The sequence below is a fragment of the Watersipora subatra genome, chromosome 4 (assembly GCF_963576615.1).
Source record: "Watersipora subatra chromosome 4, tzWatSuba1.1, whole genome shotgun sequence".
NCBI classification, from domain to species: Eukaryota; Metazoa; Bryozoa; class Gymnolaemata; order Cheilostomatida; family Watersiporidae; genus Watersipora; species Watersipora subatra.
This window is the reverse complement of record NC_088711.1, coordinates 48,703,536-48,775,624: the sequence shown is the minus strand read 5'-3', so window position 1 is coordinate 48,775,624 and position 72,089 is coordinate 48,703,536. Positions and strand designations below refer to the sequence as shown.

General features: G+C 36.7%; 5 protein-coding genes across 6 annotated transcripts in view; 2 read left to right on the top strand and 3 right to left on the bottom strand.

Annotated features, from left to right (window-relative positions):
* The window catches only part of LOC137394949 (gelsolin-like protein 1), a 19,922-nt gene extending 3,465 nt beyond the window's left edge, over window positions 1–16,457 (bottom strand). For both annotated transcript variants that reach the window (XM_068081724.1, XM_068081725.1), the window contains exons 1-9: window positions 16,337–16,457; window positions 15,856–15,936; window positions 15,590–15,663; window positions 15,415–15,489; window positions 14,945–15,019; window positions 10,274–10,401; window positions 5,824–6,028; window positions 3,278–3,376; window positions 780–871 (exon numbers count right to left, since the gene is read on the bottom strand). In XM_068081724.1, the coding sequence (XP_067937825.1) occupies window positions 780–871; window positions 3,278–3,376; window positions 5,824–6,028; window positions 10,274–10,401; window positions 14,945–15,019; window positions 15,415–15,489; window positions 15,590–15,663; window positions 15,856–15,936; window positions 16,337–16,343 (836 nt within the window). In that variant the 5' untranslated portion in view covers window positions 16,344–16,457. The remainder of the gene's footprint in view (window positions 1–779; window positions 872–3,277; window positions 3,377–5,823; window positions 6,029–10,273; window positions 10,402–14,944; window positions 15,020–15,414; window positions 15,490–15,589; window positions 15,664–15,855; window positions 15,937–16,336) is intronic.
* An 8,947-nt stretch (window positions 16,458–25,404) lies between these two features.
* Window positions 25,405–38,054, bottom strand: LOC137393830 (ADP-ribosylation factor-like protein 15). Its single transcript, XM_068080539.1, has 4 exons — window positions 37,876–38,054; window positions 36,102–36,306; window positions 32,703–32,917; window positions 25,405–26,050 (listed from the first exon to the last, which is right to left on the bottom strand). The coding sequence occupies exons 1-4, from the start codon at window positions 37,924–37,926 to the stop codon at window positions 25,892–25,894; spliced, it is 630 nt and encodes a 209-aa protein (XP_067936640.1). The 5' UTR covers window positions 37,927–38,054; the 3' UTR covers window positions 25,405–25,891.
* Window positions 38,055–40,180: 2,126 nt separating this feature from the next.
* LOC137395260 (glutaredoxin 3-like) lies at window positions 40,181–44,378 on the top strand. The gene is made up of 5 exons (XM_068082122.1): window positions 40,181–40,397; window positions 40,696–40,774; window positions 40,969–41,123; window positions 43,037–43,169; window positions 43,867–44,378. The coding sequence occupies exons 1-5, from the start codon at window positions 40,224–40,226 to the stop codon at window positions 44,301–44,303; spliced, it is 978 nt and encodes a 325-aa protein (XP_067938223.1). The 5' UTR covers window positions 40,181–40,223; the 3' UTR covers window positions 44,304–44,378.
* A 149-nt stretch (window positions 44,379–44,527) lies between these two features.
* LOC137394321 (xylosyltransferase oxt-like) lies at window positions 44,528–66,758 on the bottom strand. Its single transcript, XM_068081039.1, has 14 exons — window positions 66,726–66,758; window positions 66,365–66,415; window positions 65,502–65,685; window positions 64,851–64,979; window positions 60,073–60,240; window positions 59,538–59,716; window positions 57,372–57,574; window positions 54,717–54,797; window positions 53,610–53,826; window positions 52,078–52,260; window positions 51,357–51,462; window positions 48,161–48,288; window positions 47,496–47,708; window positions 44,528–45,297 (listed from the first exon to the last, which is right to left on the bottom strand). The coding sequence occupies exons 1-14, from the start codon at window positions 66,756–66,758 to the stop codon at window positions 44,617–44,619; spliced, it is 2,556 nt and encodes an 851-aa protein (XP_067937140.1). The 3' UTR covers window positions 44,528–44,616.
* Window positions 66,759–70,807: 4,049 nt separating this feature from the next.
* LOC137394319 (uncharacterized) lies at window positions 70,808–71,668 on the top strand. Its single transcript, XM_068081038.1, has one exon. It carries the CDS (start codon window positions 70,808–70,810, stop codon window positions 71,666–71,668), a length of 861 nt encoding a protein of 286 aa, XP_067937139.1.
* Window positions 71,669–72,089: the final 421 nt, after the last annotated feature.

Sequence of the window (72,089 nt, the reverse complement as noted above, 5' to 3'; positions counted from 1 at the left end):
CAACGGAAATTTTGTTACGTGTTGCCGTACCGTTACTAACTTATTATTTGTTCATAAATCACCACGGTCAACCGAAACTTCACTAGTTTTGGTTTGAAGCATCTGGCCCAGCATTTATAGACTGCCAAATAATTAAAGCAATGAAATGCCACGACATTGATAGCAAATCCGTTTCCAAGTCTGTGACTGACAGTGATTATTAAAGGCAATCTCGGTCTATTTTCCGTACAAGAAATATAGCTCTAAAAACCTAAGACGGCTGTCACTCTTCGCGGAGTAATCAGCAACGCTCCCAAACATCACTAATATGTTTGTGAAGGTCGCTGGTTGAGCCATGCTTTTGGTTAGCAGAAGTTCAAACCTAGCGAGTTTCAGATTTTTAACGCAGCCCAGTGCCACCAGTATAGATATTTGTATTAAAATAACGAATGTGAAGAAAGAGGTTGTTTTGGTTACCAATTTGAAAAAGGTGACAGTGATTTTAAAAGTGACGACAGTGATTTTAAAAGTGACGACAGTGATTTTAAAAGTGACTATTCTGACGACAGCTTTATGTGGTAGGACCCCCATTACTTGCTGGTAGTCGCAGCGCTAATATGCCGTGGCACATCCTCAATATGTTTTTAGCATGAAACTTGGTTACCAATTGTTTCTATGGGTTTCATGAAGTATCTTATGTGTTTAACGAGGTGAAATCAGGTTCTAGAAGGTTCTGTTTGCACACGGACATACTTTAGTTGCTCTCTGCCCTTGCGTTGAATCAATCAAGATACACTTACTTGAAAATTTTCTTGACGTTTCCTTGGGAGTCTGTCACATCCTCCTCTTCGACATCACACTCTTCTATGATAAGTTTTTCATAGAACTCGTGCTATAACAATGAACTCGTGCTATAACAATGAACTCGTGCTATAACAATGAACTCGTGCTATAACAATGAACTCGTGCTATAACAATGAACTCGTGCTATAACAATGAACTCGTGCTATAACAATGAACTCGTGCTATAACAATGAACTCGTGCTATAACAATGAACTCGTGCTATAACAATGAACTCGTGCTATAACAATGAACTCGTGCTATAACAAAGAGATTTGCTTACTCCATTCTTAGGAGACTTCAAATATTCAAAATGTCTCTAGACAGCTTAAGTCAATTCCTAGGAAATTAGCTGCACAGCCAATCAGCTACAGTTTTAACGCTGCTCCAAGAAAAAAAGCGTGAGATGAGGATAAATTAGGTGTGGCATAGGAGTAGATATTTTGCTTCACATTGGTAATGCAAGTGAGTGAGAGAAGGAGAGTGAGAGAAGGGAAAAAGTGGAGTGAAGGAGGAAATAAATAAGAGGGAGAGAAACAGGGGGAAAAGGAGTGCGACAGGAAGAGAGAGGTGAAAAGAGAGGTCAGAAAACCCCTTGTTTAAGGCAGCATAGAAGTGGAAAAAGAGAGAGAAGTGGAAGAGAGAGAAGTTGAAAGAGTGAGAGAAGTGGAACGAGAGAGAAGTTGAAAGAGTGAGAGAAGTGGAACGAGAGAGAAGTTGAAAGAGTGAGAGAAGTGGAACGAGAGAGAGAGAAGTGGAACGAGAGAGAGAGAAGTGGAAAGAGAGGGAGAAGTGGAAAGAGAGAGGGACAAATATATTGACAAAAGATAAAATATTGGAATAAAGAATCCGGACTGTAGAAGAATTGATCTTGGACCCTACCGTTCACCAGTCCGACCCTGTACCCATTAGGCAACAGATATTGAGTTGTTTGCTGCCGATATAAGTCGCTATATGAGAGCAAATACCCACCGGCTTTACATACTAAGCATTGTGATTGAATGAGTAAGCGATTGTCATTAGTTGGCTTACTAAAATTCTCCATTGACAATCTGCCAGGCTAATAGTAGGTGGCAGGCAACTTTCATTGTTTATAAGCTGATTTTTAATACCCGGGCAACGCCGGGAAGCACAGCTAGAGAGTTACAATGGCAAATGTTGCTATGCTAAATACAAATCAATTTTCTGACCAAAGTCTTTTTTTAATACCCGGGCAACACCGGGTAGCACAGCTAGCTATGGATAAATGGACACCCAGTATACTTTGGCAAGCACCTAAAAGACACACAGCCAGATGTCATCAGCCTGTGTCAGGTTAATATAGCTACACGACTTCTTCATAAGCGATGATTTTACATGGTCCAAGCACGTTGGACCAGCAAGTTTTCATCAAACATGCTTCTTCTGAGGCCACGCAGATATTTCATTAACAGAAAGGCAGCGCTGTTGCTTTACATCCAACTTATGCATAATCAATTGTGTTATAGATCTCAACATTCTGCATAAATCATGCCGAGAATATTTGGATTTATCCTTCCCCACATTTGACAAACATTGTGTTCTATTCTGTGACACCAACATACTACACCCGCCATTGTACAGTATGTTTCAGTTTATGAACTTTTTGTTACTACAATCTACATTTAACTATATTCACTACAATTCACTATCCCGAATCCTCCACAATGCTACTAGATTATCAACTTTTAAAATTTCAACTTCTGTTCAACCCACACAATACTTTCTCAACTCTTTTTTTCTATTTTATTTTTTGGCCTGCAAAGAAAAACATGATTGTTTTGATGATCCCTAATGCCAATAGGAAGTTGTACACAAAATTATATTAATGTAACTGCGAGTTTTGCTTCAGAAGGACTTCCAGAGAAGATAATTAAAGCAAGCAAACAGGTTTTGGATATTTGCTTGTTTTGATCATGTTTGGTCACTCCTTGGAGATTTATCGTACATCCCTCCATAATGCACACAAAGTAACCAATAGGCTGGGTACCTTAAACAAGACTTCAGCAATGAGACACGGCTAGGGTGCGTCTAAAACAACTCCATGCTAGTTTCAGTCTATGTATATAAATCTCAGCGTTTGTCTGCCATTCGTGTGTCCAGTAATAGCGATAAATGTTTAGGAATGAGAAGTCCACGTTACACTGGATTCCAGGTCTACAGAACGGCGAGCTAACCAAATAAACTGTTTTTGCCATACTATAGAATAATAGTGCACATACTTATGCATCATTGATGAAAATGCTAACATGTTTTACGCTCATGGTTATGTCACAGATAGTTGTAACGATGAAAGACAAGCCTTTTATTATAGTAAATCACTAGCTTTACTAGCTCAAGTTACTCAAATTCATCAGGTAATTATTTCATAACACGTACACTGCTGGTATTCACCTAGTATAAAACTAATTGAGAGTTTACTAGGTGACCATAACTTACTGTCTCTGGGCAAGAGTCCTCCTCAAGTACATCAGTCTTAGCTCTGCCTCTCTCACTCTCCAGCTGCTGACAGTATGCTGCCGCATTGTATTTCTCATCCTAGCAAACAGAGCGGACGTGAAGTAACTAATTATGCTAGGCTAGGAAAATTGAAACCTCTAGTAAAATTGAAATAACAAATCGACTCATCATTTCCTCTCTTGCTATGAATGTGTAGGTGGCGCCTTTGCTACTTATCCATCAGTATTTATAGACGGCAGCTTGACAGTGCACAGCTTTTGTCAAATTGAATTAGCGCTTCCGCCTACTTCAAAATCAAGTTATGTTGTTCTAGCATATTTATACGTCTCATAAAAATTTAATTTGGAATCACTAATATCCATGGGTATATCAACATACCAACAGTCAGATTGATAAATGTATTTGATGATCAAAAGAAAATTAGACAAACTTCACGTGAAAATAGCTTCCACTTTTAAAGCACACCCATCAAGTGTTCAAAATTTATTATACCTGTATGTATAATTTCAAAACAGTTTGACCATCACGACCGAGTTTGACCATCACGGCAGAGATTGATTAACCACTACGACTCTGTGTAATGTTCACAAAATCATCGCACCAGCACTCAAATGGCTTCTGGTAAAAGTTAATGTTCTTCAGAAACAATTACACTTACTACAAATTGAAAAAGAATGACCCGATAAAATTATCAGTCATTGATGCTCCTCATTGTTACACTATTCCAATGTTTGCTTGAATCTATAAAAAAACTTTTACCTGAAACCTACCAATAGACCTAGGAATCAAAGGTTCATTTGTCCTAAATATTATCGACTAGCAGAAAGATCATGTTATATACCAAGTCTCAAGGTAACTGGAAAAAGGAATCTGAAATTTAATGAAACGGGTCTGATTACATTCTCAGCTGAATAGAGAGAAATGCTCCATCTCAAACTTTAATGGTGACAGCACTTAGTGAACCTTTTATGAAAAATTACCGTTTGTTTCTAATGGGCTGAACACTGTTGCAATTTGTTTTAATGACTAAAATATGTCTTAATATGGAATTTAAGGGGCTTCTGAGGTGTATTACATGTTTATTACAAGCTCATAAAATGCTGTTATGATGATTGAAGCGGTAGAACGCTGAAAAAATGCTAGATTGGACTGATGACAGGGTAAGTAGGGAGTGAATTATAGAGTTGAGCAAACTTTGATTGCAATAACCATTTCCAAGCTGGCAATAGAGCCATTTATAGAATGCCTCCAGTATGTAACCTAACAAAGACCATGACTAATAGATCTGCCGGGCAGGAAATGACTCCTGCAAATACCCTGGTTCTAACCCCACCGTAAGGAGCGACGGCGATGCAACTGGCAGTTGCTGAAAACCAACCAGTTTGCTGGCGGTGGACCCCGGCAAAGCTCAGCGAGTTGAATTTTTTTACGATCCCCAGTGAATATTGCAGGATGGCACCAGTAGTGAGAACCCTGCACCGGTTACCCGCGCACCAAGAATGCATTGCGCATACAATTTCCACAAGAGTTTGGGCGCCAAGATTTATCAATACACCGACTACCACGCACCTTCACCACGCTGCTACAATGTACCTAATATTTTCTCTCCTATCACTGACAGTTATTATAGTATCCAGCAATGGTACAACAGAGCAACAAAGAGCTCATGGAAAACCTCAAGCTATATCCATGCATTCAAGATTAGAAGACTAACGATAACCGAAACAAGGGGATGAAAGAGAATGCGTGGAAGGAGATAGCAAGTCATCTGAAAGTAGAACTGGAACACTGCATTAAACACGAGGTACGAAACTGAGAACTAAATGAAGAACGCTTTCTGTTTCGCATGGGCATACCTCGCGTTTTCCTTTTCTCGGCGGTAAAGGAATTAAGAGGACCTTGACCAAAAAAAATAAGTTATATTTTAACTACATGCTGTATAGAGCGTACAGCTTCCGCGGGTACCCGACTGTGAAAGGAGAAATGTGAAAGGAGAAATGAGAACCGAGTTTTATTTAATGATGCACTCCCAATACTGCCATATTTTAGAGTATAATCACCGAATTATGCATAAAAAAGTCATTTAGCTTCCAGGGTATTTATATGAGTTTCTCTATGTTGAAAACAAAATATCATGACTCCTCATAGTGGTCTGACCTGACCTCTGAACAGCAGGTGGGAGTTTATTTCACAGAAAAGGCCACTGGCGCTAACAGGAATGATATCCAACTTTAAATTGCTCTCCATGACTTGGAATGTTTACAGTTGTCTCCTCGTTCCCTTTGCCATTGGGTTCAGACATGCCCATACAAGACCAAAAAGGCATTGTACAACCATGCTGTTAAAAGCACACATTGCCTCCGTTTGCAGTATGCGGACATCACACTCGATCCTCAAGGAATTGCTCACACATGAGTCTTTCTTCGAGCGACCATAATAAAACAATGAAATTTACTTGAAAGACTCTTTTATAGTCAATTGTTTTATTGCACTACCCATGTACGAGCACAAGTAAGACCAGCTACCTTGCTGCAGTTGGAGCCATTCCATTGGTAAATCTTCATACCGAGGTCCATGATGAAGACGTCACCAGAGTTGACAAGCTTTCTCCTCATCGGTATCTGCTTGATCTCAGTCCGCCGCCCAGTCTTCTTGACAATGAACAGCCTTGGCTCATACTTAGCTGGCTCAACGTGCCTGAATCCAGAAGCACAACCTCCCTCCATGTACCTAAAATAAATGCAATTCTTCCAAACCTTTTGGTATAAATTCAACCTTAACAAACTCCGTTTAGGTACTAGATTTTCATGGAGATACAAACTGCATTACCACAAACTGTTGTAACAGTATTGAGATAATGCCAACTTAAGGAAATGCAGGGTGCATACGAGTTTTTAAAAAACTAACATTTTTTTTGTAGATTTTATCAGAGGGTATTAGCATTTTGATATCATTTGCGATCGTTCTTGATGTTTGAGGTGATCTGGTGGCCAGGATGTTTTTAGATTAAAATCAATATAACTCGATCACAATTAAAACGCTTAGAAGAAAACTACATGCAAAACGACATCACAAGTTGAAATCGTTGCTATAGCTCATATCAGCTACTGAGTTCAAGATGGAGCGTTACATGTCTCTATTCTGTTGGTCTCTTTGCAACTATAGACATCATTGCACTTTCGATTAATCTGAGTGTTTTAATCGCGATCAAGCTTTAAAGATTTTAATCTTGAAACATCTTGACACATAGATTACCTCGAATGTTAAAAACCATCACAAATGATAAAAATACTGATACTTTCTGATAAAAACTACAAACGATTTGTCAGTTCAGCTTTAAGAGTATACATATAACCTACATATAACCTACATATAACTTACATATATGTATAACAATAACTATTCTTTTGATGATTTGAGCAAAAGAGATTTACAAGACATAGCTTGGTAAATTCCGAAACCTTGCTTTTAATTCATTATTTACTGTTACAAAACAGTCATGCCTTTACCAAAAATCCAATACATGATTCATATAAATTGGAACATGTGTCAAATTCTGAGTGTGGTTAAAAATGTTCACCGATGGGTATGAATCTTCAAAGGGCTAAACCGCTAAAGGATGATTCACACTATATCGTCACCATGCGATCCATATAACTGTAGACTGTCCCAAAAGCAATCATTTCACATAATTAATAAAAATTTAAGCACATTAAACATGATGAAGAGTAGGAGACTTGGTGATGAGTTTTCAGTGTTCGTGCCATGTGCTGTTGAGGGAATCAGTTTCTCATGCAAGGCATGCCAAAGAGTGACACAACCACAACAGCTTCCAAGCAACTGAGTGGGTGATGTGGAATGTTGTTGAATAATAGCGACAATGAAGCGAGCATCATAGCGAAACCATGACTATCATATTGACTCCCATGATGCAACAGTGGCATCTACCGCAGGAGCTCTGATGCGCTGTCACATGCTAATACTATTCAATGAGGGAAAGGTTATTAAAGCCTTAGAGAGTCAAACGCTTCAGCAGTAAATCCGCCACATAACCAGGTCAGCTGGAGCTAGCCTTGAGAACAGCGCTGTACAAATATTACACAAGTTTGCTATGATTACTTCCTCTAAGTGAATATTACTCCTTTATCAGTATTCTGATGATTATAAGCAGCATGGCTATATCAGATAACATAGCTATCATAGGCACAGTAGGTGCACACCCATAGCCTGTAGAAGGTGTATTCAACTTGGTCACGCTCTGAATATTCTACTGATTACGTGTGTTACTTCATCATGCGTGCCGGCTTTAATATGTGCTTGTCTGACATTATAGTAAATGATGACAGTAAGAGAGTGGGTCATTACAGACAGCGAGAAGCGACAGACAGCCCACATTAATCCCCAATCACTGTATGTGTGTCAAAACAGACAGCGGGATAGTGTGTCAAGAGAGAGTGGGTCATAGCAGACACTGAGTGGATCATGACAGACAAAGAGAAAGCATGTCACGCTGCCGCTATGAACACTGGCAGGTCTCCAGGTCCCATAATCTGAAAACTGCAGATAAGTATTATCCACAGAAAAGTAGTTTTGGCTTTGATTGGTAGCAAAACTTAAGGGCCGACTTCCTTCGATAAGAAATACTTTCTCAACAGCATCAATCTTCCAAATTGTATCAATCTAATTTTCGGTGATCTTTGCTGGCCATCACACCCATCATAGACAATGACCAAACTTGTTTGCAACAATTACAATATAGTGTTTTATAAATTTGCTGGCCATTAACCAGCTATTAGGACAATAGTTTTTAAGATGAGCAAAACTTGAAGATCTGAGCATTAATTACATTTACCATGTAACATCCTGCTCGACATATGGCCATGAGTAAAATTGATAACAGGCACAAGTGCATCAGACATCGGTATACATGCTCGTCCCATGTATACCAATGATTGCTTTCTAATGAATGTGGGTTATCCACTATATTGGGGGTCCTCCCATGTTTTGTAACGATTCTGACGACGCGACGACAGGGATATTTAAAAAGTGACAGACGAGACGACCATTTACCAATGCAGGTGACGAGGATTGCGTAAATAAGATTACTAAAGGTACGGCTGCACGTAACGAATTTTTCGTTGGTTCGGAGTTCTGGCCGAAATCACGAAAAACGCAGAATTAATCGGTCGAAATTCACAGAATTATTTGAGCTGTGCATGCCCACCGAGTTTGTCGACGAACGCTTTTAACAGATTAAAGAAATTATTAGCGAGCACGATTCCAGCAGCTTTAGCAATTAGTATAGTCCAAGACATGTACCGTGACACACAATAAAAATACGAAAGCATTTCAACATAGAACACACGATGTAACTGTCTAAGTCGCGCTATTATTAGTTGGCGAACACGACTTTAGCAAATTTTAAGATATATGTAGTCCGAAAACATAATGCGACACACAAGAAAATTATTACAGAAAGTTATCATAGTAAATACGATGCAACTGACTTGTTTGCGCTAGAGATGTCGACATTCTCTACCACAAATCTTTTGCTGCTAAAAAGGAAATATAATTAAAAAATAAACAAATTGTAGCTATAGCGTCCAAACAATAAATACATTCAATAACGAAATCTAAGCAGTTGAATCGTGTGTACTATGTTGATTTGCAATTATACTTTTACTATTGTGTGTCATTATACGTCTCTTGGACTATACTAATTGCAAAAGCTGCTGAGATCGTGCTCGCTAGCACGATTCTAGCAGCGCAGAATAATTCTGTGTGTTTCAATCATTTCGTGATTTTGGTTAGAACCAACGGAAATTTTGTTACGTGTTGCCGTACCGTTACTAACTTATTATTTGTTCATAAATCACCACGGTCAACCGAAACTTCACTAGTTTTGGTTTGAAGCATCTGGCCCAGCATTTATAGACTGCCAAATAATTAAAGCAATGAAATGCCACGACATTGACTGCAAATCCGTTTCCAAGTCTGTGACTGACAGTGATTATTAAAGGCAATCTCGGTCTATTTTCAGTACAAGAAATATAGCTCTAAAAACCTAAGACGGCTGTCACTCTTCGCGGAGTAATCAGCAACGCTCCCAAACATCACTAATATGTTTGTGAAGGTCGCTGGTTGAGCCATGCTTTTGGTTAGCAGAAGTTCAAACCTAGCGAGTTTCAGATTTTTAACGCAACCCAGTGCCACCAGTATAGATATTTGTATTAAAATAACGAATGTGAAGAAAGAGGTTGTTTTGGTTACCAATTTGAAAAAGGTGACAGTGATTTTAAAAGTGACGACAGTGATTTTAAAAGTGACGACAGTGATTTTAATAGTGACTATTCTGACGACAGCTTTGTGTGGTAGGACCCCCTATATTGCTGGCTCACACTACATCGCTTAATCATACAATACTTCGGTGATCGGTGATCGTCTGCCATAACAATGGTCACACTATCGCAAACCCATCCGCGTTTACATCAGCTACTAGTTCACAGCATAGCATTCTCATTACACAATGCGATACAATGATATACTAGCCCCGCTGCAACTGCCATGAGAGAAAACATACATCGAGCAATCCGCAACGACCAATCGTTATTGCGGTATGCATTGCGCAGCTGTCCCAGATGGTCGGTGAACTGTTGGGGAAGTTTAACAGCTGCAATCTTTCCTGACGTATCTAAATAGCCTCAAGGACGCCATCAGTTTACGGTCTACGTAGTCGACGAATGATTGCCGAGAAAATAAGTCAGACATACAAGGATATAGTGTGAACAAGCTTTTAAGAAAATGGCCACCTAAGATAATGTTAAAGAGTGATATGTCTTCAATACTGATTACCTGAAGCGATAACTAAAGTGAAGCTCCCTAATCTAAGTAAGATATAGCAAACTGTGCTATCAAAAGTGGTAATGAAGAAATGGTAGATAACAAACCACTAAATTGGCTAGATCTCATACTTACACCATCTTATCAAAGTAGGACTTGAAAAGTGATGACTCATGACCTTGCACCTCTCGATGCTGTACTGGTCCATCGTTGTGGAATGTGTCCAATTCAACTGTCTTGTAGGCAGCAGTTCCGTATTCATCCTGCAGTATACAAGGACTTGCGGATATTTTTATACTAAATTATTAATTATATTATAAATTATAATATATTTATATATAATATTTTATATATGATTATATTCTAGATCATATATTATTAAACTATATTAAACTATTTTATTATAACACAGCAGTTTTAACGATCTTTATTACATCTGTATATCGATCTAGTCACTAACAGCGGGAGTGCTGCCAGCTTTTTACCATCAAAGAATGACTGATTATTACATGCTTCTTAAGCTATAAAAATCTTTTCTCCAAAATTAGGAGAGTATATAATATACACTGGAGTGACCCCATCACTTATCATGCTTAATGGAGACCAGGATTACACACAACAAGTCAAAGCCCTAAAGCAGTGTCACCCCCTATTCCAAATGTATTACAGCGGTCATAGTTTGCAGGTTCTGGACAATTAAGTAAAAGTACATAGTCTATAACTAAAATGTTTCGTTCAGTGTTGCTTTCATTAAAAAACTGACCTGCTTGTTTTATTTTCAAATTAAAAGATAATGCTAGGACAAGATCATGCAGCCGAAACAATGCATATGAACGACCTTGACCCATAGAGCCTTTGAGAAAGTAACTACCCAGACAAGTTTAGTTGCTTAATCTGGTTTGTAATCTCAAAGGCTCCTAGCTAGGCTAATATCTCGGTCTGTCAAGTTTATGTTGGCACGACCTTCACCACCTCCACCACATGCGCCAAGCATCATAGGAATGCGGCTATTGGAAAGGAAATATGTAATGAGGCGAAGGAACAATACGAAGGAACAATACGCATAGCATAATATTCACGCATAGCATAATATTCACGCATAGCATAATATTCACGCATAGCATAATATTCACGTTGCTAAAGTTGGTTCACAAAGACTAGATGCTTTCAGGCAAAGACCAAAATCCTCAAACTGTCATACCGATATTATTAGTAAACACATGAACAGGAAGCTAGCCTAATAAACAACATTGTGACATGCACAAACCTTAGTATTCACACATTTAACAAGGTTGTTTTATTTTTTAAACACTAAAAACCTGGGCTGAGAATGGCGGAATTTCATTATAAAAAACACCAATTTTTTGCATAATACATAATGATAGCTTACTAATTTTCATCGCTCAGATGAACTTCGCATGTTTCTGAATCATTTTGACTTCCTGTAGCCAGTATAAAAATAAAGTCAAACAGGCAATTAGCGCTCGACGTAACATCTCATCGGCCAACATCCCATAATTTACATTAGGTCAAATATTTGGGCCACCTCATTCCTAAAAGAAATCTAAGCTCTACTATAAAATGATAGCGGATTAATACACTCATAGGAATTCTGCAACCAAACAAAAAATCACTGCAGGCATTGACAAGCGCAACAACTACCAGAGTTGTGGTGATGCATCCGCTGTAATAATAAATATAACCTAGGTATTCGCTGTAATAACCAATATAGCCTAGGCAATCCTGTAATAACAAATATAACCTAGGTATCAGTTATAATAACAAATGTAGCCTAGGCATCAGCTGTAGTGACGACTATAACCTAAGTATCAACTGTAATGACAAATACAGATGAGTCACAACTTCAGGTAAATCCTTATATGGACATGTCATTTACACCCACCCATTCATCAAGATAATTGATAATGGAGATGCGACTAGCGGTGATAATAGAAGCCTGTATTTAGGAATGCAAAATATGAGCAGTAGGCTGTAAGTAGAGGCTGAAGAGGTCAGACTGGCATTTCAAATGCGCATGTTCCTCTCATAATACTTTCATTTTGTTCAAACCATCTACTTCTCATATATTTTTACATTTTACACTCATCATGCCGAGCTAAAGGACTTACAGTTGAAACTATATGAGCGAGAATTACAACTCTAAGTTTTAAATTACGTAGTAGTAGTAAGTCTTGTAGGCTGCAACTTGGTAGAAAACCGATGACAAAAGATACACAATGTACCCTGTTGTACAGTTTTTCGCCTTATGATGTGTAACACGATGCTTTTTCGTACCTGCCATACGAAAAATTTTTCCGCTTTACGATATCAACAAAATCCGTTTTGGAAATTAACATTTGGCAGGTGGTGTGCTAAATACGTCGAACTAACGAAGATGCTGATACGCTATTTGCCAAAATCCCTTTCACAACGCTTGAATGAGATATGGTGATCATGCTCTCTTTCAGTACAGCGTTATTTGTTATGGTGAAAACAACACCAGAAACAGATTCTAAGTGATAAAATTTTACACGTTGAAAAAGTTGAAGTTTAGTTTAGTAAAATATATGCTAAAACTTAGCTTCAAGTGTGTTTAATAAGCTAAATTCATTTAAGTTAGATTCAAAGTTTATGTTATACATCTGTCTCAAAGATAAGAATTCCCTACGGTACGTACTACGCGTAGTTCAGTGTAATGTTACATTTTATTGCAGATCATTACCGCTATATACACCGAAGTTACTGTAGGTAACTATAGTTACTAAGGTTAGCATACTACTGTTTTTAATATGTAAAACACATATACGTGTATAAAATTTTGGTGTTTTCTGTAGGGGGTGTTTGCATTCGATAATTACCAAGGGTTTCTATACCCCTCTATGCGACATTTTCGCCTACCGATGCCAAAATTGGAACGATTTAAAAACTGCACAGCGAGGGTTAATTGTACCTGTATGTATATGTATCTCTCACACTAAAGAGGTATTTGATGAAGCTTGCTAACCTCTTTTAGCCTTATGTTATACTTAAAACTTTGAAAATGACGCACAAATTATAGTGCCAAGTTCTTGTCTCACACTTTTTTTAAAATTCTGGTATTCTGTTGTTTCAAAAGCAGCTATAGTTGTTTAGTGGAAATAAACAGCACCGGTTGTATCTGTAATGGACGGTTGTATTTGTAATGGAAGGTTGTATCTGTAATGGAAGGTTGTATCTGTAATGAACGTCAACAACTTTTTATTACTGCCCACAATACTAATATGCTTAATCCATGATCGCAATAAAAAAAACCAAAGCAAAAATGAAGGCATCATCCAAGAGTTTAGTTTAGAAAGATATGAAACAAACAATAGCTCGTAACAAGAGTCAATCAGAAGGGTAGTTTTACAATAAGCTGCTTTTTCAGAACACGTCTTCGTGTTTACACCAAACGAATGAAATTGTATTGTGAACTTTACTTTATTTGATAAAAATCAGTTATTGCAAATTCATGAAATTCATGTAATATGATGTTGTACATGAAATATACAAAGGTTGCTGAGCTTCAGATATATTGCTACCTGGGCAAGCGGTCGGTCTTTCCGTACGTACATATACACATACACACACACATAGTACACATTTACATTGCCAGAGAAATGGCCTTGCGACAGTAGACTAAGTGCAAAGATAATGCAGGATTCGATCCTTGCAAGGCATTGTCAAATATAAACAAAGAGTTGAATGAAATGTCTTAACATGATCTTTGGTGAGCACAACTATCTCAGAGCAACCCTGCTAGCCCATTCAATTAGCTATAAACCTGCCCTACTCAACCTAAAGCTTCTCACAGTCGGTCACTAAATTTTCACAAGGATCACAATGTTAAAGATGAACTTGCGCTATTTTTTGTGGATTTTATAAAAAAGTATCGACATTTTTCTATCATTTGCAATCGTTTTTGATGTTAGAGGTGATCTGATTGCCTGATGTTTTAAGATTAAAACCCATAAAACCTGTAGAAGAAAAATATGTGCGACATGTTGTTATCATTGTGATAGTTGACATCAGCTGCGTTCAAGTTGAGCATTACACGTCTCTATTTCGTCGGTCTCTTTATCATTATAGACGCCATCATTGCACTTTCAACTAATCTGAGTGTTTTAATCCGCGATCAGGTTTTATCAATTTCAAACTTGAAACACTCTGGCAACCAAACCACCTCAAACATCAAAAACAACTAATAATAAAAAATAATAAATAATAATAAATCGCAAATGATAAAAACAATACCGATACATTCTGGTGAAATCTACAAAAATTCTGAATAAATTAATCTTTAACAGCTTTTAATGATTAGCTGTTAAATTCTTTAACAGTTAATAAATATTTTTAACCCCATACATAAATTAGCTACATAGCTACATAAATTATTTTTAACCCCATACAACTGCAGGCAATTTTGCTAAATCAAGCACCGCAAAGTACCCGTCTATGGTCACCCTCCTCTTCTACTGGTGGCCATAGACAGGTTACCTATGATGCGTCATCAGCATGGAATTCCTTGCCAATTCGGCTAAGGAACATTGATAGTCATGATGAATTTAGGGCTGCTTTGAAGCAGTACCTGCTGGACTCTCTGGAATAAATTTATTGATTTATTTTGCTTAGACAACTATGTTTTCTTCATTAACAATCTCATCTGTTAACTCGTGCTCTGAGTCTCGAATAGCCATACTACTGTGCATATGAACTCTCATTGCATGTTACTTTTCCTACCATCTTGTTATGTTATGATTAAATGTAAAAACAAACAAAGAACAATACCTGTGTGCTGTGCTTGCCAATCCAGAAATGCACATCCCAGGCCAAAGCAGGACTAGCGGGATCAGGCTGGTAGGTCTACAACACAAAACAACATTATCTAGGTCACACGATGAACAGTTCAGCCTTTTATTCAAATATTTCTCATTGGGTAGACTGCTGAAGCGGTGCTAATCTCTGGTAAAGCAATCAGACTTATTATCATACCTAGTGAAAAGCCATGATTGCTTTTGTATTGACCGGCTATTGAACTTCCAACACCCATTTCCAAGGAGCACAGTTGCTAAGCAATCACTTCCATGATAACTAATGGGGAACACTGAAGAATATTTACAACAGACCGCGTACAGTATCAGAATCCTTGACATCGATACTTTAGTTAATGTTATGATTGGTTGGTCAGAGACATGGGCAGAACTTTGAACATTCTTTAAAAGCGTTATTCAGCTACTAAAACAAATGATAATACTTACATGTAAAATAATATAAGAATCTCCGCTAAAAAAGTTGCCATATTCCTCCTTGGGCCAGTGCTTTACCTTGAATTTCTACAAGAACACAGATATTAGTTGAACATAGCCTTCAAGAAACTACTAATCGATATTTCAATCACGATTCAACAACCGACCTATCCAAAATATCACTTACTTCTATTCTCCACACTTCGGTTCCCACTTTTTCTCCTGAGCCATTCCATGCCTCTTCAGTCTCAGCAGAAGCCTCTAAAATTTACATAAAGCAGTGATAGTTGCGGAATCAAGAGTGACTTTCTAGTTGGTAGCCAAGACTGACTATGCAAGATTCAAAATCTTGTAGAGTTTATTAGTTTAGAAATTTGCTGGGTTGCTAATTCGCTGCATTGAAAGTAGTGTACAGAATATTATACTTCAAATGTGAAGTTAAGAAAAACTTACTTTTAATATTCTTTTCAACATCTGAACCAAATAAGGCCATGTTTGAATCCTTCCAGTCATATTCTTTTGCCTTGCGTAATCCTAGGAGAAAAAAAATCCGAGTAGTTCTCTACATAAAATATTTTACTAGTTATAACAAAATCCAACAACTTACTCCGAAACTCCGCCTAAAAATGACAGACATCATTCGTAAGTATTTAGAAAACATGATAGCAGTAATTTGATACGTTACACTACGCTACCGAACAGGACTGAATTATTAGGCAGAAACAGCTGCTGCACAACTTGAACCTTCTTGAAACTATTATCTAATTAAAACATTACTAGTTATAGCAAAATGGTAACGATCAAAAGCTAAAGTAGGTTACAAAACAGTACTTAAAACTGATATCAACGTAGCTTATAAATTCAGAGCTGTATTTTAGCTTTAAAGCCTGAAATTTTATTAGTATATTATTCACGTATAAATATTATAGGTTACCAGACATGGTGCACTGTAGAAAGCTGAAAGAAGCGAGGATAAAGGCTGTACAACCGGCGAGAGGTGTGGTCGCTGATCAATGTGCAAAAAATTCCCTGAACACCGATATCACGTGACAAACTCTTCCTGGGTGAAAAGCGCTGTTATTGGTTAATAAACAGAGTTCGCAACGCTGATTGTATAATGTAGACTGGGATAAACCTTGCGTAGGCGTATAGCCCACGCTTCGGACAATTTGCATGACTAATCTGTAGTTTTTAGCTAAGTAACATCTGTTCCACGATGCCGCAATATCATCTGCCATAACGCTGTATGCTTTATCAGTTTCGAAAGTCGTACGATAGCTTCCCAAGCATTTAGTCTTCTTATTTTGTACCTGATGCTTTCTTCCATGACTTTGCTAGTGATCAATTTGACCTGTTGCAAAGCTAACGAATTATAGTTCAAATATCTTCTAACGCTTGTTCGAGATTATAAAGATCGCAAGATATAGGAAAGGAAAATGCAAAAATCAAAGCGAAAATGCGTAAAAGTTTTAGCCGTGGTGAAGGTAAAATGACTCAGCTACACGCGACCGGCTAGTTGGCTCACTTGTTAGATTATGAAATTGTCACAAAATTGTGGCATGTAGCTTCCGAGCAAATCATTTGAAGAAAACAGCTAAACAACCCTTAATGAGAGGACTGTGTGATTGTTACGAATATATCCTGTTTGTCTTTCTAAGTACACAAAGCGCTTTACATTTGTAAATACACTCTAACAAAACACATTGCAATTTTTAAAAATGACTCGTGAGTCGTGACCAGGCCTGCTAACCATACCTGCCAACTATACCGCATTGGGCGTGAGACTCACGCAATTGCCCCATGCCTCACGCATCTCACGCCCGTGTCACGTAATTGCCCTTTTACCCAAGCAAACCTGCTTTTTTGCCCCAATATTCAAGTAGTAATCATATACTTACTACTAATAAACAACTATGTATAAACTTATTTGTGGCATTCTCACCTATCAATAACCTCCACGACATGTGGTTTGCATATGGGGTTATAGGTATTATCTTTTGCTGTGGTGTTTTTCTACGCTATGAAAATTTACCCCACATATCAAATCCTCGCGTTTTCATTGCCCCCAAAATAGACTCTCACTCCTTTCCCCACTCCAGGGTCTCACGCCCAATGCGTGAGAGTTGGCAGCAGACCTGCCAACTCTCATGCATTGGGCGTGACACACACGCAATCACACCAAAGAAAAATAAAAATGCGTAAGATTTTTGTCCCAATTTCCACAATTTTATATATACTATCATTGATACATTAATTGCCCCAAAACCAAATCTCAAGCATTGCCCCACTCTTGGGTTGGTAGGCCTGCTCATGACAGTAAGCAAGTATGATTAGTTTGATTATTCCAGGCAATATAAAATGTGTTATCAAAGTTTTTAAATGCAGTCACATATTTCAGAAGCAAAATAATCAGCACAACAAGTGATGAAGGCAAGTTAATCTGAATCCTTGATTCAATATGTATGCCTGATTACACAAAAAACCACATTAACTACAGGTATGACGTTTGAAAATGCAAAAATATGGACACTCAATTGGTAATTGCCGTTGCAATGCCGGGAAGAGGTCTGAACAAACGAAGTAGAATAGTGTTTATTTTTTTTGTATTTTTCTTCACTTCACACAATCTTCAATCTATCCACTCTTAAGAAGTGCCTGCTAATGGTTTAAACATCATTCACTCAAACAACTAGGCTAACATGTAGTCAGCCATTTTTTAATAGCATTATAGCTAGTTTTTTTATTAGAACTCATTATAATGGCATTAAACCACATAGCTCCATGTAAGCCCCTTTTTGAAATTTCAAGTCCACTCAATTGAAAGTGATTTGGTTAGCTTGCAACAAAATTCACATTACAGTTATTTGGTATGAAATGATTCACCATGTCTGGCTATGTCTTCATCTGCTGTGTTGTAGATGCAAAATATGTGGAAATGTGATTACAAGCTCTTAACAGCTCAAAAACGAACAGTGAATTGCAGCCATCACGAAAATGCCGTAGATTGGAATCCTTTTCCAAAATGGCTTAAATGGGACATACAGTGCACCCTCGAGATACGATTACCCTGATATACGATTTTTTCACCTTACGAAGTCAAACATTGGGATATCTTCACCTCGCTATACGAATTTTATTTCACTATACGATTTTGAGAAAAGTTTCGCCCGAGTTGAAATTTGGCTGTCGGTGTGCTCATAACGCACGTCGAAATAAAAAAGACACCAAAATATAGTTTGCCGAAAACATTTTCAGAACGTTTAGAAGAGACACGATGATCGACTTCTCTCATGTCAGCATTCCGAGTGGAAAATTTTGTGTAAAATACACAAGCGAGAGCAAATATTCATTTGTAGCGTTATTATATATTTTACTATAAACTTTTAGGTCAGCTTACGTATATAACTACAAGTATATACATTTAATTCGTTAGCTATGGAATCTGAGACCGATACAAACATTACAAAACGAAAGAAAAATGATTTCTATGTCAACAAAGTTGGATGTCGTAAATAAGAAGGCACCCGTATTGTTAACATTGTCAAGGAGTATGATCGCAACCAATCAGCGTTTGCAATTATTATTAAAACAAGAACTCCATTAAAGCAAGCACAAGAAAGAGCTTCCGATTGAAGATTTGAAGGAGCTAGGTCATGCACGCGATTAGCATTCAAAAGGAGCAACCATTTAGTAAAGGCGAGGAAATAGAAGATACAGAAAACCCCACGTTGGCAGAAATATTTCAAGTGTTTAATTTACTGATGTGGACTGGTACATTAAAACAATACATGTATAATATATATTATTTATCTCTTGTGTGGCATGTTTTTCATATTTTATTCATTTTATTTGTTTCCTTTTGATTTTGTGTTTTATTTTCTTGTTTAACCATGTCTTTGCAGGTGGGCTTGTTATCTCCTATGTGAATACAATTCATCGTATGTATGTAACTCATATAACTAGCTACTAAAGATAGTTGATGCATTTACATTACTTTCTGAAACTTGTTAAAGCCCTTTCCTTTAGGGTATAAATACGTACAAACTTTGTACGTATGGTTACATTGATTCTTGTGCACATTTCATACAAGAAAAACTACTGTAGCACCTTCTCTGGATCCTTCTACAAGCTTTAGCTAGCCAGCAGTTTTCTGCATTGCACCAGCATTTTTTTCTTTTAAACCAGAACAAAAATTGGACAGGACTAGACAGCCTTCTTTAGCCTGCTAAAAATTCCATTTTATTACGTATTAAATTAATCTTCAAGTGTACAGCGACATAATTAGCATTGATACGTTTTTTGCCTCTTCTCTGCTTTATTCGCTACAATATAGGTACCAGCTAAAGTCACGTTACTCCAAAGGTATGTACGTCCTGTATAGTAAATAAAATTTCATTTTTCTTTTTGGTAGCCATTAAATGGTCAGGTGTGTGAGAGGCCGCTTTCAATAACTGCATCGATCGGCCTTTCTTATTGAATTCTGGTTGAAAAAGGTTTCAACCAGACATGCTAAATTTTATAATGAAAGTGAAGACAGAAACTTATGAAGGATAAAATTTCGTGATAACAGTTGAAATTTATTAAGATAGTTCAAAATACATACAAAAACTTGGTTTTAAAGGTGAGTTTGGCAAGCTAAACTTATTTGAAGTGAATTTAACGTTTATGTTATGCGTACCTTTTGAAGGTAAGAACTTGCTACCGTACGATCTGCATTTGGTACACAGATTACAATTTTACAGTATTGCAGATTATAATCACTAGGTGCACTTAATACAATGTAGCTACTGTAGGTGACTATAGTTACTAAAGTTAACATACTATTTTGTAACTAATTTTCAATATGTACAGCATTTTTATAAAATTTTGGACGATTTTTACCTTTTTTTTCATTGTATAATTACAATGGTTTCTATACCCCGACATAGGATTTTTTTCGCCATGCGATGCCAGCTTTGGAACGGATTAACATTGTATCTCGAGGGTGCACTGTAGTTAAACACGATGGCTTCTGTTTACACTTTCATGCAACCTCAATCGTCGAAATATTTTCACAAATATACTTCACGCATTCAATAAAACCATGCCTATTGTCCTTACACATCCATTTCATCATAATGCTGTAACTTTGAGCACTGATATCTCAAAACCAACCGTAAAAATTCGTTTAATTTTTTTAACCTTAGCTCGAAGGAGGGCATATCATCCTCTGATAAGCACGGCGAGTCTGTTGGTCACCTGTCATAGTCGAAAAATGCTGCAGAAAATGTTTGCGCTGTTTGGCAGGAAGTATGGGTCACATGATCAGATTACGACTAGATGATTAGACCAAGCCGAAATAAAACTGTAAAGTAGCGAGCATCTATATTTGATACAGGCTTTCCGGTAAAACCCAAAGTGTTTGTCATAAACTAGTGCTACGAGAAGTTTTATATTGAGCCTTTTATTGGTCTTTTAATTCACACGATAACATCATGTGTCAAAACAATAGCCACAATGTTTGAGAATGTCATCGAAATAAAGAGATTACAAACTACAGCGTTTTTGTGATGGCTGCGATTAACTGTTCGTTTATCAGCTTTTAAGAGCTTGTAATCACATTTCCATATATTTTGTACCTACAACACAGCAGAATGAGACATGGTGAACCTTTTGAAACCAAATAACTGTAATGTGAATTTCGTTGTTAGTAAACCTTTAAATCAAATCACCTGAGGGCTCAAATAATATCTATCAAAATGAATCAAATCACCCACTTGATACTTTGAAGATAAATTGCTAAATTACGATTTGAAAATATTTGACTAATAATTGGGTGCAGAAACACCTTAGAAGCAAGACAGATGTCTAAGCTAGACCTTAACCTATCTCAAACATCCATATCTTAATCTACCTTAAGCTATCTTAAATATGCATCTTAAGCTCTTACATACTTCCTCTTTTTTCCCATTACTATTCTGAAGTGTGATGCTATCATAATTCGTTGGTCATTATTATATGGCGAGTGCATATATATTTAGAGACCAATGTTATATTTAAATTACGTAGTTTTAAATTAATGTTGACAATAAATTTTTATTGTTTAAAAAATAAGGATTTAAAAACTGGAAGATAATGACAGTAAAATGATTAAATTTACTGTCTCAACTTAACTCTTATTACTAATAACTATTATTACTTTCTGCCATTTTCTAATTGCCATTTTCAACTATGTAATATATCATGGTTGAACGTGATATTAGTACACTGAGTCAGCTGAACATGGTATTAGTACGTCGAATCTTGTTGTTGTAAAACAAGCATATCACCTCAACTCTCCTTGACAATAACTTGACAACATTAAGTCTAAGCAAATTGGCTTTTTTTACGTTTTTTGGCTGATAGATTATTAATTAAAACATGTCTATCAGAACATGTTCCTTAATGGCTTGATAAGTTCATCAAATTCAAATCACTTTATTTGTTGGCCAAATGAGTTTCCAACTTGGGTTAGCCCAAATCAAGGAAATGTCAACTCCAATCATCGAAAAAGAAAATTGTTTCATTTGAGCACTGCTCTGTTGCACTATTAATACACAATTAGATGTTGAAAACATTGTCGTTTTAAGCTTCGTGTTTATTTAAACTGTAAATTGCGATTTTATTGACAATGATTCTAGCATGTATGAACTGGCGAGTGAATATTGTACTACTATAAAAACAAGCGAGCGTCGTATCATTACTCCTCACAGGCAGGTTTTGAATTGCTGCTCTTTGACCAAACATACTTGTCGGCCAACTCACCTCAGGCGTTCAACACAAAACAATGCAGAAAAAGCCAGTTTCTTTTGAAACACCAGGTTTTAACAAAAACATGTTAGTAAAAACTAAAAACTCCTAGATAGGTAATAATATATCACCATTTTCTAGAATCCTCATACATAGCTGACAACTCCATGCAAGGTCTACAATGATAGCACCATGCGCAAGTAATTTCTGCGTGTAAGTGAATGCATATGTTAGAGTTGTCTTCTTTCGTTATTGACTCATAGGTTCCCTACATGTATTCCTCATTCTTTCTGTGTGCTACATTATTTAAACCTCAAAAAATTAGTACAGTGCAACCTAATTTTTCAAAAATTCTGCCTATTGAACAGATAGTTTTGTTTTGCATCAGATGCCAAATGAACATGCAAAATTTCAACATCCCCAAGATAAACCGAGGAAACCAAACAATGCAGCTGAAGCGCCAACTGATGCTCTTTCTCTCCTGTCCCTCACTCTCCTCCTTTTCTCTCTCTGACTCCATCTTTCTTTCTCCCCTCCTTCTCTTGCTCTCTACCTTTCCGCTTTCTCTCGCTCATCTCTCTTACCATTCCCCCTTCCCTCTCACTCCCTCCTCTCCTTCCCCCAAACCTCCCCTAGGATACGAGTTGCTACAGATATGCCAACACATTTCCAAACCTACCCTACTCCATTATAATAGAATAGTTATGAAAAATTTGGTGTACATTAATTATATATTAACTTTATATTCAGTTTGTGGTGTGAAATAATGAAACAATGATCAAAAAAGTAAGTTTCTAGTTTTGTAAAGGATTAAACATGCAGTATTTACATCATTAGTTATGAATAATCGTTTGAGAACCCGAACAAATCGATTTTTGAACTGCCCTCTAAAATGGATTGTGGTTGAAAACAATGGTTGGCCTGTATTAGTAGGGCAGCTTCTAATAGCTAACACTTGATTCGTGCATCTTTATCGAGGCCACCCCCCCTCGTGCTTTCCTCACAAACACATGATAATCTCTAGACTGGTTAGTTGCCAGTGGTATTTAAGTATTGCATCAACCTAATTAAGAGAGAGAATAGCAAACTACAGACGGTTCCCTACTTACGAACATTCGAGTTACGAACAACGGTACATACGAACGCGTGTACGTTGTTCGTAACTCGATTAACTTTCGAATTATTTGTTTGAACTTTACATACGTATTGTAAAGAGATTTGCCGGCCTTTACTAGGCAAGATCTTTACTAATAAATAAAGATAAGAAAGTGCCTGTAATTTCATTCGGCTTTTAATTAGCGAAGGAAATTTCACCAGCCGAGGAGCATACGGCTATCTGCTCTGCTTAACGCTCAAACGTTCAACGCTCAAATGAGCGCACTCATTTATATACAGTAATACTTCAACTTACGAGTGCTCCAACGTACGAGAAACTTAAGATACGAGCCAGCTTTCTAGCAAGTTTTAGCACTAACATACGAGCCATGTTTGAGATACGAGCACTTGAGTGAGTTGCCAAGTATGCCGGAGGTGTTTTATTAGAACAGCATCACTCTGTATTTTTCAACTGCTCAGGTTATACTGTTGTACCGTGTTTTTTTGTGCACGATTTTCTGTGCAGAATTATGTGAATTAAAAGTACTGTGCGTAGACCGAAAGTTTGCCAGTAAAATGAAAGATAATACAAAGAAAAAGCAAATGATAACAGTCGATATTAAACGGAAAAGTATTGAAAAATATGCGAAATGTGTATGCGTGATTCAGATAGCTCGGCAATATGACAGAAATACATTCATAATTATCAAACAGAAGGATTATATTCAGGGCATTTAGTTCGCAAAAGGACTAGCCATAGTTTCTAAACGGTGCAGCGATCTTCACGACCGCTGATGGCATTGGACAAACAATTGGCCGGTGACAGCGTAACTGAAACGATGCAATGTGAAAAGGCCGGCGCTATCTATCCAAACTGTTTAATAGACATTCGGACAAGTTGGCTAGTGATCGTGTGTTAACCATTTGTGACGACACCTGTGTTCGTCCTAATCGCAACATGTTGCAAGGGCGACAAAGGCAAACGTCCTTAGATAGGTTTATCTTAAAACGGCCGGCTAGTCGTGAAAGCGAAAAAAAGGAAAGATTTCTCGCTAACCAGTGAGAAATTTCAAACTATGAACGCCGAAGAAATTTTAATTACGTTTAGTTGAAAATGAAAGTTTGCTTTTAGGTTTGCTTCTAAGTTTGTCTTTTAACACTTTGATAAAATCTAAATTTATCAAAGTCAACTGTTGTAACGAAGGATAACTTATATCTCCCTCCCTGGCAAATGCGAGTGTTAACTGCTATTGTATGTATTTAATTTTACATTTTAATTAATCACATTTCCTTGCATTATTTTTTATTTGTTGCTTTTTGAAAGCATGTAGTACGTAAGGACAATAGCCAACATGTTCTTTCTGTTACAACATCTTGTTTTGAGTGTTTTATTTGCCTTTTTTTAGAGTATGGAAACCAATCAATATATATTTAATTGTTCTATATATAAATTAATTGCACCAACATGCAAGTAAATTGACATACGAGCTCAGTCTCGGAACGCATTAAGCTCGTAAGTTGAAGTATGACTGTACAAATATCAACCGTTCTGGCTAACGGCAAACGGTAAGAACACCGGCTAACAAGGTGAATGAATAGGACCGCTAGCGCGTTGGTATGACAACAATCTAAGTGACGATAAGTGATAGTGTTATGACGGTATATCAGATATAACAATAGCATAACGAGTGAAACAACGATATAATAAACGGACAACACATACAAAAAATATGACAACAACGATAAGTGATAGCATAACGATTAAAACAACAATATAATAGAAAGGACAAGACATACAATAAATAAGAAATGCAGTGTCATGGCCCGGCGTCCACCAAAGTATTATTTCCATTTTATTAAATTTTTTTCAGTACCAACCAATACAGGTTAATTATATAAGCCTTAAACATACTTATATAAACCTTCAATATACTTATATAGGCCTTAAACATAAATTATATTACAAAATATAGCACTGAAGCAACTTACGAACAAATTCACCTTATGAACAATCGTTCGGAACGTAACGCGTTCGTAGGTTGGGAACCGTCTGTATTTGATTACAGGCATGGAGCAGTCATTTCACATATCTAGCCAAAATATTTTTTTATTTTCTGCAATTTTCATGATCAGACTTAATACAGTTAAAAGTTTATTTTATATCTGGAATGATACACCAATGATTTAAATATGTGAAAACATACAAACTTGCACTAGCATGAACAACAAAAAATATTGTTCAGAAATAGCAAAATGTCATTTGGAGATTAAAAATCTATGGATGGAATAGAAAATGGCATTATTACAATGTGGAAATAAAAAAACTTGACAACACAATTTCAAGACGGATGACAAAAACGAAAAAAATGTAAAATAAAGATATTGGATTAAGCTGTTATGGTTATCTCTGGAAGAATTAGTATTATTTGTAGGCCAGTTTACACAGCTAAGGAATACAAGTGAACATCTAGACTTACGGAGGGAGTCATGAGATTGTCAATCGTAAAGCATGATATAACACATGGACATAACATATAAAGCATTTGAATATCATATTTTGTTCTTGTGGCTTAAAGTTGTTTATTCAATAGGACGAAAGTTCTCTCTCCATACAATTGCCAGATCTTTAAGATACCTGAACATCAGTCGGGGAAGTAGTTCCATGTACAAGAATGTTGCCAAATGCATTGAATGCAGCTTTTAGTTGACCGATATGTTTGATAGATGTGCTGTAGATCGAAATATTCTCAGGATATAGCTCTTTGAGGCCCCATAGTTCTGACATCTACAAGCAATGACAATTATAAATAGACAAATCGTAACAGTCACAGATGATGAGCTTTAACACTGTATACAGCTAAAAAGGTCAGACAAAATATGAAATTATTCATTAAAGTAAAACTGCGACTGCCACCATAACTCGTTGACTAATGCCCCAAGTTTCAACAAAGCTTTCAGCAGTGGCACAAGCTGCATAGCAATATAGCGATAGGTAGCAGCATGCAATCGAGTGTAGAAGATTGATTTAGACAATGGTTTAGGCACTGAGATGTTGGAGATATGAGCTTAATTCAGTACAAAAAACTACAACAGAAAATTTGTTGATCTTTTGCTATGTTTTTCGACTACTGCCAGTTTCATGCATCTGATTTCAGCAGGCTGTGGGGTTTAAACATATAGAAAATATATATAGGAACACTGGTGGTTATCATTATAATAATGATAAGTACTAATGTTCTTATTTAAAACAATAACATACATGCATATACCGTAAAACCTCTAATTGAATGCCATGGTGGTCTATTTTTCAACCTCTCCTCTATAGTGTTCGAATAGAGGCTGGCGGTCTATTTTTCAAATGGCTCATCAGAAATTTCGAAAGATAAATTTAGCCCTATTACGAGCGAAGCGAATGTCGCTTATATTTTGCTCTTTTTTTTCGGTGGAGCGATATTCAACCTTTTGGATGCAATAAATCTGTTAACTTACCTCTAACTTGTCAAAGACCTCTTAATAAATGTGCATCGAGAATCCGAGAAATATCTCTACCAGTTGATATCTATTGCTTGCAATTGACCTGCGATGATATTATAGCCTGTGTCCTTCTTTGCAATTTGTTGGTATTTCCAATTTTTATTTCATTTTAAATTTGATGACATATTTTTATTTTATATCTATATTCAAAATTGTTGAATAAAGACTCATTGCACTCCCTGATATGTTTGCTACAGTTTACAGCCAAAACTGGCTTTTTATATGTAATAGAAGTAGAGTTATGAGCATCGATCCATTGTGAGCCACGTTAAAATAGCCGCAAAGATGCTATTAAATATCATGCTGTAAATCTGCATATTTGTAACTCTATATATAAGTCTGCACAATAATAATCTATCAAATGATACATATATATATATATATTCATGAACAAGTGACATAAACGAATCATACTTATATTACATGCAGAAACAAAAATTAACGTTTTTAAAACCAAAATATTTCCATAGTTTGCTCGGATAGCTGCGTTCTGATTGTTACATTCGATGGAACGAACATCTTCTATTTGTCCAATACCTTCCACAATATCTTCTGGCATCTCTCTTCTTCTGCACTGCTAACTAGTCGATATTAGCATCCAAACAATTTTTGACAGAGCAAAACTTTAACACGCTGCATTTAGCACAATAAAATTAAGCTCAGTAAACGTAACCTTCGGCACAAAACTTGCGAACCGGTTTTTATACGCACGTCCTTCGAAGTATTAGGACTGTGTTAAACAAGGAACTACTACTAGCCTGAGACAGTTAATAGTTATTTCTATGGCATTGCTTTCAAATTTCCATCTCCCATCGTAAGTTTAGCCATTTTTTTTTATATATGTAGATGTATATGTACTTAAAAGTATCATGACTGCATTAAACAAGGAACCGCTATTAGCCTGACACAGTAATTATTTCTATGGTGCTCTTTTGAAAGTTCAACGACCATCGTAAATTTATGCTGCTTTTTATATATATGTAGGCTACTTCAAAGTAGAAAGACCACGGTAAACAGAGAGCTACTACTAGCCTGAGATCGTTATTGATTATTGCTATGGTGTTGCTTTCAAAGTTTTAACAAACAAAAAATGAAAAGCTTTGGAATTGGACAACGGGGGAATTAATTGTTATTGATATAAACGATTAATTATTAATACGATTTTGTGGACACTTTTCTACTGGTCAGTTGATATGGGCTCGTAATGATCAAGTAATGCCAGTGATGGTCAAATGGAGGCGGCGTTCAATTGGAGAGTGGGGCTCTTTTTTTCAACCCCTCTCTCAGGGTGGTGGTCAATTGGAGGTAGCGTTCAAATAGAGGTGGCGTTCAATTAAAGGTTTTATGGTATTCCTATATGCAACAGGAAAAATGGATTTTAATAACTTTGATTTATGCTACAAATTCTTTTTTCCGTGACCATACACGAAATGAAGTGAGTAGACTGTTTGTTGAGTACCTTGTTCACTGATAGTTGCATGTACCTTTACACGATCACATTATATTACAGAGTGATACATGGTCAATTGACTGCACCAATATCACAGAAGTCTTGCACTGCGTCTAGTTAGATTAATTGATAGCACTCGGTGTAAGTTTATTGCTTGGCAGAACTTGAACCTGATCTTGAGATCAAATAAAATAGTTATTTAGAATCAATTCCGCGGAAGGAACTAATGATTCATCTAAGAAAAGGGTGGATTCAAATGCAATTAGAAAGCCATTGAGATAAGCTGAGAATGCCAACAACCAGCATATGTTGAGCTGGTCTTAATAAACAACAACTCATTTATGTAGAACATTGTAACTTACTCATGGTAAACATTCACTTGTTTGGTCAAAAGCTACATTTGTAATTTTTGGCGATTGAGAAAGACTTTCTGACTTGCTCTTAGCTTACTGTTGGCTCCTTTTGCCTAACCTGACTTCAGCTATTATCAAATTTTGACTCCTTGATGAATTAATGTGTCTATGTGGAGTTAGCTCTGTATTTAAACTATCCAATGATAGCTGATTTATTAGTGCTTATGTGGAGTTAAGTCTGTATAAACTATCCTATGATAGCTGACTTATAAGTGTCTATGTGGAGTTTGATCTGTATAAACTATCCTATGATAGCTGACTTATAAGTGTCTATGTGGAGTTTGATCTGTATAAACTATCCTACCCTAGGACACTTATGTATTCGCGGCATCTAACTTTCGCGTTTTCGCGGTGTAATCCTTTCGCGAAAATTTAATGAGCGAAACTAAACTATCATAACGAACGAGCGAAAACGCGAAGTTAAATAGCTTTGTTCATTGATATCCACAATAAAATCGTAATACTAGAAATGCAGGCAACTTTCGTCTGTGGTTAGGATAAATGGGAAATTTCTGGTAAACTCATTATAGCTAATACACCAACTGAGCAGCATGGCAAAGCAATATCAGTTTAGTCACCGAATTTGTGACTGGTGAAAATGAAAGTCTGGTAGGTGAAGTCGTAAAATTGAAGAATAATTATTGCAGTGATAAATTTTATTACTATCCAAAAACAATATCAACCCTCATCAGGTCCAACCACATTATCTCTTTCACTGCCAATCATGTACAAATTCGTTACCGGCCTAGTGCCAGCCATTTTACCGAAATTGCCGATATTGCTTCATGATATGTATACAGTATTTTTCAAGTTCTACTTTAATTATCTGTATAATCACGAAAATCTAAACTGGCTATTATGTCATCAACAACTAATTACCTGTTTTATGACTCACGCGGGGTAGTTAATGAACTCACAGAAAAATGTTCGTTTTAGATTAGAAATTCTCAAACAAAAGTTTAAAATTGCTTCGTCGTTTTAGGCTGATTTTATAGAGAAATCTTCGGACAACACAGTCAATTTCATAAAACACTTAAAGACCGTGGGTTATGTGGTCAACAAATAATAAAATCAGGTTACCAGACAATTGCTGAGAAAGTCAGAAAATGCGTTTATGTCAGTGACCCCTAGAAAACGCATAAATGCGTTTATGGCAACGTAAGGGTTATACAGTTTTGGTTGTGAAGTTGGTTGTTACCTATCTATTTTCTTCTTCTTGGGATTAGAGTGTGAAAGTCACGGCAGGAGGGACCTAGACGTCATTGATAGTCTAAGAAACAAATGTCAGCAAGTGATCAAATTGAATTGCCGATCTCACCCACACATTTCAACCTGTGGTTTACAAATACAAACTATTCCCAAATTGAATTTTTTTCTTATTAGTGAACTGGACCTGAGGAATGTAATTTTTTTTCCACTGCATTTATTTTCACACGACTATATATTCGCACTCATCAGAGCCACGAAATTAAGTTGCAGCGAAATTTTACTCTGTGCGCTACTCACGAAACTAAATACTAGCGAAATATAAGTGTCCTAGGGTAGTCATAACCCTTTAGCTGCAAGTTTGTTGGCAACTTGATGAGACCTTTTTGCTATTTAACTTGTCTCAGAGGGTACGATTGCTTAGACTGCAATATTCCAAGCTTAGGTGCCACTACAAATGACGACATTGAAAGGGTGTCTTGCCTATTTATTTTTGGTAAACCAGACTGGACAATCGGGCAAAATCATCCTCTATGATAGTGGTCATTTTAATAGAACAACTCTCTTTGTATTTCACTCAATCAACGCAAACTGGATGTTGAAGACAATTTTTCAAAATACAGTGAAACATGGATAACTCGCCCACGGATAGCTCGAACACATGGTTAATTCGAACGGTTTCTTTGGTCCGTTCCCACGTAATGAGAAATTGCTATAGATAACTCGAACTCAACATTGTTAACTTAACCGAACTGTTTTTTCCCAACGGCTACTAAATCGGTTGTTATACTTTATTCCAAGCCATAGAGGTAAACCTCAACTTTTCGTAATTCATAAGCGTCGTTATTACCACCATCGGCAAAATATTTTTGTCAACGACTTTTCTAAAGGTTTGGTGAAATTTGATTTATACCAAACATCCGCTTATATTAGCGATATTATATTAGCGATCGCCCTTCGGAAGCAAGGTACAGTGAGGTAATCTTTGCATAAACTTCAAGAAAAATCGGCAAAATTGATCGTGGGTAAAACGCTCAAAGGAAAAAGATGTCTTTTCTTTTGAGCATTTCAACAACGATCAAGTTTTGCCAATGTCAATCTAAAAAACGTCCTGGCAATAACATCACCTCAAACAACAAACCAATCTCAAGTGATAAAAAAATCTCTATACTTTTTGATAAAAACGTTTTAACTTTACATTAGAAGCATTTAAATTGAAACAAGCCATTTGTGCTTTTGATTTATATTATAGTTTGTATATGTACATGTATCTACTAATAAATAAGTAAATACATGGACTTGTGACAGTGCTCTGATAACTTGAACGCTCTGATAATTCGAAGACGTTCACTCGGTCCCGTGAAGTTCGAGTTATCCATGTTTCACTGTATGTCGGTTTTTTTCTCAAACGAAAAATGAGCATAATGATAAGCATAGTTTTTGTTCTCTTTTCGAAATGCAAAAAGGATGTTCGTCTCTACTAGAATAACCAATCCATCGCTTTTTTGACGTCATCAATTCGTTTGCACATGTGCTCGTTCACGAAAAAGCCGCCATATTTGTAAAAAACGATCGTTTTTTTATTTAATAGTACTTTTTGGTATTGTTTTGATACAATAATAAAAAAATTGTAAACAAAAGCATCGTTTTCAAAAGTTCATTGCAAAAGCTTCGTGTTTTTAATGCTAAAATTGTCTATAAAGATGGCCGCCAACGATAAAATGATGTCACGAAAAAACGAAGGATAAGACAAAACAATAACATGTGTCACCATTGGAAGCACCTGCTAGTGATGTCAGTGATAAACATTACTCCTTACACCATTTAAAGGCTAGGAATGCCAACTGATAATTTATTGACCTAATCAAGAGTTTTCAATAAATAACATTAATAAAAGCTTTATAGATTCACAAGGTGCTGAGTTGAAGTGGCAAACCGAAGATTGCTCTAAATCACTTGAAAACACAATTTTATATGCCATATAATGACCACAGGCTATGTAATGATCAGGTAGGCAGGTTTTCCATGCATAAAATAAAATTGTTCAACTATAATAGCCCAAATAATTTAATGGCAATGTACATTGAAGCAATTGTAGAGGTCAGTAATAAGAGTTCTTTAGAAATGCCATGGCCAAATGATTATGAAACTTGTAAAGAAGCAGCAATTATTGGAACACGATGGTGAAAAGCAAAAGTCTTAAAAAGCGATGGTAGTATATAGTAATAACTACACACTATAGTCTGAGTTAGTATAGTTAACAAAGGCTTTACACCCAGTCAACAGTTTTAGGCTTTTAGCAACTACAAAAGTTGGCACTTCATCCAGTTCAAATGAAATGACATTAACTGTTCTAATGGTGACATTAACTGTTTTAATGGTGCAAAGCATTAATCTGAGTAAGACCTTTCGGTTGGCTTGTAACGGCCTAAGTGAAAATGTCTCTGTTAGCTTGCCAGGAAATGAGCGTGATCACATCAGCTCTTGAAGCTGCATGTTTGTGGTGTATTAACCGGAATGGGAGTTGAATGGCTATTAGTTGCATTATTCTTCAGTATTTTTCAAAACACAAAATAAAGCTGTATTTATTGATGAAACCCCCAATGTTATGACATCATCCCTATCCAAAATAATTGAACACTGCCGACTTGAATTGAGTAACGGAAGACCAGATGCCAACCTATGGCTTGGCATCTGGTCATTCCAGGTCAGATTCTTCAAATAATCACAGAAAAATGAATGAAATGTTAGTTTTAATTAAGTTTGATGCTCTTTGAAGCTTCCAAAAATAAACATGGCTGTTACTTGAGAAACTAAATTGCAGTTAGACAAACCTCATTGGCTGATTTTGGATGCGTTCTTTCAACATCCTGATGCGTTACCAACAGTAGAATGGGTAACCCAGAAAGCTGTGGATCATCCATCGCCTCGACTAAGGCGGCTCGAGCTGTCTCCAACTCAGAGGCCTCCCCGGCGCCATCTACCACAAATATCACCCCCTGAGCTCCTTTGTAATAGTGCGACCAGTACTTGCGGATCTTCTCGGAGCCTGAAACGAGTAGCTACTGTAGTAGAACATATCTAGTTAACAACTACTGCTATACAAAGTATTGCAGTCTTAATGCAAACAAGGAATAGCTTGTGGACTAGGAGCTATTTGTTAGTTCAACACGATCCTCGACTAACTGAATATGTAATAAAAAAACTGATACAAAAATGTTTCATCTCACTATGAACCATTACATAAAGTTTTCTTAAATCTATTTTTGCCTTAAATATCTAACATGTTCCAAATGAAATGTTGCTGCACTATCAGAGTTCAGATATTACCAGAGTTCATTATCAGTTTAAACAGGTGTGGCTAAATCCATTAGTCACACCTGCTTCCACTAATATATTTGCTTGATAAACACTTATTGTACATTTAAGGAATGAACACACATAAAAGTAATGAGGGACTGTAAAGCTAGCATCTTTACAGTCCGGTGCAGCAAAACAGTGCTACACCGATTTGCATCAGCATCAATATACTCCAATATTCTTTTAAATCTTTTTATCTCATAAACTGCATACAATGGACCAAGGGAAAACAACTTCTTATCTAATAATCTATGCATACTGATGAAGTAAAAGTCACAGTTATAAATTTTTATGCAAAAAGGTTTTAGTGATGTAAGAGAACTATTAAAGGTTGACTTGCAACCAAATTCACATTACAGTTATTACAGTTATTTGGTATCAAAAGGTTCACCATGTCTTACTTTGCTGTGTTGTATGTGTAAAATACAGTCAAACATGGATAACTCGCCCACGGATAGCTCGAACACATGGTTAACTCGAACAGTTTCTTTGGTCCGTTCCCACGTAATGATGAATTGCCATAGATAACTCGAACTTAACCCTGTTAACTCGAACTGTTTTTTCCCAACGGCTACCGAAACAGTTGTTATCGCTTTAGAAAATCACTTTATTCCAAGCCATAGAGGTAAACCTCAACTTTTCGTAATTCATAAGCGTCGTTATTACCACCATCAGCAAAATATTTTTGTCAACGACTTTTCTAAAGGTTTGGTGAAATTTGATTTATACCAAACATCCGCTTAGCGATCGCCCTTCGGAAGCAAGGTAAAGTGAGCTAATCTTTTCATAAACTTCAAGAAAAATCGGCAAAAGTGATCGTGGGTAAAACGCTCAAAAGAACAAGATGCCTTTTCTTTTGAGCATTTCAACAACAATCAAGTTTTGCCAATGTCAATCTCAAAAACGTCCTGGCAATAACATCAACTCAAACAACAAACCAATCTCAAGTGATAGAAAAATCTCTACTTTTTGATAAAAACGTTTTAAACTTTACATTAGAAGCATTTAATTTGAAACAAGTCATTTGTGCTTTTGATTTATATTATAGTTTGTATATGTACATGTATCTACTAATAAATAAGTAAATACATGGACTTGTGACAGTGCTCTGATAACTTGAACACTCTGATAATTCAAACACTTTCGCTCGGTCCCTTGAAGTTCGAGTTATCCATGTTTGGCTGTATGTGGAAATATGATTACAAGCTCTTAAAAACTCAAAAACGAACAGTTAATTGCAGCCATCACAAAAAACGCTGCTCCAAAACGGCTCAAATGAGACATAGTTGAACACGATGTGCTTCTGTTTACACTTTCATGCAACCTCATTCGTCAAAATATTTTCACAAATAACTTCATGCATTCAATAGAACCGTGCCTATTGTCCTTACGCGTCTATTTCATCATCATTGTAATGTTGTCACTTTGAGCACTGATATCTCAAAAACCTAGCCTAAAAACTAGTTCAATTTTTAACCTTAGCTTGAAGGAGTGCATACTCTGATAAACATGAGGAGCCTGTTGGTCACCTGTGATAGTGGAAAAATGCTGCAGAAATTTTTCGCCCCATTTGGCAGGAAGTATGGGTCACAAGATCCGATTACGACTAAATGATTAGATCAAGCCAAAACAAAACTGTAAAGTAGCGAGCATCTATATTTGATCAGGGCTTTCCGGTAGAACTCGAAGTGTTTGTCATAAACTAGTGCTACAAGACATTTCATATTGAGCCTTTTATTGGCCTTTCATTTCACGTAATAACGTCAAGTGTCAAAACAACCACGTCGAGTTGAGTACGCCATCAAAATAAAAAGATTCCGACCTATGACCATTTTTTAAACTGTTCGTTTTTGAGCTTTTAAGAGTTTGTAATCACATTTCTATGTATTTTGAACCTACAATACAGCAAAGTAAAACATGGTGAATCGTTTGATACCAAATAACTGTAATGTGAATTTTGTTGCAAGTCAACCTTTAAACAATTTGGAATAAGCCATTTAGGCTTTTAGCAAAACTAACCTATACAAAAACCAACGAATTACTCTACGATAGATAGAAACTGCAAATTTAAATAAAATTTTCCATGTAGAAGGTGCTCTGAATATAACACATATTAGCACCAAAGAAGGGGTGACTGCTTGTATCGATGAAATGAATTGTCTGAGTTATGCCCAAACAAGAAAGAACAAGCTTATGCATCTGTGGTTCACCGAAAGAGATGATTCCAAATGAACATGATCTCGATTCCACTCCATTCATTACCAGTGCAAGCCAAATTCATTAGAAACTTTGTTTCAACCGATAATCATTAGCCTTTCCACAAGCAACTATTTATGAACAGATATGTTTTTGTTGTAACGCCTATATGTGAAGGTCACTAATAAATATTGTAACTGTTCACAAAACCTTCAAGATAATTCTTTAACAGATAGTGTCTATCAAAACCCAGTCAATTTTTCTTATATGATTCATTTTGTGGACCCAAGTTACTTTGCACCTCATAGATTTTCATCATTAACATCTAGCACTTCCCTTGAACAAAATATAGCAGCGTGAGCTAATTATGAAAATGCTGCTGCTGTTCCAAATTATTGATGATCCACAATAGATAATTAATTACATCATGGTAATGAAAAACTGGGTAATGACATCATTGATGAAGTCAATTATCATTGGTCAATCTATTGGTCGACTGAACACACAGTTTTTAGAGTTGGTGTGCGTTGCCACAAAAGATATCTACTGTGGCGCAGTAACGACACATTTTATCAGTGTGTGTAGCCACAAATGACCCTATTACATAATATTTCTTATCACACTTATATAAACTTTAGGTTCACCAAACTTTGTTGCAAATAAACCATTGTAGCTACCTCCGATTTCCTTGACCGTAAGAATGCAATCTGTTAGCTCTACGTCTTTGATATGAAAACCTTCAGTAGGCTGTAATTGGTCAATCTGCTCTCCGGCAGCCAATGAGAGAGCAGCGCTTTTACCACTGTTGTTTAGCCCAATGCACACAACATGCTTGTGTGGTTTGGAAGGAGGAGGTACCCGCCCAGTAATACGATTAGTTAGCTAAAATATAAGTAACATTGATGGAAAGAACTGAGAACTAAATTGGTTAGCTTGAAGCAGAAGTCGGATAGAAAGTAGAATTACTAACAGAAGGCAACATGTAGAAACAAATGCAAAGTAAAATTTGAAATTTACCAGAAGAGTAGTAAGTGGTTATGTAATCATTGGTATTACTAATAACAAAGCGATGCAATCAGAAATATGATAAAATAGCATAAATTTTGTAGCAAAGAGAATTTTAGCAAAAACCCTCATGAATTCCTATTTTGTGTAGGCCTACACCTTACAGGGCCATAAGCATTCATTGTACATCGAGTAAGATGTTATTTACTCCATCTGATATAAGCTGTCCTCCAAAACCATCTCATGATACCCTTGCTTGAGTGTTATTAATATGATTTATTTGAAAAGTTATTTTCATTGTATTTTTCCAAAAGTCACTAATATAAATAAAAACAGGAAAAATTTAATCGTGTATGTTTTTAAATAATCCACCATTGTAGAAATGAACCAGACAGATTTTTATAGAACCTTTAGAGCTTTTGAAACTTCCTTTAGTAAAATAGCAACATAGTTAACATAATAGTAATTACTGTTATACTATGCTGTTACCTTCGTACTTAATTTTATATTGGTGCAAAAATATATGGATTCATATAGAAACTAAAGATGATATTACTAGGTCATTAACTAGGTCATTTACATCTGAGAAACTGAGCTTGAAAGATGCTACACAGCAGATGAGCAGTGAAAAAAAGCATTTTTCCGTTAACAAGGGCCGCCGTGTTGCTTAAACATACAATCACTCACATTAGAGACGATTTCTCCAGTACTAGGCAATAACTTTATTTATAGGAGTTGATCTATGGTTTTTGCAAAAATATTTACAGAACAGTAAACTTGAAGGTGAAGTGGTTCCCTTATGAAATAATTTAAAATTGTTTGACATGGTTGTGCTCAAACAAATCAAGTCATGGAAATTGCTGACTATTATAGTTGCCTAACTGATATTCCTGTCAGTTAACTAGAACAATTATTAATGTACAACAGATTAGCGCTACGTCTTTGTTATCTGAAGCTTCTGTAAAACTTGGTTTGAGATCGGCTATGTTTATCACCAAAGTTACGAATTTCACTAAAAGTGATAAAAGTTAATTGCTACAGTTCAAATTTTTAGTTTCACTTTTATCAAAACTGTTACAATATTTGAGAAACAGCTCGAGAAGAATTTCCGATTTAAAGCTGATCAAAAATATGAAAACTTCAATTTTTGAAAATTTACTTTATTCGCTTACACGATGCATATAATAAATTATACGAGTGTGTTGCTGGCAAGAATAATGAATATACAAGCATCTTTAACTATTGTGTTGCTTGTGAGATAAATCACAAAATCACTTTCAAGCTATTGTGAATATTTAAATATGTCGAAAATAACACAGCCTACTTTCAATTTTTCTTCAGCAACAATAAGGCTGGACTAATTTAACCAGCTAAAATAGCAATAATAAGATTTTATAGTAGAAATAAAATAGTTGTTGCTCAATGGAAGATAACAAAGTAACATACCCTGTAAAAGCCTATCCTGCAGGCAGCATAGGCCAATCTTAGGTTATCCATTACTGACCGACGGAATGGAAAGATATTCTTCAGGTTCTATAAAGCAATATTGTAACATGATGTAATTGCCAAACATACATTACTACAAAAATGTTAGACACCACTCATACATCCACACTAGTTATTTTAGGGACAAAGCCAAAAGAGAATAAAACAAAATAGACCAAATTTCATTGTAAGTGAAAAATAGTCGCGACACTGTTTTTGAATCACAATAGCCAGCATGACCAACATGTGTGAAGGGCTGGTGTATACTATCTCTCAACCGTTCAGAAAAAAAGAGTTTCTATTTATCTTTAATGTGGGAATTATGGCTAAAAGAAAAAAAAAGGAATGATGTTGATCACCGAGATTCATTATATGTGGTGCAAGGTTGCTTAGGCACATGCAACAACATTATGTTACAGAAGATGAGACTGGCAATAAAAACTCTGAGATGATAACTCCAGGAAATAACCGGGCAATCATTGAAAATGCTCTCGATTAATGCAACTGCAAAAGATTTTCAACGCTTCAAGTTCTCCGTTACAATAATTGTTAAAGAATCAGAACTGTCTTCTATCCACCTTGTACAGGTGTTGGGAAACAGTCGTACTTTTTTACTCTCTGTAACATCGTAGTCTTCTCAGGACATAATGTTTTCACTGCCTGTATCAAACAGTCTTGAAACAGTCCCAATCCCAAGATGCATTGTTGTCATTGACTTTTGACAACAGACTGACATTCCCATAACTTGGCTCCAAGACTGGAGTAATTCAACTTCAAAGCATATTTTTCGGTTTATTAGCTTGAGATGGCAGCCTATTTAGTTGTTTAAGGTGTCTTGCAATTCCATGAACAAATCGATAAACATTGTTTAGGTCAAATGACTTGAAGTGTCTCTAAACGTTGCTTGATTGGTTCTCTGCCAGTTGTTTAAAGCTTATAAGAAGTTTATTTTTTATTTACTTTTTGTAAAAAGAATTTATCACTATATTCTGAATTTGAATGGTGGGAAACCATTTTTGAGGTAGCAATAGGTCAACAACTAGCTCACAACTAATTTTTATATAAGAAAAAGCACTGCAAGGAAGTTTTCCGTTCAAATAGAAATAATCAAATAGATAAAAAGTTTCATATGAATGATCCATGTTTTTTACACTAACAGGTGACTGTATGTATAGAGTTTTGTCATCTACGTAGTCTGAAACACAAAAGAACTATGTGTACGCTTTGGATCTTCAGAATTTCAGATCACGTAATCATCTAAATAGCAGCATATATACTAGAAAAATCTTATATGAATGAGTGTGAATGTACGATATGTTGAACAGACACAAAAACATGTAAAGGCACATAGTGCCCCTAAGGATGGTGTGTGTGCATCCCTTTTTAAGGCACACGTACGAGACTTAAAAGTACAACAGAAGCACTTTAGATCTACGAAGATTATGTGCACAGAGTAGCTCTACTTGTACGTCTTCCGACTGTTGCTACAAATATTTTACATGGAAAAGTAATGTAAGCCTTAACAGTACGTGTAATGTTAAGGTTTGCAGAACCTGTAACTCTACATATTACAGAAAACTAGGTGCCATTATATTGTCAAAGAGTCATGAACACAAGTAGCAAATATTGCACATAAGAAAAACCTTCAGTGAATTCCGCAGAGTTACAGCAAGGCTTTTCCTAAAAATATCACAAATTAAATTTTAAGAAACAACTCTTCGATGGAAAAGTCTTTGAATACACAAATCCTTCAATAAAAGCCACTGTAGTATATGTTAATTTAATAAAATAGCAGCAATAACCAAAAATAAATCAAAACGAATGACTCTAATTTTACTTTAGACGAAACAGGAAATGTGAAGGGGCGTCAAGTTTACCAATAACTAAAGTGCATAAATTTATTTTCCGCTACATGCTCAAGCTTTTTCATCAGTTCCCGTTTAGCACAAACTGCAGGATCAGATTGACTTGAGCCATAATAATATTTTGTTAACAAAGCTCAGCCTTTCATTGAGACAGCAAAATAAACAGCTCTGTTACATATTTATTGCGTTCTGTTACGAAGCTCTATATTTAAATAACTTGAGCATTCCAACTTTCCCATTTCAGCCTCTGCTCATTGAACACATAAGCTTTAAAGCGATTTCCGCTGAAGATGCTGATGCTAATATCGGCATTGACATAGAAGCGACACTTAAACCAGCGGTGATGTGACAAAGATACTGACGCTATAAGTTTCTATGAACATCGCCACGACAAAACCTAGCGTTTTCTTCGCATTTTAAACTCTCAAGCTATAAAGGCGCAACATGGAGGTGATAAAATCGGCTGAGTCTTGGGAGGCAAAAGTACAATCGTGGAAGAATCATTCCTTAGTCGTGGTTCACTTTTTAGCAGATTGGGCGCAACAGTGCAAACAGGTCACAGATGTATTACTTGAGCTACAAAATGACAAAGTCTGCTCCAAAGTTCTTTTTTTACAGGTACGATAATTGTGAAAGCTCACGAGTAACTTGAAGAGATTCTGCTTAAGTACTAACGCGACATTATGTTACTATTCAACTGCAAATAATACAAAGCTTTTTAGGGTTAATGACTTGTTGATGTTTGGCAGATATTTCAATATGTGTTGTTAGTGTATATCCTATCATTAAATACAATTCATGTATATATATTTTTAGGTAACTCTAGGAAATTATCTATTACCACACAACTGCCGCTCAATATTTTGTTACTTATAGTACTTACAATGAATGGCGAATGTATTGTTTCTCATCACAGGTTGAAGCGGAAGAGGTTCCAGCTGTCACAATGGACTATGAGGTCGAGGCTGTGCCTACAATAGTTTTGCTTCAAGCGGGTATACTTTTATTTATACTCTACATGGTTTCAATAACTTGGCTCCTGACTTTTTAACTCTGAATGAATAGTGACGGAATCATTTGTTTGTTTTGCAGTCTTTAGAATAGAGTTGAAAGTGGCCTGTTTCTTTTCACTATTTCCTCAATTGCTCTGCATGCATTTTTGTTTGGTATAAAAATGTTGAAATTGTAGGCAAAGTGGTTGATCGAGTTAATGGCGTGAAAATTGCTGAACTCACCCAAAAAGTGCGACAGCATGCACAAAAGGGTGCGATCTCAGTACCAGTCGTTCAGAATGCCAAAGAAGAATTGCAAAATCGACTAAAGCGTCTAATAAATTCTCATGAGGTTAGCCTTCTTTCTGCAGGAACCTATATTTTCTGTTATCTCTTTGTGAAAGTTTCCAGTAATACAGTTGAACAATCATTTTATTTGACAAATTTCAATTAATGTGAAATCTGGATGGATACATTTATAGTGGCAAAAGTGCGCTGAATGTAGTTAGATGTAATGATGAATCATACTTGCAATCTTCTGATACAAATTTCAGGAACAATATTGCTTCACTTAACCGCAACAGAAGAAGAAAGTCTGCACAGAAATGTACCAAGGCGATTCAAAATAATTATTTTAAAATAAGGCTATGATGAATACATGCGAAGACAAGTTCAAAATGTTGAACAATTTAATACAGTACTCACTATTTGGTCGATCTCAATCTTTTTTTATTTACTCAGGGTTCTTTTGGTAAAATTTTGGTAAAGTTGCATTATTTGTGGACCTTAGTTTTGTTATTTTTTAATTGAATTATAATTTGGTTTTCTGACCACCCACGGAAACAAAGTTGCCTTGTACTAGTATTCTATTAGTTTATATGCTTCATGGAATTGAAAAAATTCAGGTTCTTTAACATAGAATCTAGAGTTGCCCCGATTTTGGTATCGGAATCGGTATCGGTGCCGATATGAGTGTCAAGTATCGGAATCGGTATCGGCCGATCTTTTCTTAAAAAATCTGAACCTTCCGATACTTTTTACAGATCAACCATTTAGCAGAAAACTGTATTTTAGCCTGCTATACTAATAAAAAATCATCAGCTGTAAGCTTTTTACTTTTACTTAATGAATTTCAGGCCTGCCACACAATTTATTTCATGTCTATAGACTGATCAACACAGCGAAGGAAACTTTTTAGCCAGAACGTAAACAAAAAGTGTGGTATTTCCCAATTACAGCGATAGGTTTTATTGCAAGCAATCACGAACAAGATAACAAAAATGGGAAACAAGAACACAGTGTAATATTTCTATTTACTAGCATTACGAAAGTAATTTAAACAGTCGACGCATAAAGTTATCTATCACTCTCTTGATCCTGACGATACAATGGATCGTTTGTATTGTACAAAAAACGGTAACCCCAGTGGCGTATCGGTATGTAGCCTGTCCTCCAACATTTGTTGCAAGGGAATCCCCCTTCAGGACGCTTGGCTACATTGATAATGATGGAAGAAAAGAGACGTCTTACTGAGATAATTGAATCACTAACGGTTTTTAAAAGAAACATTGATTTGCTCTAAACTTGTACAGCACAGCAGTTCATCTAACAATAGAAGAGGGACTTCGTTATCACAGATAGAACTGTACCACTAACAGTAATTACCTTTATTTACAAATTACAAGAAACATTGACTGTTTTGTTACTACATGCACGGTATGTCAGTATGTGAATATGTATATACATGTATTTTTTTCCATAAATGCAAACAAATAAATACAATAATATTCATGTTTTCTTTGCATTATTTTTGTATTTGCATAATAAAATGAGCTACTATCTATGCAACACAAAAGATCTGAATCGGATTATTTTTCAATTAGGATCGGTATATCGGATCGGTATCTGAATCGGCTGGTGAATTTAGAATCGGGGCATCTCTAATAGAATCCACATTAAGTCGTTCTATTTGTGCATCTAAACTTCGGTTAAATTTAATTTAGGAAAATGTAAATGACAAGTTAGCTTTTTGGTCGAGTTTGAAATTTTTTCAGTATTGAACATTCACTCAGGTTGAGACAGGCTATTATTTTTTTGAACTTCGGAAAAGAAGTGCGAAGTCTTTTTGGCTCAAATTCTACATCCTTGATCAGGCTTAAATTCTACATCCTTGATCAGGCTTAAATTCTACATCCTTGATCACGCTTATTCAAGTCCGTGTTGCTGTGAAGGCAGACCAACTGAATATGTTGTTTGACTATTAAGGTGATGTTGTTCATGAAAGGAGAACCTGATGCTCCACAATGTGGATTCAGCAGGACTATTGTTGGCCTACTGCAAGAGAGGAATGTTAAGTTTGGCTCATTTGATATTCTCACGGATAATGCTGTCCGACAAGGTATTGTCTAATAAGTTTATCAGTCTAAATGGCAATTGCATCCATCAGAAACAACTTGGCTGAGAAACATCAATTTTTTGTGGTAGCTTGCCTGATCTATGCCAAGTTGCTTGCGATTGCAACCAACAAGGGTTTTCGCTTATGGCATGGCTACCTTCTTGGAGCATTTGCTATTGATTACCGATAACCATTGCAACCATTGCGTTTTGGTTACATGGTTTGGTGTTTTAAGTGTTTGAAGGCAGCAAATCACGTATTTCTTTATTTGATTACAATTAATTACTTTTAAACCACCTTAAATAATTCGAGGTTGAGGTTCAGATTTTTTTGAAGGTTCCATGAGCTAACCATCTTTTTGCAAATGCTTGGGAATTCATTTAAGATGACCCTTTATTTGGTTAACTGTGAGTTGTTGTGAGCGTTGGGAGAAACATCTTCATGTATTTAGAGTAACTCATGCATAGCTAAATAGGCCGGCTCAACAAGAAAGCATATTCAACGAGCTCTGTAGCTTTGTACTCTGTAGAAAACATGATGAAATATTTAGTCATATGTTTAATGAACCATTTTATAGCCAGTGAATTTTAGCCGATGAATTGTTTCTATTTCAAATAAATATATTGCAGGAAGAGTGAGTGCTGTCCCTTCTTCATCTGCTTGGCCCCCATGTTTGCAGGACTGTTTGCTATGTTTGCAGGTCTGAAGTCTTACTCAAACTGGCAGCTGTATCCTCAGGTGTATGTCAATGGTGAGCTTATCGGAGGCCTCGACATTGTCAAAGAGCTGATTGAAAATGATGAATTTGATGAGACATTTCCTAAACAGCTTCCTCTGAATGATAGACTTAAGTCTCTTGTTAACAAGTCAAAGTTGATGCTGTTTATGAAAGGCGATAGAGAGCAGCCCCGATGTGGCTTCAGTCGACAGGCTATAGACATACTCAATTCGAAAGAGGTTGAATATGAAACATTCGATATACTGGAGGACGACGAGGTGCGGCAAGGACTCAAAGAGTACTCGGAATATAAGACTTACCCGCAGTTCTACATTAGCGGAGAACTTGTCGGTGGCCTTGACATTATGAAGGAAATGGATTCGATGGGTGAACTCGATGATGCAATAAAAGGCGCCTAATTTCATGATTCATTGCACAAAACTGTGTTACCTGTATTTGATAATGAACTTTCAAATATAGATTAATTCTCTAGATATGACAACTTAATGCTGCACTTAGGCTACAAGAATACAAAATGGGATTACCTATGGAAAATATAAAGAGCATGTAACCAACCATGCTTTCATAGTAGAGTATAAAGTTTTATAACATGATTGAATAAATAAAAAAGATTCTTTTTCAGTATGTACGTGCTACCCGGACGGTGAGTAAGTCATAAACATTGTCCTACAGTTTGATTTGTCAGATCATAAAGCATAATTGCAAGTAAAATCAACTGATTAACTGCGTTATTTTACCTGTCCTCGGATTGATCTCTCCCAACTCAGATTTTGGATCAGGAGAGAAAGAGCTCCAAGATGTTTCATTACAAAGAGGTATGATTTCACATTCTGCTGGAGGTTTTATAGAACAGACTGAATTCGGTTTCCAAAAATCAGAAACTATCTTATCACACCAGGCCATTAACGACGACATCGAGCCTTCTAACAAGCTCTGATGTTGACTCGTGGTGTACATCGCCTCTTCACCGTCACTGATAATTTCATTATAAAAACTTAAAAGTTCGTTTGAGATTGGCACTGAATATGGAGAATAATCATAACTGACTGAAAACTTGGGAGGAAGCAACCGTTTCGAATATAATTCGGGTAAAACAAGATAGGAAGTCTTAGCAACAAAAACATTTTGGTAGACTAGCTTCGCGTGCCATTGACCAGGCAGCATAGGCTTGACGAGATGAACCTTCGTTACTATAATGTTGTCCATGCCTTGCGGTACTGTTACGTTATGCAAATACGCTATCCTTCCGAGTGGGTCGGTGAGAAGTAGGGTTACATTGATGCCTAGCCCGCCTTGCCAGACCTGTATAACTGTGAGATTGTCTGTGTTTGAGCTAAGCATTTGGCCATAGTCCCTGAATATTCGTTCCTTTATATCGAACACGCTGCCCACCTACAATATAAGAGTGTCATACAAAATGGAATAGCTCAACTAAATCTATATACAATGTATATATAAATCATGAAGTTTGTCATCTGTTCGGATGTCTGCCTGTCCAGCTTTAGCGATTAAAATCTTGAATAAATTAACATCGAAATCGAACTTGAGAAGTCACCCGACTTGACACTTTACATTATATGGAATTCTTTACTTAGTACGAAGCAAAAATTTTACTTCAAAATTTTTTACGTTATCTGGAATGTACATTAGGAGATATACGTTATAGGAGCATCTGCTGTATATATATCTGTCACATGGCAAAATGCAAAGCAGTCAGTGATTGGTTTGAGCACTTGAGCATTACATTTGACTTGAAACCCACACTTATGCCATAATTGACAGGGAGAAGTTGAATTTGTAGGCCAAAAACAATATTTCAAAATCTAGAGATTGACTTATAGGGTGAGGCTAAAATGCATACTGTAATATCTAGTCATTTTCAATGATAAAGAGTTCCAGATTAAAGTTCAATCAAATTTATTCTATAATTTTCCATCTAAGCGCGGATGATAAAACTACCCTATCTAAGGTCAATATTTCAGCTATGTACCCTAACAAGAGGATAACTCCAACATATAAGTACATCCATAAATCGTATAAGAGTTACTTTACTGAATACTACACATGTCCTTACCCACAATTTGTAAATGAGATGTACACCAAAGGAATTAACATAAAATAAATGAATAGCCACACGACTTAGTATTCCATTAAGCTCAGCCATGTTTCGTACCAAACAGCTGATTTCATGTAAACATAGACCTTAGTGCATTCAACTCTGGTGACCATTCAGACAACTAGGTGTCACTTTCCTTTCTTTCCAGTCATGCATTAACTTTTCATTCACTGCGTTTCTCCTTGCTGCAAGAGAGCTGTTGCTTAAAGAGAGCTCCTTGTTGCTTAAAGAGAGCACACATTCAATAATGCTCAAGCATGAAGTTAGCACCATGTTTAATTCTTTCTGCCAAAGAGAGCTCCTTGTTGCTTAAAGAGAGCACACATTCAATAATGCTCAAGCATGAAGTTAGCACCATGTTTAATTCCTTCTGCCAATGGAGCAGATGGGGTTGCATTAATCTAGACCTACTTATAGGCAAGGTTTGGGTGGCTGACAATCCATCATTTGATTGGAGTCAGCCTATACAGTAGGTATAGCCTAAGTCAAGACTGATCATAAATCATGAAGTCCGCTTTTATGCCAGATCGACTTGTAAATAGCAGTTTAGGGTATATATATATATTGAAATCTATCATACCAAGAACTAAAGTTAAAGTGCTCAACATAGAGCAGTATAAATTAAAAAATTAAATAGTTCACTTATCTTTCAGCTACTGACAGTTTCTTGCCAGTGCATTCTTCAGGCTGTAAGACTTCAACTGGAACAAGATTGTTCCAGATGAAGTCTACAGCCTGAGGAAGGCACTAGCAAGAAACTGTCAGTAGCTAAACAAAGATAAGTGAACTATTTAATTTTCTAAGTATATATATAGGCTATATATAAGTAATAATAGTACATGTGTATAAGTAGTAACAATATATATACAGGTATATTACTAAAACACTAAATAAAGATAATTCTGCACTGATGTGAAACTTATATTAATATAAATGATAACATGTAAATATTTATACATAAACTTATCAGGACAGTCATAATTTTCTTCACTACAAATCTGTTTCGTGGTGTCTCTCATCAGGTGCCTTTGTTTTAAACAAAGAAAAAGTTAAAGTTTTCAGATAAGTGTTAGTATAAACATCTACTCCACTTATTACTACTAGTGTAGAGTTCTTTTGTAGCTTTAAATTTTATCTTATTTATGATCAGTAGTAAAATAACTTTTGAACATAAACATAGGATAACTAAGTGTTTATTCTTACAAGTATTTATGTACACATTATTAATTATGCAGATCTTCACCGCACTTGCAGCTCATAAAGTTCATATTATCATGACAACCTGGAGCAGGTAAAAAGGTACATTTTTTAAAGATACAACAAACTTTTTTAAAGATGAGTTAAAAGTACGGGCCAGCTATAAATGTACAGATAGTGCCCCATTTGCATCTGTTGCTTCATGTACAAAACAGCAAATACTTGATAACACTTGACACCCTGACATTCTACCATTCCGGGACTCGGTAAAACTCACTTTCATGTCAGTGATTCTGGCGATAGCTCCAAGAGGTTTGATGAGAACGAACTTGTCTTGAGGCTTGACATATACTTCCCAGTCGACTGGTCTGCCAGAGTCAAACCTTCCAGTGTAATGCACCAGCATCCCATTCATCGCACTCATCTCTGTTAGAAAGTGTACTTGCTGAATGGTGAGTACATTCATTGCGCATTGCTTGGCCTCGTTCACCTACATTGGCATCAATACTCAAATCTTACTATAAATATAATGTAACTTGCTACTATAAGCTAAACAGTTCCTAAGGATGAAGAACCTGCATGTTCTACAGCTTCATATGTGCTAAAGACTTGCATTCATTATTAAATTCATTATTAAAAATAATTAAAATAATCATCAGATAAAAACTACCAAAAAACATAAGAAATAAAAAGACAATAGAAGTACTCATCAGTTGACTTTAGCTCTAAAATATGGCGGAGACAGCAATGGCCTTGCACGATTTTGATTTTTGTCAAAATCAACTTAAGATTTGCTTTCTTTGGTATACTCCCTGCTTCATGGTGTGTTCAAAGGCAGCTGACTACCCACTTGTCCTTGTGCGGAAAAGTAGAGATGGAATACATGTACTTTTTATATTTATAATATAGCCAAAAATAGCCTTTATGCCTAGTTTCACCCACCTGCACAAGCTTGTTGACAGTGTTTCTGACATGTGACATATAGTATGTGTACTGAAGGTCATCGGAGGTCTTCCATGAATCCTCCGCATGAAACACATTTTGCCAGTAGAAACTCAAGCCAACAGTACCTATTAACAAAAATAAGGGATGTCAGGAAGATACTGTGTATCCCTTCGAGGATTGAGGGGGTGAGAGATACATGCACTCTATACACAGCCGGTAGATTCTACCATATCTTTCAATCAGTACCCAATTATTTATCATTTGACATCTGTTTAAACTAAGTTTGAATTTGCTTCTCTCGGTCTGCCTCTGGCGAATCGATGCATTCAAGCTATTCCGAGTATGCCTTTGTACAACTAACAGTACCCAGGGCAGTTTAGTCTACCGTGAGGGAATAATGGGCAGTTTAGTGTACCGTGGAATAATTATGCGCACAATTATTCCAAAGCACCGGAAGGTAGTTGAGTGGCCCAGTAGGCAGTGTGCCTGGCTGCTGATCCGAATGTCGTGAGTTCAAATCCTGTATGTTGCAGTATTTTTGTTTTTGCTCAAATTCTAAACCAGGCCTCAGACAGACGCACAGAACAGACATGGCCCTTACTATAGAACAAATTTACCTGCTAGTTCATGAAAGTCAAAAAGTTGAACATACCTACTGATTTGAACGTAGGTACCTATTTCCCCCTGAGCACTGATATATCAAAACCTAGCCTAAAAACGAGTTTAATTTTTAACCTTAGCTTGAAGGAGTGCATATCATCCTCTGATAACTATGAGGTACCTGTTGGTCACCTGTGATGGTCAAAAAATGCTGCAGAAATTGTTCGCGCTATTTGGCGGGAAGAATGGGTCACCTGATCAGATTACGAATAGATGATTGGACCTAGCTGAAATGAAACTGTAAAGTAGCGAGCATCTATTTGATAAGGGCTTTCCAGTAGAACCCGAATTGTTTGTCATTAACTAGTGCTACGAGACGTTTTATATTGAGCTTTTTATTGACCTGTCAAAACAATAACCACGTCGAGTGGAATTCGTCATCAATATAAACGAATTCCAACCTACGGCCATTTTTTTAACTTTGTTTTTGAGCTTTTAAGAGCTTGTAATCACATTTCCACATATTTGCATCTACAACACAGCATAGTAAGACATGGTGAACCTTCTGATATCAAATAACTGTAATGTGAATTTTGTTGCATGTCAACCTTTAAAGAAATTGATTACCATAGCTACCTAGTGTTTAAGAACTATTATACCATCTGCTCTCATCGCTAATGATTTTATATTTCTATTACAGCAGCACCAACAACAGAAAAACTTCCAGCCATTCAATTTTTAATTAGTTATAATACGTATATCATCAATTACTATGCAGACAAAAGAATAAGACAACGCAACCTGAGTCTTTATGATAAGAGCTCATACTGACTATTGTATTGACAGAAACAGAAATGTATGGTCGGCAATTCCTTAAAATTGAGAAATTGAAGGCCCCTGAGGCAAATCCAAAATCAGTTTCAGTTGAAAAGTTGTTTCGAATCGAAACTTGTCTTTAATACTTGCTTTAATAAACCATTATAAATGATGGATTATGGAGCATGACAGCTGGTATGAGTAAAAACAGGCCTGGACTCAAGCGGTATTCACAACTAGGCTTTCCATGACTATTTCATGATTTGTCTACAGCTAGTGTCTCTACAAGCAAATTACAGCTCACAGCTATCCTATATCTGCTAAACCTGTTTGTATCTATACAATGTTCATACAAGGGAGCTAACTACTGACAAGGGAGCTAACTACTGACAAGGAAGCTAACTACTGACAAGGGAGCTAACTACTGACAAGGGAGCTAACTACTGACAAGGGAGCTAACTACTGACAAGGAAGCAAACTACTGAAAAGGGAGCTGACTAGTGACAAGGGAGCTAACTAGTGACGAGGGAGCTAACTATTGACAAGGGAGCTAACTATTGACAAGGGAGCTAACTATTGACAAGGGAGCTAACTATTGACAAGGGAGCTAACTATTGACAAGGGAACTAACTATTGACAAGGGAGCGAACTATTGACAAGGGAGCTAACTATTGACAAGGGAGCTAACTATTGACAAGGGAGCTAACTATTGACAAGGGAACTAACTATTGACAAGGGAACTAACTACTGACAAGGGAGCTAACTAGTGAAAGTGTTCAACCCTGCCACTGCTACCCATGTACAAATTTAACTATTGGCCCACTGCCAGCCATTTTACTGAAAATGGTCAATTTTGCAGCATGATATGTATACACTGTTTTCAATTTCAAACACTATTTAGAATATTTTTGTTACATATTTCATGTTGACAACAAGTTTACGAACAGAACTATGCAACCCAACTCAATGTAGCTATATATTGTGCATTGCTAAAGCTATGTGCAGTTCCTTACCCTTACAACACTATTACTTTCATCATCATCATTGTCAGAGCTGTCAATTTCATTATCCAAGTATTCACTAAAGCCTAAATCAACCATAGTGTCATCAACAAAAGCTCTTCTTCTTTATCTAACAAGGGAGGCGATATTAGCCATATCGCCATAGATAGAAGCCATATTACAACTAAAAAGCTCCAGCATAAAAAAGTACATTTTTGACTTGAAAACTTCCGATCAGAGTAAAATTTTCTTCACGAATGTAAACTAATTTCTGAGAGAAATATTAGGACATCACTGCCAATGCCATAGAAGTATCAAATATTTTGGTTATATTGTAGCGAATAAAAAAATTCAGTGACTACACAGCTACTGTGAAGTTCGAAAAAATCGATCCAGGGCAGTAGGACATACATGTAGATTTATAATAAACTCGTGTAGAGCAGTGAAAGGGTTAATAAAGTGTTTCTCAAGGTAAGCAGGGAACCTTCACCATGCCTAGCTGCTCGCACAAAGCAGCAGATAACATGTAGAGAGAAATATCCAGCAGACCCATAGAGAAAACAATCATTAACGTTTGTATACCAAAGGCAGCATTCCACGAGCAAATTACTTTGAACCAAAACAGTTCAAAGTAATTCGCTCGTGGAATGCTGTAGTTATAATTTTCAAATTCGATAAAAAGTTGAAATGTGATAATACTTTCCCCACAGATTTATTTAATAGCCTCAGATCTCAACGCCTAATGAGTGATAAATAAGGAATGGGTGCAAACGTACCAGCTGGATACGTGGAGTGTAGGAACTCATCTAACCAGTTTACTATCTGATTATTCACAGCTGCTTCGAACTTTCTAGCGAAGAACGTCGCTGACTCTTTGGTTTTCTACAACATGAGATGGTCAATGATGTTCAGAGAGTCCTATGAGATCAGAAATTGCAAACAGACCAACTGTTTTCAATGTCAGACTGCAGTTACATATGTGATTTAATAGGTACATGTTCATTATGGCAAAGTTGCTATCAACTTGGGTGATAAATTGTGAGATTGTGCTACAGCCATTGACCTCTAACATTACTCAGATACCTTCAACATGAAAAGATGACAGTAAAACTAATACAATTCAACAGCAATTTTTAGACAGATGACGGACAAACATTGAGATTTATATTTATAGATTTATATATTGTAATTATAATATAAACTATATTATAATTATATATTATAATATTATTATAATTTATTATAGTAAACATTATAATATATATCAATATAATATTATTTAATTATAATATATTATAATTGTAACTAGGCACATATTTGTAATTTTATATATACGTGTGGGAGTATATATATACACATATATAAATATATATGAGTTGAGTTCGAATCCAGCCAATGACTTTGAAACTAAATTCCAGCCTCACTTAAGGGTGTTAGAAACATGTGCAAATAATACACTAAGGTATGGGACACAGGCAGCTTGACTACACCAGACACCTGAAGTTTATCTTGGTCCGTTCGTGAATCTGTAAAATCTATGGGACTGCAGCCACACCAGTCTACAATATGTCTGTACTGGCACAGACATCCACGCTTTCTGTTCCAGTTAGTCTTGTGCAGATTGTTGTCTATGAAAGTTTCACAGTACTCGCTGTTCTGTAGTACTGTGTGAAAGTATGACTGAAATAGAGACAAATAATTTAGGGGATGATGGTTAATATTTGTGATGCTGATATAGCAAATCAATTCTCAAAAGGCTTTCCACATATTAGTCAAGATACTAAATATTTCTATAAATATTTTTCTACGATTTGAAAAAAAATTTGGTAGAGAAGTCAAGGAAAGTGATTTCTAGAAAATAGAGTGAATAGTTGGAGCTTTTACCTCGCGGCTTTGGCACTTCACGAGCTAAAAAATATTTGTTAAAAAAATTTAAATAGTAGAAAATAAAAAACTAAAATATATAAATATCTCTGTCATACACTGGCCAAGTGAGATCCCTCCATGAACACCATTGTAATAGCAATCGCCACATTTCGCTGTTAGTCTTATTAGGTTTTGTAAAGAGTGAAAATACAAAGTGCTTGCGACACCCTTCATCACGCCCCTTAAAAACCCGTGACACTCAGTGTGTCCAATTTGAAAAAAATGCTTATTAATGTAACTTTAAATGATGTGAGTTTATTAGTTTGTATTTCGTAGACTTTCACTTATCGTGGAGGGTTTGGTCTCGATTAACTGAAAAGTCGAGACCGTTTGGTCTCGATTTATTCAAAAAAATAAAGAATTGCTGTAGTAAGACAGCCTTAAAGCTTACACAAGTATTTAAAACCATACTAATGCTATAAGCAATAAATCATTTATTTAATAAGTAATTCGCCGACTTAACAAAAAACGATACAATCAAAGAGTATAATCGATGTTACAGTGTGCTGTGATTAGATGATGCCCGACTTAGTTAATTTTATCTAGCGATCTCAAGCCTTCTCCCTCATTATGTTACTACATGTAGTCTTTGGTGCTGCCCTTAGCCTCCCTTAAAGATGAACTGACACAAAATTTTAGTAGATTTTATTAGAAATTATTGGTATTTTTCAATCATTTGCAATTGTCGATATTTGAGGTGATTTGACTGACGAGAAGTTTCAAAACTAAAATCGACAAAACTTGATCGCGGTTCAAACACTCCGAAGGAAAATGCATTTGAAATGATGTCACTAGCTGCTTTCATTGCTATAGTTGATATTGGCTATTGTGTTCAAGTTACAGCATTATGCGTCTCTATTCTGTCAGTCTCTTTGCAACTATAGATTTCATAATTACACTTTTGCTTGATCTGAGCGTTTTAACCGCGATCAAGTTTCGTTGTCTTAATCTTGAAACATCTTGCCAGTCAGACCGCCTTAAGCATAAAAAACAATCGCAAATGAGCGAAACATACCAATACTTTCCGGGGATATTTTTCAAGATTTTGTGTAAGTTCATTTTTTAACAACCAGGAGGTAGCCAGGTCTACATCGCATCCTTACCTCAGCAGGAAGCAAAGCGTAGGTAAAATATTGCCTCAGGCCTTGAATCAGTTCATCTTGAGACACTGTCAAGTATTGGATGAAGTTCCTGCTCAGACATATCCAATCGCTGCCGCCATCTATCCTGATGCCAGTCGGTACACTTCGGTTTCCCATCCTCCACAAGTGGTATTCGCACTCATAGAATGTTCGTAGCAGGCCTTGCTTTTTTAGAAACCTAAAATAATGAGCGACAATGCGAGATGACTGGATGCCCTCCCTCAGTATTCAATATTAATCTGTTATTCGTTTAGTTTTATTATGGAAGGGCAAAGCATGAATTCTTAGCATTTGCAGCAAACGACACAGAAATAGAAGCTTTTAACTTGACGTCACATAAAGGGCTTTCATCACTTACTCTGAACATTTAGCAAACTGGTCTTGAAGCAAAGATTTCTTCTTGTACAATAAAAAGGTTTCTAGAACAATCTGAGCAGCCTGTGGTCAGTTGTCTACTGCATCTCTATATTCAAATATATCCAGAGTCATCTTTGAGGCGCAACACAATCTATTATTTAACTTTTACAAATTGATTTATTGATTTTATAACTTATGAAGCAGTTTTATAGATCTCCCTATTGTTTGCAAAATAACATCTCCTCACATGAACCCAATGAAAACAAAGCCTTCTACATTTAGTGCTATTTAGTAGCATTTATCACTTGATGAAGTCCCAGTTGTCAGGCAACACAAACTTGAGAGACAATCTGATCTGTTCAGTGGTTTAGAGGATGCAACAGAACTCCTGTTAAACCAGCCTCAACTTAATTTTAAACCACCCGGTGAGTTTTGCTAACCCATTTGTTGTGGTCAACTGAAGCCAAAATGGAAATAGTTCCTGTGTAATTTATCTGCGACAAGAAGTAATTTCAATAATCCTTACATATTGTGAGTCGGTGTAGCCCTAATTTTGGTTTTACCAAAACAGTTGATTTAAGCTAAAATGCAAAAGCAACAAAGTGCATGACAAATGCTGAAGTTGCAAAACTATTTAGAAAAAACTTTGTATGATATATTTTTAAACTTTACATGAGGGAATGCAGCTTCATAAGAAGGAACACTACTCACATGGGGGTATCTGGGCCATGCGACTTGAGAAAATTTTTGCCTTTGTTGGCTGTAAGAAACGCTGTCAGTTCCTCCAGAGATCTGCAACAAGTAACACCTTTGATTTCATAGATACAGTGGAATAAAAACTTATGACATAATTCGTTAGGGGAGCCATTTTTTAAAAAGAAAATAATTAGAAACCAGTTATTCCTCATCAATGCCCTAATCCGGTCTGAGCCCCCACAAAACTCAAGTATAATATCTGTATAATCTTTAAAGGTTGACTTGCAACAAAATTCACATTACAGTTATTTGGAATCAAAAGATGCACCATGTCTTACTCTGTTGTGTTTTAGGTGCCAATATGTGGAAATGTGATTACAAGCTCTTAAAAGCTCAAAAACACAAAGCCGCCGTAGACTGTATTATAGCTCTGTATTTCTCAGACGTAGTCATGAAATTTATTTATTGTCTTGTCACGTGATGTTCTCACATGAATTGAAAGGCCATTAAAAAGCTCAATATAAAACTTATCGTAGCACTAGTTTATGACAAACACTTCGGGTTTTACCGAAGACCCCGTATCAAATATAAATGCTCGCTACTTTACAGTTTTGTTTCGGTTTGGTCTAATCGGCAAGTCGTAATCTTATCATGTGACCCAATACTTCGCAAATAATTTCTACAGCACTTCGATTATCACAAGTTACCAACAGGCTCATCATGATTATCAGACAATGATGTGTACTCCTTCAAACTAAGGCTAAAAAATTAAACGAATTTTTACGATAAGTTATAAGATATCACTGCTAAAAGTGACAGGATTACAATGACGATAAAACAGACGCGTAAGAACAATAGACATGGTTTTATTGAATGCATGAAGTACATTTGTAAAAATATTTCGACGAATAAGGTTGCATGAAAGTGTAAACAGAAACCATCTACCACAACTACGTCACATTTGAGCCATTTTGGAAAGAGAATCCAAACTATGACGGTCTCGTGTGGCTGTGATTAACTGTTCGTTTTTGAGCTTCTAATCACAATTCCACATATTTTGCACCTACAACACAACAGAGTAAGACATGGTGAATCTTTTCATATCAATTAACTGTAATGTGAATTTTGTTAAGAAATATAAAATGTACATATGAAAAGACAAATGAAACGAGAACTGACGAATAAAAACTACAAACTGTATATATGTTTGTTTACCGTGGCCTCCTAAATGAGGCTAAGTGAAAACCAGAGCGAGCAGGACGGCAGTCAGAATAAGTGGGTGTTGTATTGTTGTCCTGGGTTTTGCTTTGCTCAAAATAAATGTTTTCAAGAACATAAGTAAAAAGAATTATCTACAATGGTACAAACTAAAAAACTATGGCATCACACAGAAAACACAAAACTTGAATTGTTCTAAAAACTGAAACTAGAAAATGAAAACTAAAGTCGTCCTACTCTGTATATGATACACGATAACTCCAAATTTTACATACAATGCACACAAAACAATTGTAATTCACTGACCTGGGCTAGCAAATGAAACTGAGTGAGGCGCTTTGTACACCCACAAAAAGCAAACGAGCAAGAACGCAAAACAAGTGGGACAAAATATGAAAGGTTTTTGAACCTAAAAATATTCTTTTGTAAATCACAGCAAAGACTCTACCAAAAGACATTTTGTGAACTCAAAATTTTGTGAGTAGTCTTTCGTAAGAGAAGGTTCCACTGTATTATCAATGATTGAGATAAATGAAGCCTCCTTATAACTAATAATTTACCGAAAAAAGTTCCCACCATCTGTAAGTCATATTTAACCTTTGACAGGGGCTTTCAAAGATCTCATAAATTTGTCTCAGCATTCCAATCATCCAGGAAACATTCATGAATCGAATGCATCAAAGTAGCAAAATGAAAATCTATACAGGATATAAGACAGTTGAGATAAATAATGTGTTCCTCATTAGCATTGTTACAGAGCTAGTAAAGACTTGATTTGATGTACAATAGACAAATTTTCATCTTTTTATGCGCACAAAGGTGCGTTCGTACAAGAGAAAAGTAAGATATTTGAAGAAAAGGTTTATGATGTTTCTAATAATGACTGGTCTAAAACTAACTTGTCTAAAGGTACGATTGGTACAGCGACACCATTGGTCTAACCGGTCCGAATATCCCGTGTAATCTAATGACTGCACCAAATTTCTTCATTCTAGCTTCCGTTATTTAACTTGTTATCGTCTAAGCTAAAATAACTTGGAAGCGTGACAATGACAACTGGAGATACTAGTAAGCTCTGCACATGTTGAAATTTTTAGGCTAATTTTAAAATTACAAAAACTGCAAAATAGTAAATTGTATTTTTGCATTTTTGTACACAAAAAATCTGAATTTACAACTAATGCAATAAAATTTACGTTATTCTAACTATTGTGTGCTAAATAGAAGTCTCTGATTAGGTTTTCGTATGTAATCTTGTCTCTACATCATTTTTAAACTAATTGGAATTAGACCAAATGGTATGTTGGACGATCGGTTTTAGACGAGATGTCTTTGGGCGATTAGTCTATTAGACCAATCGTCCCGATTCCCTTACAACACAAGAATCAGTCTAATATTGCCACCAAGACATCCTGTCATACCAGCTAACCCGTCTCTACTTGGTTCACCTACTTCACTGGGTAATCAGATTCACTAAGGTTGAGATAGAAGTCCCAGCGCCAGTCTTTCATGTCCAGAGCTTCCTTCATCGTGTGCAACAGCATCTGAAGAAGACTAGATCCACCCCAGATGGTTGCCACACGCTCCGAGACAACCCTGACATTGTCATACTTCTCAGTCAGAATCAAGACTTGCCTGTACAAATATTCCTCCCTCTGAAAGACACAAGTCTAGATAGTGCATTTTAAACTTCTAATGTTGACATTTTTCAGTGGTAAATTATTAACTTATTGTTGAGTGCTTTTGGCTTTTCATACCACAGTTCCGTAAAATGAACCAAAAGTCAAAAATGATGGACCCTTCGAAAAAAACTTGTTCAAGTCTAAAAACATCTATATTAACAAATTCCACTTTGTCATTGTGTTTGTTTGTCTGTTACTCTGCGTAAACATTATGCATTTTCACATTTTTTGGCCAATTTAATTCAAACTTGAGATGCATATGCTTCTGTCAGTTACCAGGAATATTCAGTTTCAGAACTCTGTCTGGTTCCTCAGCACTAGAAACCAGACAGAGTTCTGACAGGGTCCCACAGGCTATCTGATTGAAAGCAAAAAATCCTAGACATCACCAGGCTTAATGTCAGCCACTATTAATTATAGAGCACCAGAATATTTACGCATTAGGCTAGACTGTATTTTCTTGCAAAGATAAAGATGATAAAACAACTCCCAAAGAAAATCCAAGGAACTGCCTAAACAAACCTTCTAGCACATAATATCGACATACTCTTGTCAGATTGCAGCAATAGATGGAGTGACAATACTAAAGATGGTAAATGCAGAGTGTAGTTGAAAATACGGAGACCAGCATGTTAGCTTTTGCATCAAAACTCTAAAAACACCAAACAAACTTTCTAACCGGGTCAAAAGGACTCACTACAATACACTACAAACTTTCTAATATTGCTATATGAACGCTCTTACGATATAAAACCATCTTTTTTTACAATAACACACCGGCCATCCAGCAGTTTAATACATACTCTCTAATGATATATAAAGCCTGGTTCCCATATACATGTAAATCGCAAAACACCGGCGACAGCACCGCAGGCTATTGCGGTGAAATGTGAACCTAGGCGCCGAGTACCGCCGGTAGTCAACGCAAGAGTTTAGCGCTGTTCGAATTTTGCGAAAAGCCACTGGCAAAAGTACCTTCCCGAAATGCACTGTACAGGTGAAGGTCACCATTATCGAAACAGCATGGCGAGCAAACATTTTATGCGATTATTAGCGATGCAGCTTTATATGTGAACAGAAGCCACCAAGCCTAGCATCGCAAGCAATTTGCTGCGCAAGTTACCGCCGGGTTCTCGCAGTCGATATGGGAACCAGGCTTTTAACAATGTCATATGAACTTTCTAACAATTCCATTTTGACTCACTAACAATATATGGCCTATATCATGATGCCATGTTGGCTATCATATGGACTCTCTTCATTATTATAATTATTATTACAGAATGATATGATTTTGATGTTGGAAAAATACTGCATCGTATGGAATTGGAACTCTCATTGGTCGATATATTTGTCAATACAATACATTACTTGGTAGCATCAGTGCATTTAGCTACAGCAGTCATCTACACTTGTGATTATCTGTGTACAGCCAGGCCTTTAGACAAACAGTGCCAACAATTAAATACACTGACAATCGATCAAATAAATGTTCTCTTATATGTCATGGTAAAAGAACATTATAAAGTTGAATAACCAACCCTGTTGTAATTAGCCACTTAACCCAAAAACTTTTTTAATGTGCCAAGAGGGGATAAATCTTAAACTGCAAAATATAAATTGTTTCTATAAGGAAATATAAAGTGATTTTTGATTGTTTAACAGGCGACGGATAGGGGGCAAATTAATAAGTAGCTCTGAATGTGAAGTTATTTCTAAGACTCCATAAACAACATTATTCTCAAAGAAAGCTTCATTAAATTTCTTATACTTGACGAAGGGGAAACAAAAATGGCTTACAGAATATTTTGCAAACAAAAGATGCAGTGAGGGAAAGTTTTAATTGAATACATATCGTGACTTAATCACAGGCTAATCTAAATACTAAATTGTAAGTAACAGTAACTTACATCAATTGTAAGTAACAGCGACTTACAGCATCTACATGAATGTAATAGTAGTGGTTAACATGGTATAGTTGCTTGAAAAGTCTTTTAACTTGTCTCCACGCCCGACCGTTCCATGTGAACATAAAGAGTATCCGTACCATCTTACTAGTCTCCACATCCAACACTGCAGGTGCTCTAACTTCTACCTGCGTACCCTGAGGTCTACCTGGAAAATGTAAAAACAAACCGAACTACAACATTAAGAAAGTTTTGTTGGGATTTGTGCTCTCTTTCATAGAAGCATGTAATTTGAAAGCAATATGAAGATATACTGAATACCAACAACAAGGCACATCTTTAGTAAATCTATGCAAATGAACAGAAATAACAAACAGCTTGTGAGTGTCTAGAAGCTTATAAATTTATATTTCAAAATAGAGATTCAATAATTTATATATATAAATTTAATATGATTCTATTATAATTAAAGAACTTGGCCAACAATAGTATGCTGTAGCATGAATGAGAATTCCATAGAAAAAGACATGTAAATGGTAGCAAAAGAAAAAAAAGTATACTCACTACCATAGCCAGTGGAGTAAATGTTCATAGCATTGAATCCTCCACAAATGAGGGTGTCATTAGAGGGACAGGGGTGCCCGCAGTTCGACTCATCCAGTTTTTCATACTTACCATAAGTATTTCCACAAAAACACTCAACTCCATACTGTACACCGGCATATCTGTACCCTATGAAACATACAAAAACACTCAACTCCATACTGTACACCGGCATATCTGTATCCTATGAAACATACAAAAACACCCAACTCCATACTGTACACCAGCATATCTGTACCCTATGAAACATACAAAAACACTCAACTCCATACTGTACACCAGCATATCTGTACCCTATGAAACATACAAAAACACTCAACTCTATACTGTACACCAGCATATCTGTACCCTATGAAACATACAAAAACACTCAACTCCATACTGTACACTAGCATATCTGTACCCAATGAAACATACAAAAACACTCAACTCCATACTGTACACCAGCATTTCTGTACCCTATGAAACATACAAAAACACCCAAATTCATACTGTACACCAGCATATCTGTACCCTATGAAACATACAAAAACACCCAACTCCACACTGTACACCAGCATATCTGTACCCTATGACACATACAAAAACACTCAACTCCATACTGTACACCAGCATATCTGTACCCTATGAAACATACAAAAACACTCAACTCCATACTATACACCAGCATTTCTGTACCCTATGAAACATACAAAAACACCCAACTCCATACTGTACACCAGCATATCTGTACCTTGAAATATACAAAAGATATTCCCCAAATTCCTAAGTTTTTTACATAACAATATCGGGATATATCGCGAATCGTTGATTTGCAATAACAAATTGTCTGGTGATTTTAGGACATTGTGAGGCTCTAATATAAACCAATTGCATTAGCAGACAGCATGGAATGTTGTGTTAAGTGCGTTTCTAAAATTTTTGCATCATTATATATTCACCATGAGACATTCTTAACCCTGTGGGACCCTAACCACATTTTCAATGCCATAAAAATTTTTTTTCTTTTGGATAACTCATTTTTATGACCAGTTTTAGCAATAGTGAGTGATCATATGTTGATATGTATGTTTTCTGGTGGTTTTTTAGATGCGTCAAATTTGCGACATTGGGCTTTACATGTACTCTAAAACGTTAAAGCATGCCAATTCATAAGATCATACACTCAATTATTATTTAGCTTATTATGTTGCTATTTAAGGCATACATATTATTTTCTACATAATAAAAGACTAAATATCAAACTAATTGTTGAACACTGAAAAAAATATTGCTACGGGTTGAACGGGCTTGCTTTTACAATGCAATAATTTGGAAATCAAAAGTTTTCAGAAAACCTGAAATTCTATGGCATTTTCATTACTGAGTAAATAATATAACTAAATATTCACTAAATATGCATGAAGTCACATATGGAACTGTTTGAAGCAGTTACGCTCCTTGTTCAGGCAGAGGCGTACATCACACTTCTCACACGGTATGCTGCTCTGCCCTTCTATGCAGAGCTTGCATCGACCTCTCTTGTCAACAGGTATGGGCCAATGCCCATAAGTGTCTTTGCGGACATCATCGCATGGTGCAGTCTTGGCCCATTTGTGAAGAATTTGTCAGCACTCAGCTGTGTCTCCTGCTGCTGAGGGCCCGCCACGACGTCTCACAGCATTTGTCTGTGTCAGGCTGTTTGCAATGATGGCTTGGAACTTTCTGCGATTTAAAATTTCTTTATCCGATACACCCAAAGCATGGCTATCCCGCCGATATACTAGCCAAGCATTCATCATGGTGATCATTATGCTATACCAAAATATGTACATGTACCACCTTCTTGATCTCATGAGGAAGCGATACTTGGCCAGGTATGAATCTAGGAGGTCGACACCACCCATATAATTATTGTAGTTGTTTATGATGGCAGGCATTGGTATGGTGACATACTGCTTCAGTTTTTTGTCCCACCTTCTTGCTTCTCCTAGGGGATGCACTGCTGTCTCAGTTGATAACAACATGACCCCCTATTGTCGTACCACCTGACAGCTGCAATATTGCTGTTCTCTTCAACTTTCCAATCATATGCGTCTCGTCCTCTTTTTTTCAGAGACTTTTCATCGGCTAGTGTGCACCCAGCTAGACGATTTTGACAAACCGTTTCTGTGTAATAAATGCCATGCTCCTGTAACTTTATTAACAGTGGTACACTGGTGAAAAGGTTGTCAGCAAAGACCTTGTAGCTTTTACCAGATGACAAAGTGGATGTGAGTTTTAATACAACATCTGCTCCTTGCCCAGGTTCACTTCGCTGTCCATCACCACCTTGGTAAACAGCAAAATCGAAAAGGACACCATCCACACCACATCTACCCCAAATTTTGAAGCCCCAAGAGTGGGGCTTGCTTCCCTTTTATATATTGTCTGATTGGGCTGCGCTTTCTTCGATATGGCACCATCGTCTCATCAACAGCGCAGTGTTGACCTGACGTGACTGCTAGACAGTTCTCTCGCAGTGCATCTAGCCATGGGCGCAATTTCCACACCTTGTTCTGACGCTTCTCATTTTCACTCACGCTCATGTTGTCAACAAAGTGAAGTGAGTAAACCAAACTTTGAAATCTGTTACGACTCATAATTTGATAGACGGGCTTGTAAGCAGACTCATTCTCCCAATACTGTCTCACACTGTCCATTCTGACGAGACCCATGTAGAAAAACATGCCGATGAACTGCTCAAGTTCTTTCAAACTCGTGTTGACTGATTTGCCATTCTTCTGTACACTATAGATATTGGTGTTGTCAACAACATTGTTCAGCATTGCAGTTGTCACAAAACGCTTGAAATACAGCAGAGGTGAAGCAATATCAGTAGGGGGCTCAATTGGGTCACCAAAATATGCAGCATCAGTTGGAACAAAGTCTTTCTTTCTCCAACGATATTGTGGTGTAGTTTGGCGAGTTGTCTGATTACTAGCTGCTGGTCTGAGCTGGCTGAGTGGAACATCATCCTCATCTTCACTAGAGCTATTTGAATCATCAGCAGGACCATCCTGAAAATGGAACACAACAAACTATAATATATGGGGGCTTGATGGAGGATTGAAGCAGTGCAGTCAGTGACCAAAGATTATAAATTGTTTGCCGTAGATAATTGCAACTGCCACATATTTCCACATTCTGATAGCTGCCAAATTTACCTGTTGCTGTGGATCAAAATCTTCATCATCATCGCTGTCTTTTATGTCTTCATAATCGCTGAAATCCCCATCTATCAAATCTAGTATGTTATGAACAGGGATCCTTTTTCTCCTACTTCTATCCATTTTCAGGACTTGGCACAAATAACTGTTACTGTAAGAAAAAGCATATAATTTTGCGGAGAAAATCACAGAGTTACGGTAGTAATGCTTACCATTTGCTGACAATTGCAACTAGTTTTCTAATAAATATTGCTTATGAACATCATCATTTTCAGTGCATAATATTGATCAACAATGCACATTGTGTTATATTTGTATGACACATCTTTTAGAGCCAAATACTTACCAAGCAGTGGTTTTTCAAGTTATAGTAGTTCATCATAATTTGCTGACAACACTAGCAAGTAGTTTGCTCTGAAACATTGCTTATGCAAATTATGATTTTCAGTGCATCATATTGATTAACAATGCCCATTGTGTCAAATTTGACACAACTTTTTATAGAGTAAAAAAATGATCAAACAATGATTTTTCAAGAGCATAAACATGGTCATCTGAAAAATGAATCTTTCTCTCCTATACTACTAGTAATAAAATATAAAACTTACCTTAGAACTCTTCCAGTGAGACAAAATCTTTAGGTAGATGAGAGACAGTCACATTCCTACTGAAGCCAACAATTTCAAAATGGTGGAAAGTGATGCAATGCTAATGACCAATCAATTTGAAGGATCACATGTGTTATTTATGACTCATTGGGTCACAGCACTAATAAATTTTATTCAGTCAATGCATACTTGTAGCTTTATGGTGGGTCAAAGTCCGTGTGTCAAATTTGACACATGGGGCCCACAGGGTTAAACTGTCAATCACAGTATATTCCACACACCAAATATATCTTCCAACGAAGTCGCTTTTCCTTTAAATACAAAAGAACAGACGAAGAACAGAACAGACGAAGAACAGAACAGACGAAGAACAGAACAGACGAAGAACAGAAAAGAACAGTGTTTTCCTTTAAATACTGCGAACAGGCTTTCACTGTCAGAAAAAAATTGAATGTAATTTTTTTTGACAGTAATTTTTGGAATTCTGACATCTTTTCCAAACCGGGTTAACTCTAGTTGATTATCACAGCAAGAACAGAGAAAGTTCACCAACTAAGAAACTAATGAGCGCATTTATCGCAGTTTTACTCGATAAATGTGTAGTTTTACTGTACGTAGTCCTTAGTCTGGTCATTTGTTGCTATCAACAATATACAACAGAGTGATTGCATCGAACAGTACATGACAAATAAGCATTCAGTATATGAAGAAACAACAAATTTAAATAGCAACAAATGGCAGCTCGATCCACATAGTGATACTAGCACGAAATTAACGAGGATAACAGGCCATTCAGTTACCTGAAGCGAGACAAAGATTGGGGAGTTATTAGTACCTACCTGAAGCGAGACACAGATTCCTACAGTAGATGGGGGAGCTATCAGTACTTACCTGAAGCGAGAAAAATATTCCTACAGTATATTGAGGCGTTATCAGTACCTACCTGAAGCGAGACACAGATTCCTACAGTAGATTGGAGAGTTGTCAGTAGAGGAAGCAGCTGTGGGCCCTGATAAATCTCTCTTTCTAGGATCATCCTTATAACATCCAATATATTCTCCAGCACCACCTTCTGTCCAACAAAATATCTCTCGTTTTCTGTATCAGGATTTGCACTATACATAGTAGTATCCTGTTGGAGTAATTCTCAAATAAATTCTCTTCGAGTGTATAAAATTTTTTTATACTTTTAATAGGATTAAAAACCTTCCAGGGATGGCTCAAATGAACAGGAAATACAAACGCTGGATAAATCTTACCTTAAATATAGATTAAACACCTACAGAGGATAAACAAATGCTGAGGTTTTTGCATTTAGAACTTTGTGAAATTGAATGTAAAGAAATCAGGAAAAAAGTAATAAAATTGTAAATCCATGCTCATTTTAGCAATGCTGGCACATATTTCACTGCTTTGCCATTCATCCTATGAATGACAAAACAGTATTTGTTGTATTAATTGGTGTTCGTATGTTCTGTATCACCCAACTGTAATTATATATGAATTTTTGAACATATACTGAATTAGTTAGGTACGTGATTGGTTTATGCATCTATCACTAACTAGTTAACTGGTTGGTTTAATTTATACTCACCTTTGAGTGGACAGTAGCGAGGCAGAGAGGCAGGAAACAACTTATTGTGATGCAGTAAACAACTGGCTCGTTCTATCGCCTCCTTACACTCAGTAGTTTTTGCTCTAGCTATAGCGGAGTGTGCATCTTTATTTAGGAAACCTTCGCAGCTTACTTTTGATTGCTTGTATAAGTCATCAACAATCTAAAATTTCATCATTGCATTTTTAAATACATTATGCTACAAAAACTCAATGGTTGCAATGCCAGCCAACAATTGTTAGCGTAAACTACGTATAAATTGGTTATAATCAGAAGACTTGCCGTAACCACTTAATAGGCAAAAACCCAATTCCGATGACAAAATTGATGCGAATGTACTCAAGATTACTCCTTATTAAACGTGAAATAATTCTCATTAGCTGATGCTTTTTGCCATAGGATATATTCAGGTGGTCTATAAACCCTGTGTTAAAAACTTTTCCCATTTTAATATGCATGAGCAAACTTACTCTGATTACCAGTTACAAAATAAGCTCTATCAGACGGTTGACAGTTGCAACTGTATATTGGCTACCGATTGCCTAAATGTTGGACAGACCTAGTATCCGGAATTGACAAAAAAAACTATAAAACAGCCGGCCAGTAAATATTTATTAAAACTCATAGCAGATAAATTCAAGTCTACATCCAAATTACACATAACTACACTTACTGTATGCACTTGAAACGCTACATGGTACGAGTACATTTATAACAATTAGGATATAAATTTAATTGAGGATTATCATTTGCCACGGTATCTCTTTCTCTTTAGGAGATATTAGGAAAAAATAGCTGCACAGCAAGCTTAAAAACACTTTTAAATTGAAATAAAAAATTACCTTCTTTCTGTGTTTGTCTGGGTCCCAATTGGAATGACTTGATGGTAGTACCTTTGTAGGAAAAACAATTTTATTGTAAGCCGCTTGTCTAATAGCGTGAAAGTTTAGAGGTCTGCCAGAAGTCACCCTACTATCAATTTGAGAATTTTCGTAATTATTGTAAAATGTAAAACCAAGATATAATTGAGCAAAAAAAATGAGCAAACACAATATCAATAGTGTTTTGTAACTAGAACGTTTAGAAAATTGTGCCAGCCAGGCCGACATAATGAGCAAGTGGTTTTTTGACCTCCAAAGTCAAAGACATAAGCTAAGTTCCTAAACCCTCAGCATTATACTTAAAGAATGTCTCCGAACTTACCGTCTTGCAAACATGATAGGTACGACGCAGCATATTTTTAGCACAGATACACGCCCTCTTTTTGACATTATTCGCGATACCAAATGATACCGATCAGTGTCGTGTAGTTTCACAGAGTCCCGCGACCAATGGAAGCGTATATGGGAGCTATCTATCTATCTATCTATCTATCTATCTATCTATCTATCTATCTATCTATCTATCTATCTATCTATCTATCTATCTATCTATCTATCTATCTATCTATCTATCTATCTCGATAAAATATCTCTTGTGGCCCGATAAGCCTTTAGAGATAAGATGCGACTATAACGATAAAAGAGATCAGATATTCTTGTAAAATCGAGAGTTAAATAAAATCTGCTGTTGAGCTTGTTCCATATATATATATATATCAAAACTTCATGACTCGGTTAAAAAATGAGAACTTCATGGCATCTGTATTAATAGTGTGCCTAATATTAGACCCACGAGTAAAATAGGCGGAGTTGCACAGTGTAAACTTTTTAAAATCGACCATAAGGTCTTGATTTAAAATTTTCAGTAAAGTGTTTTTATCCTTAGTGCATCTTCTCTCTTCAAGAGTGTGCCAAGACATGTCTTCCATTGAAGATGTAATACTGTCATACTTTCTAAAACCGTTTGCCCATCTGAACGCTCTTCTGTTTATGGCTTCTAAATCCCTAATGATGTACATAATCATTAGGGATTTAGAATGAATGGAATTTCGTAATGGAGCTCACTCGTTTCCAAACCAACCGGCCACGCCCACTATTTTTATATAAGTTTTAATGGAGGAGCCGCAACATTAACCTACAAAAATCACTCCCATGGGCGGTCGCTCTGAAATTGATGCTTGTATTATACACCATTTAAAAGAGGACAAAAGTCCATACAAGACGCTATAGATAATTTTTGTCTATTCAAAAAACTAACCATTTTGAGACTTAAATTAAAACATGTCTTACCTAAATTGATATATAGCTCAAGTTCTGATAGGTTTTGTATCGGCAACCAGTTTATGGTTTGGGTTTCTAAAGGAATTACGTTTTGATTTTTGTGTAAAAACCATGCTACCAGCTACTAATCAGATATGACATAGTGGCTGGGAGCAATATTCATGTGAATACTGATTGTGGATACATTTCTGTGGTGAGAGAAGAGAGTCATGACATACAGCTTTCGCTTGTAGCCGGGCATTGTTACATAATTGTGGTTTGCCTTTGTTATGTGTTCATTACTGGCTGCAAGCCTTACTCTTATGTCATTGGCTGTGCCCTTTTGTCTATCTTGTGTTGTTTGAGATTATGGTATGAGTAGGCACTCACTTCTTCACTCGCAGTGGTACAATAAAGTCATGTAGTGTACAGCACATTTCAGCACAAGCTATTTCGGCATTATGACAGTGAAGCTTTCAGATTTAGTACAGCGTTATGAAGATAAAACTAGTGGGGACTTCGGAGAGTGGTGCGACAAACTCGAGTTGATAGCAAAGCTCCAAAAAGTAGAGGATTTGGTATCATTCTTGCCGTTATTTCTTTCCAGGCCAGCATTTGCTGTCTATAAACAGCTAGATGACAGGATTAAAGGCAATTATACAAAGCTAAAAGAAAAGCTACTCTAAGCATTCAGTGATAATAGTTTTAGTGCATACGAACAGTTACGAACACGGACATTGGTCGATGGGGAAACTGTGGATGTGTACTTGACCGATTTACGAAGGTTAGTGGCCTTAATTGGCCAGACAGAACCGGAACCGCTCTTCAAATGCGCTTTTGTTGCTGGGCTACCCGATGAGAACACTGCCCAGCTAAAATCTGTAGCATCTGTGGAGAAGCTAAGCTTGACAGATCTGGTTAGCCGAGCGAGAATGATGATGTCCAACAGAGCAACAGATGCTGGTTCTTGTGCTATTGGCTATACAAAGAAGGACAGTACTTGCTACGGATGCTCTAAGGTTCGGCATACCTATCGCCAGGGTGGTGCAAGCAACCGCAACAATGCAAGGCGACAAGTTCAATGTTACAGATGCCAGCAATTTGGTCACATCAGCCGACACTGTAAACAAGAACAGGAAAACGACAAAGGGGGAGTATCGTTGCTGGATGCTTTCCCTGCCCTAAAGTAAGCAGAATGTTACCATTCAAATCTGTTAAAATTCAAGGACGTGACAATGTGGCATTAGTTGATAGCGGATGTGAACAGTCTGTTATACGCCAGGATTTGATTCGCCGACTAGGGTTACAATTGCAAGGGCCACCTCAGCTAGTGACTATGCTAAACGGACATGTTGGTAAATGTGCAGGAGAAGCATTATTACAAGTGACAGCCGAGGGTCAAACAATTGAGCTAAAGTGTCTCGTGGCGCCGTATTTGGTGTGTGGCTGTTCCATGATTCTCGGTATGGATGCCATTATAAGACTTGGTGGCATGGTGGTCTCCCAAAGCTGTGATGTGAGTTTTATGGCATCTACCAGAGTGATCAGTGTTGGAGTAGTTGAAAATCAACAAAAGTTACTTATGAACGAAAAGGAAGCAGTAGTAATCGACGACAAAGACTTTAACGCTGTCTTCGATGGCTCAAAGTGGACAGTAAGCTGGAAGTGGTTAGCAAAAGAGCCTGTGTTGCAAAACAATTGTGCCGAGTATCGCGTCGCTGAAAACAAACGGAAGGCGTACGAGCTGGAAGTAGAACAATGGATTAACAATGGATGGCTACAGCCTCACAATGACAAATTACATGGAAAGGTAACAGGAGTCATACCGCTAATGGCTGCTGCCCAGCCAAACAAACCACTCAAAGTTCGCCCTGTGATGGACTATAGCAAAGAATTAAACAGTTACATTAGCAATCATCCAGGGTGTGATGTCGCACTGTGCCAGGATAAACTAAGGAATTGGCGTAAACTTGGTGACAATGCATGTGTTTTGGATTTAAAGAAAGCTTACCTGCAATTACATGTACAAGGAAACCTCCATAGGTTTTAGGCTGTAAACTACAAGGGTAAGTTGTATGTCATGACTCGAATGGGGTTTGGGTTAAATGTGGCTCCAAAAATTATGTCAGTTATACTACAAAAAAGTTTTAGCGTTAGACGAAATTGTGGCCAAAGGTACTGATCACTATGTCGACGACATTTTTGTCAATGAGGCTGTTGTGTCTGCAAAGCGAGTGCAGCATCATTTGTCAAGTTTTTGGTTAGTCACAAAGGAACCTGTATCATTGTCTGATGCACGGGTATTAGGGTTAAGGGTGACTACAAATGGTGCTGAAGTGAGATGGTCGAGAGATGGACCCTTGCCAGCGGTGGGCACTAAAGTTACAAAACGAGAGCTGTTTTCTGTTTGTGGCAAGCTAATCGGCCATTATCCAGTAGCGGGCTGGCTGCGCGTGTCATGCAGTTATATGATGCGTTTAGCAAATGTAGTTGAGTAGGATAGCGACATACCAAATGATGTGGTAGGAATGCTTCATGAGACATTGAAATACATAAAGGAACATGATCCCGTCGGTGGTGTATGGACGGTGCCAGGCTGTGGCCATGGAACAGTTTGGTGTGATGCTAGTAGCATTGCTATTGGGGTTTGTATAAAAGTAGGTGATGTTGTGGTTGAGGATGCGTCTTGGTTAAGGAAAGAGGATGATGGAGCACACATAAATGTAGCAGAATTGGATGCTGTGGAAAGAGATTAAATTTGGCCATGAAATGGAACCTGAAAAGATTAACTGTAGTAACCGATTCCAAGTCAGTGTATGCATGGGTGCAGTCTGTTATAACGGATAGTCATCGACCGAAGGTTAGCGGGCTGTGCGAAATGATAGTGAGGCGTAGGTTGGGGCTAATTGCACAGCTGATTGATGAGTGTGAAGTGAAGTTAACCATCAAATTGATTAACTCATCCAGCAACAAAGCTGACGTGTTAACCAGGGTGAGGCAGAAATGGTTGGTGAATACTACTAAAGTGGCCAATGTAACAGTAGTGGATAATACCGCTAGTTATGACAATGTGAGGAAAACCCATGACCTGCACCATTTTGGGATCGACAGAACATTGTATATTGCTGAGCAAAGGTTAGGTAAATGCGTGAGCAGGAAGGCTGTAAAAACATTGTCGAAAATTGCCCGGCATGTCAAAGGGTGGATCCTGCCCCCATGCGATGGACTAAGGGAAATTTGGAGGTAGAAGGAGTTTGGGAATGGCTTGCTACAGATATATGTCACTACAGGAATGTACCATACCTAACTATTATAGATTGTGGTCCAAGCGGATTTTCAATATGGGTAAGACTACAAAATGAGACAGCAGATGCAGTGTCACTACAGCTAGCTCGCGTGTTTAGAGAAAGGGGGCCTCCTGTCGAAGTGCTTTCAGACAATGGAACCTGTTTTCGTGGCAATCGTTTTGAGTCATTGTTGCAAACATGGGGAGTAGAACACATATATAGTTGTGCATATCGTGCATCTGGTAACAGAATAGTTGAGAGAATCCACAGGACAATCAAGCGTATGGCTGCACGCTCGGGTGGTAGTATCAGTGACATGGTATTCTACTACAACAATTCACCTAATGCTAAAGGAGTGGTGCCGGCAAAGAAGTTGTATACGTATCTGCCTAGGCTGCATAGATTAGTTGGAGAGGGAGATGGTATGCGACGACAGCGAGACGTGACCTGTAACCCATTCAGAGTAGGTGACCAGGTATATGTCAAGCCAGCAAATGTAAAGTGCACATCTGCATGGAAGTTAGGTACAGTGACTGCGCTAGTATCAAACACTGCTGTGGAAGTTGTCAAGATGACTCGTCATGTTGCAGATCTGTGTCACACTTGCAGAGAAAGTGAGGACGATGATAGTAGGGAAATTGAGATTATCCAGAATGATGAATGTGTAGAAGCAGATTTGGCAGATGTTGAAAGGCATAGATTTGGCCGTACGCAGTAATAGTCACCCGCCAGTATCGGTGGTAGATAACACAGTTACCAGTAGAAATAAAACACGAGATCGTAGGCCGCCAAAGTGGCTAGCAGATTTTTACGTAGAGTAAAAGGAAAAAAGGGTTTTGTGATCTATAGGATCAGGGGGAGCTGTGGTGAGAGAAGAGAGTCATGACATACAGCTTGCGCTTGTAGCCGGGCATTGTTACATAATTGTGGTTTGCCTTTGTTATGTGTTCATTACTGGCTGTAAGCCTTACTCTTATGTCATTGGCTGTGCCCTTTTGTCTATCTTGTGTTGTTTGAGATTATGGTATGAGTAGGCACTCACTTCTTCACTCGCAGTGGTACAATAAATTCATGTAGTGTACAGCACATTTCAGCACAATTTCCTTCAATTTTCCGCCTCAGAAGCACACCAAGGTACT

Bases quoted from the DNA above. Each gene is read 5' to 3' on its own strand.
- LOC137393830 (XM_068080539.1), bottom strand. From the start codon at position 37,926: ATGGATAACCTAAGATTGGCCTATGCTGCCTGCAGGATAGGCTTTTAC. The intron at 36,307-37,875 runs GTATGTTACTTT...CTTATATTTTAG, and splicing joins GCAGGATAGGCTTTTACAGG to CTAACTAATCGTATTACTGG. The intron at 32,918-36,101 runs GTAGCTACAATG...TACTCGTTTCAG, and splicing joins TACGGTCAAGGAAATCGGAG to GCTCCGAGAAGATCCGCAAG.
- LOC137395260 (XM_068082122.1), top strand. From the start codon at position 40,224: ATGGAGGTGATAAAATCGGCTGAGTCTTGGGAGGCAAAAGTACAATCG. The intron at 40,398-40,695 runs GTACGATAATTG...TTCTCATCACAG, and splicing joins CCAAAGTTCTTTTTTTACAG to GTTGAAGCGGAAGAGGTTCC. The intron at 40,775-40,968 runs GTATACTTTTAT...TTGAAATTGTAG, and splicing joins AATAGTTTTGCTTCAAGCGG to GCAAAGTGGTTGATCGAGTT.
- LOC137394321 (XM_068081039.1), bottom strand. From the start codon at position 66,758: ATGCTGCGTCGTACCTATCATGTTTGCAAGACG. The intron at 66,416-66,725 runs GTAAGTTCGGAG...TTTCCTACAAAG, and splicing joins CCTATCATGTTTGCAAGACG to GTACTACCATCAAGTCATTC. The intron at 59,717-60,072 runs GTGAGTATACTT...TACATTTTCCAG, and splicing joins TTACTCCACTGGCTATGGTA to GTAGACCTCAGGGTACGCAG.
- LOC137394319 (XM_068081038.1), top strand. From the start codon at position 70,808: ATGCGTGAGCAGGAAGGCTGTAAAAACATTGTCGAAAATTGCCCGGCA.